The 60,948-nt window shown below is 50.4% G+C and overlaps 3 protein-coding genes across 3 annotated transcripts; 2 read left to right on the top strand and 1 right to left on the bottom strand.

Annotated features, from left to right (window-relative positions):
* Positions 1-853: 853 nt before the first annotated feature.
* Positions 854-13,172, top strand: DMKN (dermokine; the record flags this gene model as incomplete). The annotated part of the gene is made up of 15 exons (XM_084256887.1): positions 854-1,192; positions 1,396-1,596; positions 1,707-1,766; positions 1,959-2,009; positions 2,178-2,375; positions 3,712-3,762; positions 5,513-5,575; positions 6,845-6,889; positions 8,005-8,052; positions 8,241-8,288; positions 10,606-10,662; positions 10,974-11,021; positions 12,545-12,592; positions 12,712-12,753; positions 13,074-13,172. The coding sequence occupies 15 exons, from the start codon at positions 854-856 to the stop codon at positions 13,170-13,172; spliced, it is 1,398 nt and encodes a 465-aa protein (XP_084113013.1).
* An 8,803-nt stretch (positions 13,173-21,975) lies between these two features.
* Positions 21,976-37,573, top strand: KRTDAP (keratinocyte differentiation associated protein; the record flags this gene model as incomplete). The annotated part of the gene is made up of 6 exons (XM_084256886.1): positions 21,976-22,062; positions 23,326-23,364; positions 23,460-23,501; positions 23,677-23,721; positions 24,205-24,252; positions 37,469-37,573. The coding sequence occupies 6 exons, from the start codon at positions 21,976-21,978 to the stop codon at positions 37,571-37,573; spliced, it is 366 nt and encodes a 121-aa protein (XP_084113012.1).
* Positions 37,574-49,880: 12,307 nt separating this feature from the next.
* LOC311186000 (free fatty acid receptor 2-like) lies at positions 49,881-50,876 on the bottom strand (the record flags this gene model as incomplete). Its single annotated transcript, XM_084256885.1, has 1 exon — positions 49,881-50,876. One exon carries the CDS (start codon positions 50,874-50,876, stop codon positions 49,881-49,883), a length of 996 nt encoding a protein of 331 aa, XP_084113011.1.
* Between the last annotated feature and the right edge of the window lie 10,072 nt (positions 50,877-60,948).

Raw genomic sequence — 60,948 nt, 5'->3', positions numbered from 1 at the left:
CTCATTCCCTGGGGGAGGCTGACTGGCTCAGCTCCCCTGCTCCGCACCCAGCCTGAATTCTAACTGAGACGCCCTGATGACCATTCTCGGGGTGGTGGCCTCAAAGCCCGGGGTCCCACTGAGGGCTTCTCACGGTTCCCAGGCTCTCTCTGTGGGTTGCCAGGGGTGGAGGAAGTGAGGACCCTCAGCTTTAGGTAGCTCCGTGTGGAGGGTGGGGTGGGGAGGCAGAAAAGGGCCACTGACATTGAGAGAAAATTCGAGAAAGGGTGCCTATATCTCATCCCGGCCCCCTCCAGCCCCCCAGGCTGATTGCTGTCCTGTTTCTGGGGTGGCCTACCCTGTTCCTCGGAGGGGGTTCTACCTGCGACCCCTCTCTCTGAGGTGCCTCCGCCCCAGAGCTCCCAGGAGATACAGGTGAGCCTATCTCCTCAGATGCCCCCACCTCCACCCTGTGGCCCAGATTCCTGGGGTTAGGAAATCGGAACCCTTTTGCAGCAGTCTCATTCCATTTCCCCCTCCCTCCCTGATGCACGGACTCCCTCTCTGTTTCAACACAAACTCTCAAACTCACAATTACAGCTCATTACCCTATCGTGGCTGGCTTTGAGTCACTAGGGGGAGGGATCCTGCGCTGCCCAGCCCTGCCACCTTCTCTCAAGCTGCAGTATAAGGAGTAGGGGCAGGAGGAGGACTCTGGGAAGGCAGGGGAGTCTGGGAAAGGAGGGAGAAGCCTGCAGACCTAGAGGGAAGGGAGAAGTCAGAAGGAGAAGTGGGCACAGGAGGGCGAGAGGGACACAGAGAAGTAGGCTTGGAGGGGAGCAGATACTCAGGAGAGAGAGGGGAGCAGCCAGAGATGAAGCTACAGGGGTCCCTGGCCTGCCTCCTGCTGGCCCTGTGCCTGGGCAGCGGGAAGGCTGGCCCACTGCTGAATGGAGTGGGGAGAGCTGGAGCAGGTGTCGGGGAGGCTCTGGGACAAGGGGCTGGAGGGGCAGCCAATTCTGGAATCGGGGGCCCTGGTGGGCCCATGGGGCCTGGGGTGGGGGAGGCTGTCTACCGTGGGGTGGAGGGAGCAGCCCACGCTATTGGAAACGCCGGGAATGAGGCTGGCAGGCAGGCTGAGAACATCCTTCGACAAGGAATGGATGCTGTCCACGGCTCTTGGCAGGGGGTGCCTGGCACCAACGGTGGCTGGGTGAGTGACTGGGAAGCGGGTGTGGAGGTTGCGGCTGCTGGGCAGAGAATCCCGGGCAGCAGCTGAGAGGATGAATGGGCTCTTCCTTGTGGCCGCCTGGGGCTGTCTCCTGCTGTGTGATGCATCTTCCTCCACCACCCCGGGGTCTCTCTCCCTGCCCACCGCTGTCACCACACACACTAAGGGTGGGCATGTCCTTGCAGGGGACATCTGGGGGCCACGGCTATCAGGGTGGCCCCAACGGTGCTGGAGGCTACAACCAGGGCAATCCTGGAGGGCTAGGAACCCCCTGGGCCCAGGGGCACTTTGCAGGCTCCGACGGCAGCTATGGAGGCAACTCTCAGGGACAACCCTGGGGTCCAGGTGGCAACGGAGGACCGTACAACATGGGGACGAACGCCCAGGTACAGTGACCACCCAGCCCTGACAGCTGCCGCCTCCCTCCATTCAAGCCGGATTCTCCATGCCTCTGTCATCCTCCCTGATCCCACACGCTGTCTCACCCTCCCTGCAGGGAGCCGTGGCCCAGCCTGGTTATGGCTCAATAAGAGGCAACAACAACCCCAATTCAGAGGTAAGAGGATAAGCCAGTGGAAGAGAGGCAGTCGGGGTCGTGCTAGCGCTCAGGAGACCCAGAGGGAAGGCAGGAGGTGACTGGATGTGGGGAGGTGGGGAGGGTTTGGGGGGCGGATAAGACTCAGCCACCCCTGAGGAGCAGCAGAGCATGGCTCCTGGCATTGGCTCATCTCATCCCTTCCCTCGGCAGTGCACCAACCCCCCGCCGTCCGGCTCCGGTGGCAGCTCTGGCAACTCATGGGTAAGGGGATGGACAACCCAGGGCACTTTGCCCAGGGAGGGTATAGAGAATCTTCTAAAGCTGGGCAGGGAATATGCTGGAATAAGGCAGGGAGGGCTCAGGAAGGGAGGGGACCAGTCTTGGAGTTCTAATCCTTAATCCTTGCTCTGGTCTCTTCCTGCCCCTCAGGGAACCAGGGAAAATGGCGGCAGCAATGGCAATGGAGGTGGCAGCGACAGCGGCAACAATGGTGGCAGCAATGGTGGCAGCAATAGCGGCAGTAATGGTGGCAGCAATGGTGGCAGCAATGGTGGCAGCAATAGTGGCAGCAATGGTGGCAGCAATAGTGGCAGCAACAGCAACGGCGGCAGCTCTGGGTCCAGCTGGGTGAGTTCTGCTCCTTCTGTGAAGGCAGAGTCAGGACTGAGGCCCACGGGGTCCTCCAGGAGGGAGGTGGCAGCCTCAGGAGGGTGGTGGCATCAGCAGAGTTGCCATCCTGGGGTTCCCTCAGCTTCTGCCCCCACCTTCCCAGCCTCAGGCCAGTGGTCTCCTGACACTCACACTCCGATTTTTCCAGGAGAAAATTCTTCTGCTTCTCCTCACTCTATTCCCTTCTCTTCCCACGGCGATGGTGGGGGTGCCCTTTCTAACCTGTATTCGTGCAGCCAGGTCCACTTGGGGAGTCTGCTCAGCGCCGGGGCTGGCAGACGAAAGAAGGGAGGTGGCGCAGGAAAATAGGGTGCTTGTTTGGGAAGGTCTGGGGAGCACAGGGCAGGGCTGCACGTGAGCGGGCTTTAGGCTGTTTACAAGCTGGGGCGCAGATGGCGATGATGCACACGAACCCCCACAGTGGCAGGAGGGCCAGGAGGGAACCCGGCCTGGCAGCAGGATGAGGGGGCACACCTGGCTTCCTGGGGCGATGGGAAGGAGTCAGAGAGATGCGGGGCCCAGCCAGGTGACATCGATTGCTTTCATTTATTGCTCCTTGTGCTCCCCGCGCCCCACCATCCCGCCTAGGACCGACCCTTAGACAATTCTAGGAATTTTGATCAAGGCAGCTATGCAGACTCCCAGGTAAGGATTCTAGGGTTCCTTTCCCCTTCCTAGATTCCAGGAGAGGGCGAAGGGAGAGGCGAGGCAGGAGAGGGCAGAAGGAGCCCCCATCTGCCACAGGTGCCAAGGTCAAGATGCAGGCGGGACTCTGGAGGTCTTTCTACCCCGGCACACAGTGGCGGGTGGGGGGCAACAGCCCAGAATGCCTGAACCACCTCCCATTTCCAAATACCCTTGGCCACACCTGGCTTCTCTGTGCTTGGAATAACTTCCCTCAGTGACCCACTGGGGGAAGGTATGAAGGTTGGAGGGTGGAGGCTAAAAAAAATCTTAATTCTGTTGGAAAAGATTTGGACCCCAAATCTTGCTTTCCTCTCAGGGCCCCAACTCCGGCTCTTCCTCCGGTGGCAGAGGTGGAAATGGTGGTGGAAACATACCCGGGGTAAGTGCCTGCGGGGGACACACGTCTGTTCAGATTCCCCTCAAACTGGGGAAGAAAGATGACTTGAGGCCCCTCTGATTATGGGAGAGGGGCAGTTGGGGCTGAGAATGGGGTTGGACTGCTGCTGGGGTGGAGGGGATGTGGGCCACCCCTGGGTTGGCAATGCCAGGGTTTGGGGACTGGCAGTGGTATCAGGGTGGAGACTAAGAAACTTCTTTTCTCTCACAGTGTGAAAACTCAGGGAATGAGGTGCGCGTGTCCGCAGGATCTGGGGGCCAGGTGAGAGCCGCACCCACTCTCCACCCTATTCCTAACACTCACCCCATCCACAGGGCATTTGCAATTTTAGGGTGAAGAAACCCCATGACTTCTGCAGAGGGAAATACTGCTTCCTAAATAATAATTAATTGCAAATCCTATGCAGTAGACCTGGCTTTATATCACAGATGCGAATGTGAAAAATCACATGAAAACCAGTCCTTTAAGAAACATGGTTTCAAAGTTTCCACACTTGACATTAAACTAGTATGGTGACCTCTGGTGACCTCTTTTAAAAAAAAAAAGATTTATTTTTATTTATGCATACAAGAACTGGAGTGTAGACCAGAGTTGTGTGTGTGTGTGGGGTGGGGGGTGAGAGGATTCACCAGAGACAGAGTGGGGAGCAGAACAGGCAGATCTGCTGAAATACACTGTTGAGCAGCGGGCGAGACAGAAGAGGTCTGCTGCGCCATGTGGGTCAGCTCTCTTGCCGGGCATCGAACTCATGCCGCAGTGGCTGGCGATAGATAGCTTGATACCACTGAGACTTCTTTAACCCCTGAGCCACCAGGGAGGAGGCCCCAGACCTCTTTGTCAGAGTTTTGAAAGAGGGTTTTGAAAGTCTACATGTCCTCCTAGTTCTTCTGGAAATGTCAGCACCCACAGCGCTGACAGAGGAAATGTTACGCTAATGTGCACACGAATCACCTAGAGGTCTTGTGAAAATGCAGGTTCTGATTCAGCAGGCCTGGGTGGGGCTGAGATTCTGGTTTCTCATAAGCTCCCGGGTGAGGCTGGCTGACGCTCTGACCTGAGTGTGGACTGCATGGTGCAGGGCCAGGCCTGATGGGGAGCCAGGCAGGTGGGTGGGGGTGCTGCATTGAGAAGGCTCGCTGTGGAGCTCCTCACAGCTCAAGGTACTAGCCTTGTATGGGTATATTGCTTTTAAGAAAATTTCTCATTGTGACAAAGTAAAGATGTTTAAAAACACAAAAAAGAAAACTTTAGAACATTAAAACAAAAAAGAAAAAGAAAATTTCTCGCAGTTGGTAGTTCTCCAGTTTTCTATACACAGCGAGTCTTAAATACATGATCAGAGAAATCAGTCTTTTATTCTATGATTTCTGCTTTGGAAATATAAAGGTCTTTCTTTACCTCCAGCACTGCTATTACTTCTATAATTTCATATGTTCAATTTAACTCTTTAACCCACAGGATTTTTATTTATTTATTTTTTGCCGCTATATTGTCTAGCTCCACTCCTCGATTCCACTAGATTTACTCACATCTTGGATCAGAAGCATGTGACCCCTTACAGAGGGGAAACCAGATATAAACAGAGGAGAAAAAAGTGTTAACATCTAACTACATCCACACTTCCCCCCAATACTTACAGCCCTGTGTATTGACTTACTTCCACTACTACTTTAAAGTGTCTCTTGTCGATGTCTTAATATTTTGAGAGAGATGCTAGGGGTCGGCTTTTGTTTAAGTGATCTATTCTGGGACAGGTGCCATGCTGTTTTATTCATGGTAGCTTCATAGTCTATTCACATTTGCCAGTACAAGTACTCCCTGGCTGCTACTCTCCTGCAGTGTCTTTGCACCTATTATTAGAATTTATTCTTCCAAATAAACTTCAGGATAATTCCGACAAGTTGAAAAGAGAATTCCATTAGAATTGTTAGAGGAATAGCATCAAATGTTTATACACATTTTAGGGAGGAGCCTAAAGGAATGATCTGTGTTTTACTCTCTCATTCCTCAGGGATACAATCCTCAGGGCTTCAGAGGAGGACCAGGAGGCCCCAGTGGCTCTGGCGACATCAGGGTAAGGAGACCACAGACCTTAGAGTGGAGGCTGTGTCTGCACTGGGATGAGGTTGGCAGTAGCAATACTAACCCAGCAGCAATCTCACATCCCAGCCTGGTCTGTGTTTTAGCTCTGGAAATGAGGAGGCACTGATGGCCTGGGATTCATACCAAATAATGAAAGCAGGACTTGAGAGGATCCTATTTCTTTTTTATTTTTTTTTAAGGACCATTTGTATTTTTTCTTTTTTTTTTCATGTTTCCATTTGTTTATTTTATTTATGCACTGTAAGCTCAAAATAATTGTACTCCCTACTCTTATATTAGGCATGATAGTATCCTTTTAGAACATTAAAATTTTTTATATTAACTTTTTAATTTTTTTACATCATTGTTCATTTTTAAACAATATTTGCTTCCCCCCACCCCCTCAGGTGGAGTCCCCATAGAATTTCCTTCACCAATGTACCCGTGCACCATCACCGCAGTCCCCTGTGCTCCTCCCTCTCCCTCTGATCCCTCTCCCGCCTCCTCCCCTGCACTATGTCTCTGCACACTACTGGAACTAATGAGAAGAGGATCCTATTTCTTTTTTTTTTTCCCAAAGATTTATTTATTTTATGCATACAAGAGCTGGGGTACAGGCCAGAGGTGGCAGGGGTGAGAGGATTCACCAGAGACAGAGCAGGGAATAGAACAGGCAGACTGACTGAAATACACTGCTGAGGGGAGCAGCGGGCGAGACAGGAGAGGTCTGCCGGCCCGCGGGCATTGATTGAACTAGTGCTGCAGAGACTGCGGATTGCTTCATAGTGTGGTGCTTAACCCCTTGCGCCACCAGGGAGGCCCCAGAGGATCCTATTTCTAACTTAGGGAACTCCTGCTGTGCCTCCTCAGCTCCCACAAGCTTCAGCTAGCGCCCCCTTTCTGCCTAATGCAAAACATCAACCCAGGTTGGGCCCTGCAATTTGAATCAATTCAGTAGAACCAGCTGGCAGGTTCCTATCTCAAAACCAGGGTGGGGGTTCAGATATTTTGGCGGCCAACCCCTTCCTGTTGGGCTTTGGGCAGCTTGCAGAAATGAACATAAACAGAGAGGGTTATGTTATCAATAACCGTCATGAGTGGACAATAACCCGACCCAAAAGAGCTTGCCAGGGAAGATGTAGCCACCTGTGATGAGGGCCTCTCTGGGGCTCCTGGGAAGTCTCTCTCCACATGTGCTGCTTATCCTGAGTCCTGCCTGCCTTCCTCCCCACTGACTCTGCTCCATTTTTTGTCTCCCCAGGAAATAAGCAATCGCTTTGTTGGGGGCTCCCAAGGCAACTACCAGGTGAGCAGGGATGGCTTTAGAAGGGGCTATGGGTGTGTGTGGGGGCGGGGGCAGAACAAGCTGGGACTGGCAGAGAAGCAGAGATGTCACTTTCCTGTGGCTGCTGATTCTGTGTCATGCGATCCCCTGGTCTGGCTCTGGGTCAGGGATCCCCGAACCCCCTTTGATTCATTCATTTTCTTCCAACTGGGTGAAGGAACTGAACATGACTTTTCTGTGAGGGGGAAAAACAGACAAAAAAACCAGAAGAATGGCTGGGGGAGATTTTTTAAATAGCTGTACTTAATTAAGAAGGTAGAGCTGAGAAGGGGAAAGGCAGTGCACTTTGGCTTGGAAGATCGGGGGTCAAATGCCAGCTGCCTATCATGAGTGTCTTCAGGCAGTCAGCTGACCTGGCTGAGTCTGGGCTTCCCCTTGGAACGGGGACAGCGAATCCTAACTCGCTTACTGTCCTCAACGGCTGCTGAGTTTTCTGTATCACAACCCAAACAAGGGGGTTCAGACACCAGAATCCGATATAGAGACAGATCCTGAGGAAGCTGCTAGACAGCTGTGTTTCCATCTCCTCACCCATACAGTGGAGACTTTTCCATGCATGCATGCATGCAGCAGGCTAAGCACAGTGCTTGGCACACAGTGGGACTACACATTAGTAGCCATGTTTGGGGGGGCAGGGTATGGGGTGAAGCACGAATATGAATACGATTTAAGGGACTGGGGTAGGGTTATTCCGAGAGGCAAGTGCCAAGTCATTCCAGGAAGGCTTCCTGGAGGTGGGGCTCTTAGGTGCTGTGTAAAGAAGAGAAGGCGGCTTTACAGAGAGCACGCAGAGCCTGCACAAAGGCCGAGATGAGTGGGGCAGGAGCCAGTTGATGGTTGGCATGTGGGGCAGGATGCATGTGCCTTGAATTTCTGTCTTCCTCGTTGCCCAGGGACAGGGACAAGGGTATGGTGGAGGAAGTGAAGCTGCCAATAGATTCAATACCTTGGTGAGTAGAGCATCACTCCATCCGGGACAGGGGCCATGGTGGCCAGCAACCCCTGCCTGTCTTGCCGCCAAATCACTTGCCCTGACTCTTGCTCACCGAGTGAGTTCTCCGTCTCTGATTCCTTAGAATTCGCAGACAGCTCCTGGGCTCTTCAACTTGGACACTTTCTGGAATGTGAGTTCTGCCAGATCACTCTGCTCCCTCTTTTGGAAAACTAATCCCTTGCCCCTGACCTGCACAGGCTGACAGTGTCTTTCTATAACAGCCGTCAGCGGGGGCCTTGCTCTCGCTCGTCCTGAGACCCTGGGCCAACTTACTGAGGAGCCAACTTGGTCATTCTCCTTTTTTTGGTTTCTCTGCAGAATTTCAAATCCAAACTGGGCTTTATTAACTGGGATGCCATCAACAAGGTAAGGGCTGGAAGGCCAAGCCAGGCCGATATACGAAGCTAGTCCTCTGCTCGGTGAGCTGGGAAGAAGGGAATGGTGGCTGCTAAGAGAACTTTTTGGCCCGGGCTTGTTAAATTAAAGGACAAAAACAGGAGGAAGGACAGCAGGGGCCTGAGAAGAGAGGGAGAATTTTGAAGTGGCTGGGAATTCGGGATGAGACATGTTCATGCCTCAACACGCAGACCTGAGCAGGCCTGACCCTCAGTTTCCCCTTCCAGACCTGGAAGGTTTAGGGGGAGTAAGCAGGTCTAATCCTTTTTTAATTTTTTTAAAAGATTTATTTATTTATTTACACAAGCACTGGGTACAGTCAGAAGCGCGGGAGGGTGAGAGAATTCACCAGAGCCAGAGCGGGGAGCAGAGCAGGCAGATTGACGAAGTACACCAATGAGGGGAGCAGCGGGCGCAGCAGGAGAGATCTGTGCGCCTTGTGGGACCCTCGCCGGTGGCCAGGGATCGAACCGGTGCTGCAGAGGCTGCAGGCAGCTTTGCAACCCAGCGCTCAACCACTGCGCCACCGGGGAGGCCCAGCAGGTCTAATCCTTAGGGATATGGGACAGATGACACTCAGGTGGATTGGCACAGAGAGAGCAGGGGATGGAAGCCAGGCAGTAGTGGGCGCTGTGCAGACAAGCCCCTAGGAGATGGGGGGGGGGTAGTGAGCAGAACCCCTTTTTCCTTCCTTCGTGCCCACCCCTTCTTCTGAAGGGCGAACTCCTGGACAGACTGGCAGCTGCGCCTTCAGGGTGGAGGCTGGGCTGGAAGGAGCAGATGAGGCAGACCACCAGGCCGAGGGCGGCAGCCATAGTTGGCCGCTCACTGAGCGTGTGATACGGTTTAACAATATGAACTAGTTACCGAGATTTAAAAAGCCTCAAAAGGACTTGGAATTCTGACTTCTCTTGAAAAATCTGGCAACACGGGGTCCCTCCCCCCACCTTCCCAGACTGGCTGGATTGGCTGCCATGGAGCTTGGCCCTGGGGCAAAGAAGCATCTATGCCAGCCTGGCCCTGGCAGCTGCTGAGTCGAGCGGGAGAATGAGGGCCACGGCACATCTGTGGTCTTTATGGAGGACAAGAGCTTGCGATGGGCTGTGGGGCAGAGTCAGCCCAGATTTCAGGAGAGAGGAAGCCTGTCCTTTTGGGAACAAGGTGGGGTGTGAAAGAGGGGTGATGCAGCTGGAGTGGGAGTTCTATTTAGATGAACTGAATGGATGAGAGACAGGTTTTGTGTTATAGTGAACAGTCTGCAGCCAGTGAGTGGGGAGACCATGAGGAACTGCAGGTCTGTTGGGGGAACTGAGGCATACACAGGCACTTCCCATGGGGCCAGGACAGACCTCCAAAGGTGTCTGCACCCCTAGGGGGTTGTAAAGAGGGGGTTCCTGGTTAGGCAGGATTCCCCTTGGGGTGGCTTCCCCTTTGGAAGCAGACAAGAGGGACAGGACAGAGAAAGGCAAAGAAGAGAATGGACAGCCCCAGCGTCTTCTCAGCAGGGGGATAGGAGTGCCGAGGACTAGCTCATGGAGGGGGGGGCATGAAGACCTGACAAGTCCAAGGGCATTCAAACCCAAATTGGAATATCTGGATTTGACTGGATGGCAACCCTAGGCCAAAAGGTCCCTTGCAGATTTCTGGAGCATGGGGTCCATTCTGCCCTGGCCACAGTCCATTCCTCCTGAGTTCCCAGTCCTTGAGCGCCCTCTTGGAACATTGTCCAGGACCAGAGGAGCTCGCGCTTTCTGTGACCCCCAGACAAGGAACTGCCAGATGCATGGGGATCCCTCACCCCTTCCTAACAAGCCCCATCTCATTACTAATTTCAACACTGGCCCTTGAAATAAACCTTCCCTGCCCCACCCTCCTGGCCTCTGCTGCTTACTTATGACTCCAGGGGGTGTGCAAGGGGTGACTTTACCCCACAGCCTTGGGAGATGGGCTGGAGGTAGCAAAGCAGGGGTGAAGCTGGGCAGCTCAGGGGAGGGTCATGGTCCTGGGGTTTGGCTGCAGTTGTATTCTGCCAGTTCTGGGGAAACTGGGAGAGAGAGGAGCCCCTCGAATGCGTGAGCAGAGGGAGGCGATGGCTCCAGAGTTCAAGTCTCTTTTCCCTTCTATTTCCAAAGACAGTTTTCAGGTATCTGCAAGGCAGCCAGTTTCCCTTCAAACCTTAGTTGCAATACAATTCTGAAGGTTGAGAAATGGTGGGGGCAGGCCTGGGGGTTCAGCAGAGCAGGGGGTCATGTTCCTGGCTAACCTGTGCCCTACTTTCCATCCATAGGGCCATGCCCCACCGCCCAGCACGCGAGCCCTCCTGTACTTCAGCCGACTCTGGGAGGTAGGAGAAGTCTCACTTTCTGATTTTTGGAAGCCCTGGTGACTCTGGTCATCCTGTCCCTCCCCACACCTCCCTCGAAGTGGCCACCCTCAATGCCAGTCTACCAGTCACGGAGTCCCCCTTTTATTTTTGAGATGGTAATCACACCCACATCTTATCATCAATACCATCTCAAAGTCCTCTAATGCCAAACCACACCTGCCTCCATGGCCTGTTCTTTCACAAGACCTTGAAACATTCCCAAGAAGCTCCTGCACCCCCGACCCCTGCCTTGTCTCCCCTGGCACACTCATGGCTCCTTCTCTCTCCAGGATTTCAAACACAACACTCCTTTCTTGAACTGGAAAGAAATTACTCAGGTAAGGGGGGCGGGGCATGACCTCTTGTTTTGGGGTCAGGAGGCTCAGTGCCAGAGCCATGGGGTTCTGGGCCCTTGGAGTGGCTTGAGCGTTCTGTCTCCCAAGCGCAGGTGCCTCCCTCCCATCCTACTTGCTTCCCCTTATGCAATGCTGCGAGGCGCTGGAGTAGTGGGGTGGGAGGTCCTTCCAGGATAAAAGCCAGTGGTCAAGGGGTGGGCCTAAGAGAGCCAGCAGCTTCACAGGCACCGAACATGAAGCCAGCTACTGTCTCTGTTCTGCTGCTGCTCCTGCTGGGCATGGCCTGGATCAGGGGCAGCCACAGCTGGGTGGGTACTGCAGGGTGGGCAGGTGGAGGGCACCTTGAGGTGGGGAGAAGGGGCAGTGGAGGGAAAGCTGAAAGAAAACAGGAGGAAAGTATATGTGGGGATGCTTGGGCAGGTGGTTAAGCCATGGTCAAGGTCAGGCAGGGACAGAGGGTCTGAATAGCTGGTTCTGGGAAGCATGGGCAGGACCTCTGGGTCACACTTAACAGCAGGCCTTGAATCTACATGGCCGGTCACCTTTGGGAACAGGTCATCTTGGGCGCCAAAGCAGGGGCGGCTGCTCACTCATTTGATCCTGGGCGGGTGGGCCATGCAACGGCAGACCTGCCCTTCCAGCTGAGTGTTCTGCGCTGCATGCTTCTCAATTCCTCAGGACAATCTAGAAATCAGATTTTTAATTGTTCTCAATTACTTTAATTAAAAGTGCAGACCGTGGCCAAAATCGAGGAGCAGCTGGTGACCAGCCAGTTGGCCACCAATGTGCTAGAGTTAATGTGGGGTTAAAATTCAGTGTCAGGTGTGGAGAAGAGGTTAGTCAACCCTGGGGTTTCTAGCAGGGATGGTGGCACGAACTAAACTTAGGAACTAAGTCTTCCCTAGGACTTAGCATTGTCCCCTGGCCTTGATGGGGGTCAAGGCAGCCGTGTCTCAGTGGAGCGAAGTCAGCAGCTTCCTCTGCTTTCTCCTATTTCTCCCCTTTAACCCAGAGCTAACCTAACATACTCCTCTTAGCCTCTCTGGGGAACACTTTCCTTCCAGGGGCCCTGTAGAGAGCAGCATTTGTGATCAGGGTTGAAGGGCCTGTGAGGGGAGCAGATCCTAGCGTGGGCGAGCCGTGGGCGCTGTCTGGACTGCACTGCTGTGCCCTAGGGAAGCTCGTGTGGGCAGCACCTGCCTATCATTCCAGCTCACTCTCAGGCCAGCGCTGCCAGGTGCATGGGTGGGGGTGGCGTTGCCAAAGCCTGTCCTCTACCCTCGCCTCCCGTCACCAACACCAAGTGTGGAAACGTGTCCTGTATCTATCTGGGCCATCAGTTTCCTCACTGCCTTCTCTGGAGGCCATGCTGATCACGGACCGTGGACAGGGAGGGTGGGCAGATGGGCGGGCAGAGCCCAGGCTGCAGGGTGCTGGAGCCTCGCAAGCCTGGCCAGGCCTGACGGACCTTGGGGACACCCTAACGCGGCTCCCTCTCCCTCCAGGGTGCTGAGGCGGCATCGCTCCAGAAGCGGTCAAGCGGTTCTGATGATGTGAGTCTCCCTGCCCTCAGACTGCCCTTGAAGGCCTTTGGTGCCTCTCTGCCTTGTTCCTGGGTCTGGGCCAACCTGAAATGCTCTCTCCTTCACAATTCTGTTCCCTCTTTTCTCAGGATGACTCACCATTGGACAATGATGCACACGTGACTTCAACGGTAAGTGAATCGACACCGGGCCACCTGGTGTAGATGCCCCTTCTTTTCTTGGCCTTCCACCCTCCCCTCCCAGAGAACCCTGGAGGGCATTGAGGGGAGGAGGAGGCAGGGGCATTTGGGCTAGGACCATCGGGGTGAGGGGAGGGTTGACCTAGAAAGGCGATTCTAGAAAACACAAGACACAGGAAGGGAGAAGGCAGGGGCTTCCAGAGAGTCCCAGCCAGGGCAGGAGGAGGGATGTTTATTCTAGAGCAAAATATCTTCATCCCTTCTCCCCTGCCCCCCTCCTCCACCCCATGCACCCCTGCTGGCTTCCACAGAACTATAATCACAACCAGCAGGAGAACGCCAAGCCCCTTGGGGCACAGGATAGCAGCTCCAAGGTTGCAGCACCCAGCAGCTTGCAACTGGTTCTCTAGCAGGGCCTCCACAGGGGGGTGAGGGAGGGAGACTTCGCCCCCAGGCTCCTTGAGGAAGGTTAGCGGAAGCCCCAACCCATTGCTGAGGAAAGTCTGGCCTCTCCAGCCTTTTGTATGAAGACACTCGGGCTCCCTGAGGGTAGAAGGCTGCACCCAGCCACCAGGAAAGGTTACCCGGGGGCAGTGGCTATATCACATGCCTCAGAGAAAATGGGGAACAGTAGCCTCTCAAAGAGGATGAGCAGCTCCCAGGCAATCACAGGACACATGCCAGAACAGCCTTTCTCTGTCCAGTCACTCAGCTCCAGGGCTGGCCTGGTGGGGGCGGGGGTGGGGCAGGGGACACATTGGCACTGAGGGGAATCTAGCCCAGTCACGAACTCTTGGTTGGTGGGAAAATAAACACTTCACCCCTTCATGAAAATAACAGAAAAAATGTGAGAATTTTGTTTCGTTCAGTGGCAAAGAGCAACCTTATCAATTCAGTAAATGCATGTGCTGAATATTTATTAGACTGGTGAAGAAATACAGGTATTTCCCTCCATCCCTCAGAACAATAAAGGCCCTGCCCTCGGGGAGAGGACTTCTCCTGAGACACTGTCCGCTGACTGAAAGGAGGTGAAGATGCTGTTAAGACTAACTGTGGGTATCCACTTAGCCAATTTCCGACCACCCGGCGGGCAGAGGGAGGAGACCTTCCTAACCTCTTTCCGCTCCCCACGGTCAACAGCATCTTGGGTAAAATGTACTCAGATGTTAAGTCTGCTATGGAAAAACAATATTCCAAAGGCAGAATGTCCACAGTGCCACCACAGGTTCCCTGAGATCATGTCCTGGTCTGAGCCTGCCCCTGCCACAGGCCCTTCCCAAGCCCTGAGTTCAGGGCAGGGTACAGGGAGGTCCTGGCACCCCCACATCACCTCTAATCTCACCTTCTCTCTGCAGGTGGAAAACCAATCAGCTCCTCCCGCACATTCCTCAGTAAGTATTGGGGCCAAGAAAACCCAGCTCCTGAGCAAAGAGTTCTGAAGCCAGAAGGTGAGTAGGGGCAGTGCCATGTCCATCCAGCTTTCTCCTTATCCTGCAGGCTTCCCGGGCACAACCTGACCTCTTGCAGTGTGTGAAGTTTTGGTAGGTAAGTGTCAGATGGAGCCCTGCATGGCTGCATCCAGGAACTGAGGCCTAGTCATCCCTGGGGGAGAGGGCTGGGGTCCTGGTATTGCCATTGTGGTGCGCAGATGCTCTAAAGGTTTTAAGAGGAAGAAAACCCCAGTGTGGGTATAGAGAGAGAGGGGAAGGAATGGTCTACTCGGAAAGCACCTTCTGAGTGTTGAGTGAAGGCCTGTCAGAGAGGGGATCCCGCAGGGACACTAGACTAGAAGATGGCACTAGACTAAGAAATGAGGGTGTGGGGGCTGGGGAGAGGCAGACCTTTCAGATGTAAAGGCTCAGAGGAAGGAAGATGGGTGTCCCAGTGGGAAAGAGGTAGCCGACTCCTGTGGCAGAGCTGCTGGATTTGTTTTAAGGAGGAGATAAGTGAGGGGTGCCTGCTGAGAAACGAGGACACAGGGAGTGTGGGGTTCCTGGGCACCTGGTGCCAACTCAGGAGTGACTGCATTCTACCATCTGCCCTTCTCTTTTCTTCTAGAAAATGACGTCCACTGGGGACCGAGGCCCTGGGCAGCATCCCCTGTAGCGAGCCTAGCTGTGCCCTTCAGCCCCGGTGCCACCTGGTGTGGGTGCCGACACCTGCTTTTTCTAAGATGGGGCCTGGTCTGCCTCCCCCTTGCTCCTCCCTGCTCTGCGGCAGTGTCTTCACCACCATTGGGCTCTTTGGGCAAACCAGCCACTTTCTTCACATGCTCCATTTTGTGACCTGAAGCCATGGTGACGATTCTTCAGGAGCCTCCTACTTTTGCATTTCTCTGCGGAAATAAAACATAAATCTTGTTTCCCTGCGAATGTCTCAAATTTTGACCTTTATTTTTATTATTTTTAAAATAAATGTATTTGTTTTGTGTAGAAGAACTGGGGTGCAGGCCAGAGGTGCTGGGGGTGAGAGGATTCACCAGAGACAGAGTGGGGAGCAGAACAGGCAGATCCACTGAAATACACTGCTAAGGGGAGCACTGCTAAGGGGAGCAGACAGGAGAGGTCTGCTGCGCCATGCGGGTAGCTCCCTGGCTGGGGATCGAACATAGGCTGTAGTGGTGAGAGCACTGAGACTTAACCCCTAGGCTACCAGTGAGGCCCGAATTTTGTCCTTTAACACCACACTGATGGCCTGGATCTGGAGGTGAGGGTGGGGGGTGGTTGAAGGTATATAATAATCTCTTTCCCTCCTGGGAGTGACATAAACGATGGGGGGCTGAGAGGGTAAGACCTGGCTTGTCCTGACATGAAGTAGCTGGTGGATCATTCTTCGCCTCGTTCTTCTCCATGTGTAAAAAACAATCTTTGCCCGACTGAGATCTATACAATGGACTTGCAGCACTTGAGGTGGTCAGCAGTGAGTGGGTAGATGGCCTGAAAAAGCAACAGGCAGCTATTGAAATCAGGAGGTGGGAAGTCAAGAGGCCTTTCAAAGGAGCAGGCAGGGACTGGGAGGGAGGCACAGGTGGAGAAAGAGCCTTGGCCTGGTAAATGCACCCAATTGTGGATGAAGGTTGGGTTGCGGAGGGTTGGGTGACATGTTTAGGAAGTTGGGGGGTGGGGTAGGTTAAGCTCACACCCAGAATGTCATACATAGGTGCTCTATGACTCCAGGAGAAGGGACTCTCCTGCATAATATGCCAAGGGGCCAGGTTTGTCATTAGCCGGGAGCCCCTGGGACAGGGGAGCAGCGTTGGCAGTTAAGAGTCTGTGCCAGTGGGCCTCCCCTGGTGGTGCAGGTGGTTGAGCACCGCACAGTGAAGCTGTCCACAGTGCCGGTTTGATCCAGGCCGGCCCGCCAGCGAGGGTCCCACATGGCGAGGCAGACCTCTTCTGTCTCGCCCGCTGCTCCCCTCAGCAGTGTATTTCAGATCTGCCTGTTCTGTTCTCCACTCTGTCTCTGGTGAATCCTCTCACCCTCCCGCACATCTGGCCTGTACCCCGGTTCTTGTATAAATAAATAAATAAATCTTAAAAAATAAATAAATAAAAGAGTCTGTGCCAGAGTCCCAGCAAGCCCTACAGTTTGCTCAAATTAAGGAACCCCACATCCCCGACATCCCTGTACAGCACCAAGGAAGGAAAAGAGGATGTGAAATGTGCTCCCAGCCCAAGTGACTCGTCTGAGACTGCAGGATCCCCCGGGCCATGACCCCTGTCTGCCAGGGCGATTGTTCCACCCCTAGGCCTAGGCCATTGTTCACTCCCAGGGCCTCTGGGGCACAGGTCTGGCTTGGGCAGGATTCAAACAGTTGATAAAGAAATACAAGAAACCTGCGAGAGAAAGAGGATGACTCCTATGTTCTGCGGCCCCTTCTCCTGGGGAGGCAGCAGAAATAGCTGAAAATCACTTCTCCACCAGCCAGCCGATGAGGGATGGAGGGAGAAGCTGAAAGGGGTCGACGTGGTTCTGGATTCCTGGGGCACTTCCGGCCCAAAGGCTGAGCTCCCCCCTTTCAAGTTGGAAGTGCCACCCCAAGCAGGCCCAGGCCCTCTGTGTAAAGCGCTGGCTGATAAAAGGGCAGGTCAGGCCTTTCTCCACCTGGACTTCCGACACAGCTTCCTGAAAGCACAACTTTCCTTTTTACCCTAAAATACATTTTCCCATAACCACCAGGGAGGAGGACCAGCCATGAGATTTTTATCCATTCTAGAATAAAATCGCAGCTCCTGGCCTGCTCAGGGCGACCTGGCTCCCCTCCCCCATGCCCTCCTGGCTCTGCTGAGACAGGCCCCCAGGAACTGAGTTACCTTCTGGGACCCTGGACCTTCAGAAGGTTGGCGTTTGCTGCTTTGGGTTTAAATTCCAATGTCCCTCCCCGAGGCAGCCTAAGCCAGGATACCTGCCCAGTCACTGTTATATCGTCGTCCTGTTTTAATTTCTTTACAGTTTGTCATTCTCTGAAATGGTCTTGTGTCCTCATTTTTGTGAGATTATGCTTTCTCCTCCGCTGGAACATCAGCTCCGTGGGACAGGGAACTCATTCATCTTCCATTCCCACCACCAAGAACCAAAGTAGTTGTTCAATAAATATTTGTGAGGGCCTCTCTTGGTGGTTCAGCAGTTGAGAGCTGGGCTGTGAAGCTGCCCGCAGCCTCTGCAGCGCCGGTTCGATTCCCAGCCGCCGGTGAGGGTCCTACATGGTGCGCAGACCTCTCCTGCCGCCCGCTGCTCCCCTCAGCAGTGTGTTTCTTCGTCAGCCTGCCTGTTCTGTTCCCCACTCTGGCTCTGGTGAATTCTCTCACCCTCCCGCGCTTCTGACTGTACCCAGTGCTTGTATAAATAAATAAATAAATCTTTTAAAATAAATAAATATTTGTGAATGACAGAATGGAAGGAGGGTGTGGAATGGAGTGGATCCAATCCAGGAAGTCTTCCTGGGAGAAGTTTAAGCAAAGGGAACTCAGGGACAGAAGGTGGGTGGCAGAGGAAGGGACCAGACCTGCCAGGCAGCGTGGCTGCTCGCTTGGGTGTGACTGTGACACTGGCAGGGAAGGAAAGGATGCCCTACGTTCAGCCTCCCAGTACCCCGCCTCACCCCCTATCTTGCTAAGATTCTAGGCTTTTCTCCTAGGTGTTCTCCAAGGTCTGGGGGCCCTAGTGTGCATCCTCTGAAATCCTCCATCCTCTCCTGGACCCAGGAGGCTGGCTCCCAGTGCCAAGGTGTGACTGCAATGTAGCAATCAGGGCTGGGTCTTGCCTCCTACCCACACTCAAGTTCTGGCAGATTTGGACTGGGGAGGGGCAGGCCTGTGTGAAAACAGGGGTTTACTGGTATGCTCAGGAAGGAAGCTAGGGACTCTATTAACCTGGAGATGGGGTGATACTGGGTTCTGGGACTCTTGTATTCCAGTCACCCTGATGTGATTCAGCCAAAGTCAAGCTGAGACTGGCACATGCTCCTTCATCCATTACCTGAATTCCTGAGACACTCTTCTGATGAGGTCCTCCTCCCCCCTCCTCCCTCACCTGCCCTACCACTGGACATTGGACCCTCAGGGAACACAAATTCACTGAGCGGTACAGATTGGGGAACAGGAGGGAGCTTGGAGAGGGACATTAGAATCCAAGGTTAGCACTTATCCATCAATGGATAAGTGGATAAAGAAATTGTGGAATATATACTCAACAGAATATTACACAACTGTGAAAAAGAGGAAATAGTGGCATTTGGGACAAAGCGAATGGGGCCTGAGGTGATTATGTTAAGTGAAATAAGTCAAAAAGTGAAAGACAGATATAGGATGGCTTCACTCATCTGTGGAATATAAATAACCAAAAAGCATACACAGGTATGACAGAGTGGGAATAAATCTTGAACTCAGTGAAAGAATATAAAGGTTACCAGAGGGAACGGGGAGAGGGAGGGTGGCATGGGGAAGGGCACCAGAGGGAGTGTTGGCACAGGTACTTTGGCGGAGGGTAAGAGGTAAGTGGAACATGTGTACAGATGGGCAAGCAAAAATGTAAACCCCCACACATGAAAATAAAATTAAAAAAATAAAGTTAAAAAAACAGGCAAAAAAATAACTAAAAAAATAAAACCACAAAACCCAACAACGTTAGCATTTACACTTGGGTCATGGAAAGCCGAAATCACCCTTGAAAGTCCATCAAGAAGGCACCAAATGCCACTATTTCCTCTTTTTCACGGTTGTGTAATATTCTGTTGAGTATATATTCCACAATTTCTTTATCCATTGATGGATAAGTGCTAACCTTGGATTCTAATGTCCCTCTCCAAGTTCCCTCCTGTTCCCCAATCTGTTCCACTCAGACAGATCCCAGTACAGCTGTTCCCCCCCAAACTGCCCCCCACCACAGCATAAGAATGGAACTTCCTTGGTTGTGTGCATGAACTGGTTGGCTTGGGTTGGAGGCTTCATGCAAAAGTGCCTGTCTTTAAACACCAGAACTGGATGATGTAAGCTTATGCTTGGTATGGCAAGATGCTCATTCTATAAGAAGCTTCTGGAGACAAGCTTGGTTTTGTTCTGGGGCACAGTCTCATTAAGTGCCAGCAATGTCTTGGTTCTCTTTCTGTTTTGCCAGGAGTACACAGATTATTTTATGTTAAAGGTTTATTTATTTATGCACACAAGGGGTGGGGTGTAGGCCAGAGGTGTGAGGTATGGGGGGGAAATTGAGAGGATTCACCAGAGACAGAACAGGCAGATCTACTGAAATACACTGCTGAGGGGAGCAGGAGGTGAGTCAGGAGAGGTCTGCTGCACCATGTGGGTAGCTCCCTCACTGGGGATCGAACTCGGGCTGCAGTGGCTGCGGATTGCTTCCTAGGTTGTGTCTTAACCCCTTGTGCCACGAGGGAGGCCCCAGGAGTTCATAGTTTAATTCATTGAAATGAATGCACTTAAACTTGGAGCTACCACCTATGGCTGTGCAGCTTGCCCACCAGGCAGGGGCACCTGGCTGAGGCAGGTGATGGCAGCTACCTGCAGCCTGCCCCAGCCCTCAGAGCCTGGGTCTAGCACCAGGTGCGATGAGGGCAGGCCAAGACCCTTGAACGAACGACACCCCTCCATGAAATGGAGGAGCAATATCGGTGCAGGCTCTGGAAGCCCGCGCTTCAAACATTGGCCTTGACTGAGTGACCTGGGCCAGTGACCTGACCGCCTATGCCGTTGTCCCCTGCTATAGAATGTGAGTCATTATAGCACCTGCCTCCCAGCATCACTGTGATATGAATGAGATCATGCATTTAGAGCACTTAGCACAATGCCTGCCACATAGCAAGACATCAATATATTGACTAACATTACCAGCAGCATTAGCTTTAGGTGGAGAGGAAAACATGGACAAGTCAATAGGTAGCGAAAGAACTCTAGAACCTACGCGACGAGGGTGTTTGCATGTGTTGCTTGGGGTCACCCATGCCAACGTGTTCCTCCTTACCATGTGTAATTGGAGTTGATTATCAGTTGAATATCAGTTCTGCTTGTTGATTCTTCATTCCTTCCGCTGCTGGAGTTGACGACAGCTGAGGGAATGGTGGCTAATGAGCTCCTTCGGTCATTGTGAATTAATTAGTAACACTTCATTGTGCCGTAACATAAAGACTTGTATCCTCCAGAAAAAAACATTTGGGAGGTGCACCAGCCGCCTCATTTTCTCACTTGTCTCCTCAGGTAGCACCGACTGCACAGGCCACTGGCCAAGGGTCATCTGTGCTCAGTGGCTGTCCTCAGCACTCTCCTCTGGTAGCTTTGCAAAGGGCGAGATGCCATTACAGACACAAGGGGGGTTTCGTGGGGCTGAAGAGGGACAGAAGTTGGAGACTGAGGTGCAGATGTAGCAAGGGGAATGGACCAAAGTGCCAGCTTCTTGGGTTCATAAAGATGGTTCGGCTGGCCCCAGCCTGTGCCCTGTGCCTGTGTGAGGTTGGGCTACAGAGGCCCACTCTGAATCTCCTGGCCTCACCAGGCCATGTCCCAGCCCATCCCTGTTCCACCAAGAACCGGTCGGGCCACCTGAACCTCATTGTGGAGAGGGTTGCTTGATTAGGATGTTTTGTCACTTTGGGGCGATACATCTCCCAAGCTGAGGGGGTGGGATGAGCACAATGACATGGAATAGCACCCAAAGTTCAGGACCCAGAGCTCGTTTCCAGTTGACCATCTCGAAGACCTGTTTTTGCCCTTTTTTTGTGTGTGTGTTTCCCTATTTCTTGTCTTCTTGGATTCTTAAGACCCAAGAGTAAAGTTATGAAGACCCAAGAGTAAAAGATGGGCAGCAGGATAATGAGGGGTCCAGCTCCAAGGGAATAAGGGGTACACCTTGGTGGAAGGATGCTTGAATTCTAAGATAGCCAATTAAAGAAACATTGATTCCACCCGCATCTGGTGTGAGGCACGTCCCAGGGGGTGTGCCGGAGCTTAAGGTATCTTTCCTGACCTCAGGGAACTTACTCTTCTGAGAGGGAAATGAAATGAGCGACTCTAAACACAATGCCAGAGAGATCCTAATGAATTGACAGGCCAAATCTGCGATGGGAAAGATAGGGGTGTGTTGGGGGGAGGTGATGGGAGAAATCAGGGTACTCCATCTAAGATGGATATTGGCTTCTGAGAAGGAGTGAGAAGAGTGTTTTAGGGATAAAGCGGGAGAAGCACAGGCAGATGCTTGGGGTACTGGGTGAAGAGTCCAGCTGGGGCAGCGTGTGAGGTGAGGGCAAAGGGAATGAGAGCAGAGAGGCTGGTGGAGCCGGAGCATGGCGGTCTCCATCCAGGCTCAGGTGTCCAGGCAGAACAGAGCAGGGAAGAAAAGAGCTTGACTGTAGGGAAGCAAAGAAGAATGGAAGGGAGAGATGCAGAGACAAAAGGAGAGGTTACTCGGGTGCCATTGCCCATCCCTTGGAGGGACAGGTCCAACCTGTCCCCATCCCAGCTCCATTTGCATGTGGGGCCCATTGCCTGCTCAGCTCCTGAGTGCCCCGGGCAGAATGTGAATTGAGAAATCAGAGGTAAGTGGGGAACAGTCCACACCTCCCCCTCCCAGAGCCCCGGGGGTGGGCGACAGGATCTGAGGTTGAGTCAGTGGGGTGGGAACCCCATTTCTGCTCACATCCACCTCCCTGGGAATATAAAGGGCCAGCAGGGAGGCCCCGCCTCAGAGCACCCCATACTTGACACCATGAAGATCCCAGTTCTTCCTGCTGTGGTTCTTCTCTCTCTCCTGGCGCTCCACTCTGCCCAGGGGGCTGCCCTGGGGAGCTCTGAGGTGAGCGAGTCACCTGGGCCTCCTCTCAGACCCATCCCTCCCTAACTCAATTTCCTCACCTTCTGTCATGCTAAGTGGCTGTTCTTAGCTTTGGCTGTTATCTGGGGCTGAACGGGCAGCTGGGCTCTGAGGACTAGCAGAAAAGAGGCAAGGAAGCAGTGGGTTTCTGGGAAGGCCGGTGGGGGTGGAGATGCTTGTATTTCTGCAGCGGGTGATGTGGGTGAGGCTGGGGGACTGAATCTTGGGGGGTTGGGGGCTGAGGTTGGTCATCTGTGGTCAGCCTCACCTTTGCTGTCCTGGAGCTTCCCTGGTGCCCAGGCTCCCCCTCAGGAGGAATCCCGAGGCTCTTTACCCCCATCATCTCCCCAGGTTGGGGGGAGAATATCTATGCTGGATTTAAAGGCCTAAAATAGGGCGTGACAGATGCAGCTGCTTAGATGGAGGCCAGCGGTGCCAGTAGCAAGAGGGCACTGGTGCCTCGGGAGGAGAAGTCCAGCCCTGGAGGGGCTAATCTTGCTCCATCTGGTGGCTGCTGGGGGGTGGTGGGGGTGGTGGTGGTGGTGGGGTGGTAAGAAGGGGAGGTTCCCAGCCTGGCATGGGGTTTCAACTTTTAGGAGAAACTGGAAATCTGGATTTCCTTATGAATTCTTACTAATTAAAAATGTTTGATTCAAATGAAAAAACAAGCCAAATTACTACGAAAGATGCAACTATTTGGGCGGCTGCTGCTCATGACAGCTGATGCAGGAAGGGAGGAACAGGGACTAGGAAGGGGGGGCTGCAGTTGGGAGCCTCCAGATGGGATGCCCTGAGGTCATGCGTCAACACTCGGGTCACCAGATGGAGGGATGATAAACTCACAGCCCAGTTAGAGGAGGCAGCGGGGCGCCTCACAGCTTAGCTGCCACCTGCATGCTGCTCTCCCCACTCAGTTCTGTGGGTGAGGTGTGGGTGCCTTGGGGACACCCCAAGTCCACTGCGGGCCAGTTCCTGGTCCTGGGAGGATGTCTGGATGCTTCTGTGGCCGCAGGCCTGGGGTGTGACTTCTCTGTGCTCTACGTGCCCCCTCCATCCCTCCCTTCCCCTGCCCTTCCACCTCCCATCACTGGAACAGACTGGGGTAACCCAGGCCATAGGCAGAGCGCAGGCTGCGGTCTTGGGGACCAGCCTGTGGAGGGGGGCAGAGCTGGCTGACAGGGCTTGAGGACAGAGGCACTTGCTATCATGTCATCATTTGGCTCCTTTCTCTGCTTCACTTTCCAGGAAGCAACCACCCTCAGTAATTATGCCTCGGGACCTGAGGTAAGCAACCTCTTCCCCACAATCCAGCTGTGAGTCTGTCCCCCGCATTTTCATGTTCCTCAGAGACTTTGATAACACTTGCTTTCTTTGCCCAGGCCTTTAACTCTCAGTTCGTGAACCTGGACAAATTGAGATCTGTAAGTACAATTCTTTAGGATACGCCCATAAAGACCCACATTACGGTGGGGGTGGGGGTGGGGGTGGGGGTGGGGGTGGGGGTGGGAGGGGAAATGAACGCTTTGTGGAGTGCTCCCATAGCCGCCACAGTCCCTTCACCTTTTCCTGACCCTCCTCTGCTCTCTCTCCCCACAGGCTTTCAAGACTGAAGAATTCCTGAACTGGCATGCCCTCTTTGAGGTAAGCGCTTGGGCACCCCTCACTCTCCTTGACCCATTGGGGTTCTAGCCCATCAGGGTCTTTCCCAAGTTCTGGGAGGGAGTCATTTCCTTGCTGTGATGCTGCCCAGTGTGTTGTCAGCTGAAGAAAGTCCCCCCGGGAGGCTGCTGTGGCCTAGAGGGTGAAATCAGTGACAGAGTGGGGGTGGGAACTTGCACCTCACGCCTCTGTGTACTTTCTGTGCAACTGTGCATGAGTCTTCAGTTCTCAGAGACTTGGTTTTGTCATGTGTGATGGGGGGATGAGGCTGGTCCGTACCTCAAGAGGTGGCCGTGAAGACCAGATAGAACCACGGCTGTAAAATAGTCCAGGGCCCACGCAGCATAAGGGCTCAGGAGCTCTCAGGGATCGTGAAACAATAAACATCACTAGTCTGCAGGTCCGTGCAGGGATGGGCTCATCTGTCTTGTAATGCCTCTCTCCTGCTCTCCCTTTCTGTTTTAGTCAATCAAAAGGAAGCTTCCTTTCCTCAACTGGGATGTCATTCCTAAGGTGAGAGGGGATGGGCATTAGACGGGTAAGGAGGTTGGGGGCACATGGGGCCACTGAAAGGAGGAAAAACCCCACCAAAGCTAAGGGGACCCCACCCACTCCTCTTAGCAGGAATGGGGAGCACTTTCCAAGAGCACCCGTTCTGTCTTGGGCATCCTGGTGGAGCACTGCAGCTCCCCTAGGGCCCCAAATCTGACCCTCTTTTCTCTCCCTCCAGCCAAAAGGATGGAGGAGTGCAGCTCCTGATGCCTAGTGACATGACCTTCAGCACCCAGCGCTGCTGACACTCACTGGAGTAGCAGGCGAGCGTGGGACCTGACCACCAGCCCACACTCCTGCTTTCCGGGATCGTAACTCCAATAAAATGGTTTCCATTCAAACGCCTCCTGCATCTGCATCTCTGTCCTTACCCTGCTGGGCTCTAGAAAGAAGTTAAGATGGCATGGGCTCCGAGGCTGGGAGGCAGAAACCTTGAATTCTGAGAAAGGAATAAGAATGGAGGGAGGAAGACAAGACGGAAATGGCAAAAGAGTCCTTGTATCTTAGCTCCTCAGCACCGGCTGCCGGCCCCGAGGAGCACAAAGCTAGGAGTTGCTGGGTAAGATGCCCAAGGGATCAAAGCCACTCTGGACCCTCTGGCCACTCCTATACCTGCCTTCTGGGGGAAGCTACATCCTTCTGTGGTGGCAAATTGGTGCCAAAGAGCTATCTGGGCTCAGGACCCAGCTTACCAGTCCATCTAAAATCCTGTGTTTGGAATTAGGTAGGTTATAAATCAAGAAAATCAGGGCGAGGGGGCCTCCCTGGTGGTGCAGGGGTTAAGTTTCAGCACTGTGAAGCTGTCTGCAACTACTGCAGCATGAGTTCGATCCCCAGCCAGGGAGCTACCCACATGGCATAGCAGACCTCTCCTGTCTTGCTTGCTTCTCCCCTCAGCAGTGTATTTCAGTCAGTCTGCCTGTTCTGCTCCCCGCTCTGTCTCTAGTGAATCCTCTCACCCCCCAAACCTCTGACAAACACCCCTGTCTTGTATGCATAAATAAATAAATAAATATATATATATTTTTTTTAAATGAAAACCAGGGTGTGACCCTGGGCCTTTCTAAACCTCCATTTCTTTATCTGTGAAATGAGTGTGGACAGAAAATAGAATGATAATGATTACCTGGCAGTGTTGCGACAAAGGTCAAATGAGATGAGATCCATAGGCCTGTGCAGGGCTGGGCTGGCCGCAGGCTCTCAACAACCATGTGTTCCCTCCACCCCAGATTGCTGCGACGGTAACCCACACACTCCCCAGCCCACCTATCCAGCTACTGGTAAAGGTCTTGGAACACAGAATGAATGTTTTGGTTCTAGCAAACGGATGGAATCCCATGGGCTCTTGGTGTCTATCTGTGTACCGTAAGTGCAGAATTAGTTGGAATTATGTCTGGTTTTTCTCTCTCTCTCTCTTTTTAAAATAATGATTTATTTATTTATACAAGAACTGGGGTACAAGCCAGAGGTGCATGGGGGTGAGAGGATTCACCAGAGACAGAGTGGGGAGCAGAACAGGCAGACTGACTGAACATACTGCTGAGGGTAGCAGCGGGTGAGACAGGAGAGGTCTGCTGTGTCATGTGGGTAAGTCCCTGGCCTGCCGGGGATAGAACCCGAGCTGCAGAGGCTGCCGACAGCTTCACAGCGCTGTGCTCAACCCACTGTGCTGCTCGACCCACTGCGCCGCTCAACCCACTGCGCCACCAAGGAGACCCTGGTTTCGCTTGAAAAATAGAGAAGTCAGAAAACAGTGTGTGCATGGGTGGTAGCTACCCTTTTGACTCCACCTGGCCTCGAGGTTGGTAAGTTCTGCTTACATTGCCTTTGGCCTTTGCAAACAATTGAGTTTGCAATCATGTGGCCAGTGGCTTACTTGAGGACTATAAAGGAAATATACACTTGTGCAGGGGAAGGAAAACCTTCCTGCTACACTCCCCAGCTCTGTGACTGGCCTGAATTTAATTAGATTGACAGGAGAAAAGCATACCAATTTATTTAATTTTTTAAAAACATCTTCACGGGAGTCTTCTGTAGGAAAACGAAGACTCAAGGGGCCATTGGGCCCCATGGGCCCCAAAGCTTCTATATCTTTCTACACAAAGCGTGATGAATTGTGGGGATGTGACAAGACAAAGTGGCTTGGGGCAGATGCAATAAACTGTGGGACAGGGAGGAGGAAATATGTGGGGGAAGCAATGGAAGATAAGGGTTGTTTTAGGAGGTTTGTTTGTCTAGGCTGGAGTAGACTCCTGGTCTCTGGTGATAAGAGTGATCGTCTCTTCCTGGTACAGGGAGGGCATCTTGCACCAGGGAAGTTTTATGGCCTGCTTTTAGGTCGCGAGGAGGAGGTCAGTTGGCTTTTTCTGCATCTGCTGTTTCTCAAGAGCTTTCATCTCAAAATAGTCTATTTCCTACAGCAACCTATTTTGAGGTGGCACTTATGACCCCCTTCATTTGATTCCTGCCTTCAGAGAGCAAAGTCTAGATGAGGGGGGCTTATTCGTGCTGTGTGTCACCATGATGGACACACACAGAGGAGGGGCACAAACAAAGGAAGCGTTTTGCAAAGACTGCGGCTCATTTATTGGGTGATAGAAAATGCAGTAGAGGAAGAAGGAGAGGAGGTGCTTAAGATGCATTTGTAGAGCAGTTAGGTTTCAGGGGAGTACCAGCTTATCACCTAGAAGTCAACAGGGTCTCTGGGATGAAGCAATTGTTATAGAGCAGCCCCGATATTGAACGGGTTCCTGGCTGTGGGTCCTCACCTGCGTGCTTAAAAGGGACTTATGAATACTCCACTACAGGCACACACAAAAGGTTAATAAAAGGTTTATTTACAAGGGAAAAGGAAATAAGGAAAATGTACAACTCAGGGAGAAAATAGGGAAATAAAGTCTTTAATGCATCCTACCCGATCCGACGACCTAGAAACCCATAGTCACTCTCAGAGCTGGCCGGAATGCAAGCTGGAGGAGAGCCAAAATGGGGGACCCCCCCCCAAAGCCCACGTGTCTGCCTTTTATATCAACCTGGCTGCTTAACCCCACCCTCAGGTCCCAGCTACCTTCCCTTTGGTGGTGATGGGATTTGGAGTTCCCAGTGTCTTTGTCTTTGGCCTGGGGTGGGGGTGGAGTCCACAAAGCCTGTATGGAATTAGCTTTAGGACATCCTTTTCCCCCTAACACAATGACTACCCAAGTGTGGTTCTGGGGTCAGCAGTGTCATGTGGGAACTTGTAAGAAGCACAAATTATTGGGTCCTGCCCCCCGAGTTATGAAACAAGAGGTTGGGCATGGGGCCCAGTAATCTGTGTTCTAACAGACCCTCTGAAGCTTGAGGACCACTGAGAAAAAAGAAACTCAGACATGATGAAGGTACGGTTGAAGCTAGTAGTTATCTCTTGGGGGACAGCTGTCGTGTGGTGGGGGAGCCCACCAGTGGGGGGGCAGAAGACTTCTGCTGTTGATGCTTTATGTGTACCTTAAATACAGGAGAGGAAAGAAATATCTTCTAGTTGTTGGCTAGGCTTCTGCAACAAAATACAGGGTAACAAGAGAAAAGCATATAAATTTATTCCACCTAAGTTATATCGTATGAGAATCTTTATAAGGAAGGGAAGACTCGACGAGGTTATTAAGCCTATGTGTTTCTGTGCCAGGGCTGGAGAAAAGTGGAAAGTCGTGGGAAAATGGGATCAGACAAAAGAGGGATGAGCTTAGAGTAGGAAACTGGTTATTCAGGTTGGGGGTGGGGGCAGGAGTGTCCCTTTGTCTTAGAGATAAGGAAGAGTCTTTCCTCCTGTCTGGAAGGGCATGTCTCACCCCGAGGGCTTATGACCTGCTTCAGGAGAAGGTCAGACAGTCCTCCCTGCACTGTCTTAGATTCCGTCAGCCTGAGATAGCCAATAAGCCAAGACACCATATTTTGGGGGAGTGTGTCCTGAACCCTGTCAATATACCCAGGCATGCGGTATTTCATAACTGCGCATTACTAAATCAGAGATTGTCTGAGTAATTTGAGTGCTGAGGGAAGACAGCGTAAGGAAGTCATTTGACTCTCTTGAGACTGGAATGGGAAGAACAAAAGTGGCTACTTGGGGGTCCTCCCTGGTGACCCAAGGGGTTAAGCACTGCACTATGAAGCAATCCGCAGCCTCTGGAGCACGAGTTCAATCCCCGGCTGGCCAGGGAGCAACCCACATGACGAGGCAGACCTCTCCTGTCTCACCCACTGCTTCCCTTAGCAGTGTGTTTCAGCCAGTCTGCCTGTTCTGTTCCCTGATCTATCTCTGGTGAATTCTGTCACCCCCTGCATCTCTGTCCTGTACCCCAGCTCTTGCATGCATGCATAAATAAATCTTTTTTAAAAAAAGTGGCTACTTGCTCTGTCAAATGAACGCCAAACATGCCCTGTGGGTCAGGTAATTTAGAGGATTCAAAGAAAGGAAACGAGGGAGTGTGGCCCAGGGGTTAAGTCTCAGCACTCTGACCACTACGGCTTGAATTTGATCTCCGGCCAGGAAGCTAACCCACATGGCGCAGCTCACCCGCTGCTCCCCTCAGCAGTGTATTTTAGTAGATCCACCTGTTCTGTTCCCCACTCTGTCTCTGGTGAATTCTCTCACACACTCCCTCCTTCACCTCTGGCCTACACCCCAGTTCTTCTATGCATAAATAAATAAATCTTAAAAAAAAAAGCAAAGAATGGAATACAAGACAACTATTCTCTCTGGAAAGTGACCTGTACAGGCCGAGGAAGCAGCCAAGTAGTCACAGGTTCTGTGTGCTCCATAAAACATAGAAGCATCTCGAATGGACATGATTTCACCCAGTGAATGGGATGGAGCGCTTTCCACTGAGCTATGGAATGACCTCTAAGATACAATAAAATGGAAAAAGAAAGTGGCACAGCAACATCAGCGAATATTGTGCTGACATCTTAAAAAAAGAGAAATGGGACAAGTATATGCAGGAAATATCTCTAGTAAAAAAACCCAAGAAGTCATAGTGAGCCTCTCTGCAGAACTATGTGCTTTTTTTTTTTTTTTTTTAGATTTATTTATTCAAGCACTGGGTACAGTCAGAAGCACGGGAGGGTGAGAGAATTCACTAGCGCCAGAGCGGGGAGCAGAGCAGGCAGACTGACGAAATACACTGCTGAGGGGAGCAGCGGTCGGCAGGAGAGGTCTGTGCGCCATGTTGGGCCCTCGACCGGAGGCCGGGGATCGAACAAGAGCTGCAGAGGCTGCGGGCAGCTTGGCAGCCCAGCGCTCAAGAGCTGCGCCACCAGGGGATGCCCAGAACTATATGCTTTGACTTTATACCCTTTTGGATTTCGTGGGAAAAAAATTTTTTTTTTACCATGTACACTATTATATATTCAAAAGAATAATTTAAAAAAAACACTAAAACTCTAACAAGACAAACACACACAAAAAATTCTTTGCATTTTAAGGCAGCAGGCGTTAACTTATGAATACTTTGCATTTTGAGGTAGGAGGGTCAACCCATGAATTGTGTCTACTCCGGGTCAGTTCATTTTTACTGAGTGACATAGAGTTCCCATACATTTACCACACCATTTAGCTACTCATTTACAACCCTTTTGCTCTTGGTCTTGGGACCAACAGCATCAGTATCACCCAAGTGTGTGAGAAAAACAGAATCTCAGTCTCTACCCCAGAGCCAAGGAATCAGCATATGCATTTTTAAAAAAGATTTTATTTTTATTTATACAAGAACTAGGGTACAGGCCAGAGGTGTAGGAGGGTGAGAGTGGATACACCAGAGACAGAGTGGGGAGCAGAACAGGCAGACAGACCAAAGACACTGCTGAGGGGAGCAGTGGGCGAGGCAGGAGAGGTCTGCTGTGCCATGTGGGTATCTTCGTGGCCGGCCGGGAATCAAACCCACGCTGCAGAGGCTGTGGACAGCTTCACAGAGCTGCGCTTAACCAGCTGCGCCACCAGGGAGGCCTAGCATATGCATTTTTAACAAGACTCCACACCCCTAACCCAGAAGTTTGAGAAACACTGCTGGTGGCATTATGTTCTATGCTGCGTAGAAGGCCTTCAGGTATCTTATGATCCAGCAGGAGCTAAGGAATGTAGACAGGCTGAACGTGGACACCATTAGAAAAGATGGGTTTAAATCTGTAAAGAGACAGAGAAATTATTTTTGAGCCAGGTTACGGAGCTGGCACTGAAGAATTCATAATGGGGACTAAAAACAGATTGGTTCTCTTTGGAGGCTGCAAAGTAACATTTGTTATTTTGAAAACTGGTAAAGGGACTGGGTCAAGCATTTATTGTGTCTTTCCTATAAGGATTATACCTCAGGGTAAACAAATGGATTTTCTTGATAAGAGGGCTTTTGCAGCTAAGAAATACAGAATAATATTAGTAACATAATATCATTTTGCAACAGATAAAGGATCAGGTTAGCATCAATGACTGCTAAAACCTCAGAGGAACACTGATGGAGAACTTTAGGTGTGGGGGTGGGCAGGCTGAGCATCTGTGAACTGTGGATCCACCTAGCGCTGGAAGAAAGATAAGGAAGGACACCTATCGCACCCCAATGTTTATAGCAGCACTATTTATGATAGCTAAGCTTTGGAAACAACCCCAATGCCCAAAAATAGATGACTGGATCAAGATGTGGTACATAGACACAATGGAATATTACTCAGCAATCAAAAAAAAATAAACTCATGCAATTTGCAGCAACATGGATGGAGCTGGAAGGGATCATGCTCACTAAAATAAGCCAGAAAGAAAAAGAAAAATACCGATGGTCTCACTCATAGCGGGAATTTAGAAAACCTAAATAAGGGACCAGCAAAGCGACTAACAATAGTAAAGAAAAAATCAAAATCAACAAGCAAGTATAAACCAGATACACACTATGGGGTGGGGGGGCAGGGTGGGGAGAGGAAGGATTAGGGTCAAAATAAGGGGGGATGTGTGCAAGTGTATGGGGAATATAACCAAAACGAAAATGCATACATTGTGCAAAAATGAAAAATGATTTAAGAATTATATAAAATAAAATATTAAAAAAAAGAGACGCCTATCCAGTATCCTCATCAGAATCAACCCAAATGTGATTAATTCCTTAGAATTTAGGTCTAACTACCAGTTTGCAGGAAAAAAAGGTACAGAAGAACATAGGAAAATATTGCAGGGAGAAATGAGCAACTCTCCCACCCCCGGCATTTCCATAGGAAATTCTAGAACACTAACAACCCACTTTTAATAAAAACAGTGCAGGGAGAAGACAAGTGGGATGGAGCTTAAAAATGAAAACAAATTTAAGGAGCATATCACTAAAATGCAACATAAATATCTGGCCTATATCCTGATTTGAATAAATCCATTCAAAAAAGATCTATGAGACGATGAAGGAAATTTGAACATTAGCAGTTTAAGAAATTATCCTGAAGTTTTTTTTAAGATAAAAGTAGTAAGATGTAAAAAAATGAAGATGTAAATAAAAATGGCTCGTCGTTATGTTTAAAAAAAGAGTCTTTACCTTAGCAGTTCATCACGGTGAATTTACAGATGAAATAATAAACTGGCATTTGCTTCAAAAGAATCTAGTGGGGTGAGGATGTTGGGAAATAAGATTAGTAAATACTAAAGCCAAGTGAGGTTTGTTATCTAGCTTTTTCCCTTTTGTCTACTTTGAAAATCTCCATAAGAAAAAAAATGTTGAATATCTTTTTTTTCAAGTGTGCTTTCATGCCTTCAGAGCAAGGGAGAGGACAGAGGGGTGTCCAGCCCCCCCTCTCTCCCAGTGAGCAGAGCAAAAGCCCAGAGCTGGGAGTGCAGGGACAGGGACACTGGAATTCACCTCTGCTATCACGTAGGTGGTGGCGGCCGGAAATGCTGGTTGGGCCAGTTGATGGAAGCAAAGCTGAGAAATTTCCACCCCATCCTGTGGTCAGTGAAGAGATTCTGGAAGGTGATAACAACCACAGCCAAAATTGCAACAACGTTTACTCTTATTTGGTTCTTATCACAAGCCAGGTTTTATGCCAAGCGTTTGCATCTATCATTAGCAGATCCAGGTAACAAAGCTGTTAGCTTGGCATGACTGTGCCCAACTCACAAGTGAAGAAACTGGATCTCACAGAGATGAAGTAATATGTTGGCGCTCACGCGACCAGCAGCTGGCAGAGCCAAGATTAATTAAACCTGGAACACCTACTCCATTTATCTCCACTTTGACAGGAGTCGTTCTCACTTCATTTGCTTTATACACTGGGGTTTCCCATAAGATTTTTTTCTGGGCGAAACACATCCACTCCTGAAAAAAAAAAAGTTTGGGAACCACTGCTGATGTCATTTAAGGCAGTGCGGGGCCAGGGATGGGTCGGAGACACGTTTTAAAATCTTTTCCAATTCTGTTCCTGTCACCATGCTGGCTGTGACATTCACATATCTGCTCTTCATGGGGCCTGGGTTTCCTCATTGGGAGAGTGGGCATAATGCCAGTACTTCCCAAGAGTGACAAAACCCTCAATAAAGGTTAGCCTAATTTTATTCCTATTAACAAATGGCAGCGGTGATGGTGATGTTATATAACCAGGTAGATTGTGGGCCGGCGGATTCTCTCTGTGAGAAGGAATACTCACACTTACACTCATTTGCTCTCTCAAAAGTGAAATGACTTTCCCAAAGTCACTGACAAGAGGAAGCCAGGTTCTCTTAAGTCCCAAGACTTAAGAGACTCCAAAGTCTTAAGAGTCCAACACCCTAGAGCTTAACCTACCTTCATTTCCTGTCTCCTTAAACCTCATAGTGCTTTCAGTGTGTAAGATACTGTGTGAACTGCTTAACAGTCACAATCTTAGTTAATTCTCACAACTTTGTGACCTAGGTACTGTTATCAAGTCCTTTTATGGAAAGGAAAATAAAAATCCAAGAGGCAAAGCACTAGCTTTCTGTCACTGAAGTTTCTCATCAGACTCCTGAATGATAAAACCAGAACCGAAGTACAAAGTTGTGGATAAGGGCCCCTCAGCCACTGCCATCCAAGGGGCACACTAGAAATGCTTGCGTATTATACCAAGAAGCAGCTATGAGGTCTTTCACAGTCACAGTGTTTTGCAATAACTCAAAGTTGCTTTGAGTTATTGAGTTAGGAAACCACCTAACTGTCCATCAATAAGAGAATGGAGAAATGAAATACGAAGTAGTAAGTGTCCCCAGTGAAAAGGGGAGCTACGTGGATTGATCAGGTTGAATTTGAAAACCATGAAGTTAAGCCACAACACCAAGTTGCAAAGTGATACCTACGGAGTGAAACCATTTATGCAAAGCTTTAAGATGGGCAGAACAGGGCCTCCCTTGTGGCACAGGCGGTTGAGCGCAGCGCTGTGAAGCTGCCTGCAGCCTCTGCAGTGTGGGTTCGATCCCGGCCTGCTGCGGAGATACCCAGATGGCGCGGCAGACCTCTCCTGTCTCGCCCGCTGCTCCCCTCAGCAGTGTATTTCAGTCAGTCTGCCTGTTCTGCTCCCTGCTCTGTCTCTGGTGAATCCTCTCATCCTCCCGCACATCTGGCCTGTGTCCCAGTTCTTGTGTGTATGAATAAATAAATCTTAAAAAAAAAATAGACGGGCAGAACAGTACTGTGTGTTTGTAGGTATCACCATTTGCAGTAAATGTGTAAAAATATGCATAGGGAGGATCGCTACCAACTCGAGGATGGTGTCACCTTTGGGGAATGAAGCGAGCAGGATCAAGCAAGCTATGGGGCCTCAGTTCTTTCTGGAATGTGAAACTGAAGCAAAAAGATCAAATGTTGACATTTTGACATTTGGGGAAATGTGTACACCAGGATTTGTTAGTTTGGTTTCTCACTTTTTTTAAATATATGTTTGGAGTTTTTCCTAATAAAATATTTTATATCCACAATGATAAAGACACTTTCAGGTCAACCTCCCTTTCAAAGCCACTCAGCTGGGAGAACTCTGTGGCTGACATGGTGCTCTTCAGGTACCGTCCCTCCTGGAGGCCTGGTTTACCCCCACAACAATGACACTGTCAAGGCAGCTCAAGAAGTTTGGCAGATGAAGAGTCCTCACATTCCACCCTTGCCGACCAGCCTCCTATTAAGACTTCCCACTGCATTTGCTGACACCCAACCCATGCACCCACGACAACATTCCTTGGGGCTCCTCCCCCAAACCAATGACAACCCAAACCACTGACAACGAAACCAATGACACCAAGCCAATGACAATGATACCAACGATAGTGAAGTCAATGATAACAAAACCAATGACAGCCAAACCAGACAACCCAACCACTGATATCTTAATTCCTTCTGTATCCCTGGTATACAGTTCCTGGCACAGAGTAGGTATGCAAACACTTGTGGATTGAATGAAGGACCAGTCCCCCGGTCCATGAAGAAGCCCACATCTGGTCACCCACAATCAAGCCTCCTTAAGAGACTGCTAACTTCCTTTCACACATCCCTCTGAGAGCCTCCTCTTCAAGGCACTACAGGATCACTCTGACAGTCTCAGCCAGAAACCCTGTCCCACATGACAAACCTCACTCCATACCCCTCACCCTCATCAATCATTTTCAATGTAGCCTCAGGGTTCAGCTCTCTCAGCATTGGTGACCTCTGAAAGATCCTTCAGGGCCTCCAGTAATCGGATTCCCCCTTACAGCTTATCCTCAGAACAGTCCTGCACAGCGATTCCTAACAGAACATGTGGGTCCCTCCCCTATGGGATCAGATGCCAGAAACATGAGCCTTTGACCCCTGAAGTTCTCCCCAAATGAGAGTATTCAGATAGCACCAGAGGCAAGCTGAGTGTATTGAGAGATTAAAGTCTCAATCACTGTATAATGTAAAAATTGTGCCCCGGGGGCCTCCCTGGTGGCCTAAGGGTTATGTCTCAGTGCAGTCTCAGTGTTATCACTAGTGATTTCCATCCCTGGCCAGGGAACTAACTCACATATGGTGCAGCAGACCTCTCCCTTCTTGCCCGCTGCTCCCCTCAGCAGTGTGTTTCAATCAATCCACCTGTTCTCATCCCCACTCTGTCTCTGGTGAATCCTCTCACCCCCTGCACCTCTGGCCTATACCTCAGCTCATCTATGCAAAAATTAAAAAAAAAATTTAAAATTGTGTCCCACGGCCAGACTCTCTCGTTACTTCTCTTTTTTTTTTTTTCCATGTCAGAAGGGTGATGTGCTGACATTGTAACAAGGTTTAAGGGAGGCACGTCTCACACAACCGCTTGAACACCCAATCATCATGCTTATGAATTGGAAAAGGATCTCGATATTTCTTATACATCAAATAATTTGCATAATATTGCCCTGGATATAATTTTTGTCTAATGTAAACCTTTAAAACAAGGCATAATTTGGGGAACAAGGTAAACCTTTAAAACAAGGCATAATTTGGGGAACAAGGTTTTTAATTTAAAAGTCATCATAAAAATTGCACCACTTTCACAGCTTTGGTAAGGCACAATTAACAAATACAAATTGTATGTATTTATGGTGTACAACATGATTATTTAATATAAGTAGACACTGTGCAATGAACCACAAACAAGCTTATCAACATATCCATCACTTCACATAGTTATCTGTTGTGGTGGTGGTAAAATCTAGTCTCTTAGCAAATTTCAAGTGTATATAACAGTAATTTGAACTCTATCACTGTGCTGTACATTGGATCCCTAGCATTTTTTAAAAAGATTTATTTATTTATTTATACACACAAGAGCTGGGGTGCAGGCCGGGGATTTGGGGGCTGGGGTGCGTGTGAGAGGATTCACCAGAGACAGAGTGGGGAACAGAACAGGCATATTGACCAAGTACACTGCTGAGGGTAGCAGCGGACAGACAGGGGAGGTCTGCCTCGCCATGTGGGTTGCTCCGTGGTCGGCTGGGAATCGAACTCATGCTGCTGAGGCTGCAGATTGCTTCATAGTGCAGTGCTTTAACCCCTTGTGCCGACCAGGGAAGCCCCTGGATCCTTGGCATTTATTTAGCTTGCATCACTCAAACTTTATACTCTTCAACCAGCATCTCTCCATTTCCCTTGCTCCCTAGCTCCTGGCACTCACCATTCTGCTCTCTGCTTCTATGAGCGCCACTTTTATAGGTTCCACGTATAAAAGACATCATGCAGTATTGACTGTTTTAGACCATGTCTATTTTTTATAAAGATTTATTTACTCATGCATACAAGAACTGGGGTGCAGACCAGAGATGCTGGGGGTGAGAGCATTCACCAGAGACAGAGTAGGTTGCAGAACGTGCAGATCTACTGAAATATACTGCTGAGGAGAGCAGGCGGCAAGACAGGAGAGGTCTGCTGCGCCATGTGGGTTGCTCCTAGCCGGCGGGGGATGGAACTCGTGCTGCAGAGGCTGGCCATAGCTTGACAGCGCTGTCTCTAACCCCTGCACCTCCAGGGAGGCCCTTAGACCATTTCAAAGAGGACATATCAGATATCAGAAAACAGTTCAAGAGCTGAAATTTATAACAAATTTTTGTTTGGCCATTGATTCATTTCTCAATCAGCTCAAAGACACCTCCCAAGGTCTGTCCTGACCTCAGAGAAGTCCTTCTCGCAAAGACCCTGCCAAAGAAGAAACTCTATTCCCTTTAAGGTCCGAAATTAACAGTTCTTTTTTTTTTTTTTTTAAGATTTATTTATTTATACATGCACTGGGTACAGTCAGAAGCGCGGGAGGGTGAGAGAATTCCCCAGAGCCAGAGCGGGGAGCAGAGCAGGCAGAAGGACCGAAGTACACTGCTGAGGGGAGCAGCGGGCGGCAGGAGAGGTCTGCGCGCCATGTGGGACCCTCCTCCGGTGGCCGGGGAGCAGCCGGGGATCGAACCGGCGCTGCAGAGGCTGCGGGCAGCTTCGCAACCCAGCGCTCAACTGCCGCGCCACCGGGGAGGCCCCGAAATGAACAGTTCTCACTCTCCTCTGTGGAGAAGTCAATTTCCAGATCCCACCTGGCTACAAACCCCAAAGCTAATTCCTTTTCCCTCCTTCTCTAGTTCCCCCGTCTGGGTCAGAAAGCCCCGGAGCATTGAGCTACAAAATCTGGTGCCCCCGGGTCCTTGTCAGAAGGACATCCCAAGCCCTGAGAGTTGCACCGGAAGAGCTTCCCTTCTTTCCTCAAGCACTTCCGGCTGGAGCAGACTTGCGCATGCTCCCTGCCTCTGGAGAGCCTTTCCCCCACCAACTTCCGGTTTCGGCAGCTGCTGGAGCTGGAGCACGTGCCCTGAGCCGCTTCACAGCTGTTTTGGTTGAACAACTACCCAGGACATCAGTGAGGAGACCGCGGCAGTGGCCCAGATGTGAGAGGGGAGGCGTTTTCAGACCTTGCTGCAGGGCCGCCACCCGCGTTATCTGGACGCAGACCTTGAAGGGCACGTGCACGCTGAAGAGAGTTACAGAAAAAGGCGGGAAAGCTGACGTGCTGTTTGAGGGACCTTGAGGCTCCTTCCTGAAGTGGGAGCCTGTGAGACCCCAAAAGTCCAGGCAGTGCTGAGGGCCTCAGGATCCAGAAGGAGGGGTAAGGAGAGCATAAAACAAGTGTGGCATCTGTCTCTTTAAATCAATTACATATTGACACAATACTTTGACTATCTTGGCTTAAGTAAAATATTAATACTAATTTTATTGTTTTACTTTAATGCGGCCATTAGAAAATGAAAAATAGCTTACATTAGCTTTCTGTTGGACAGTGCTGGAGCTCTGGCACATAGTAAATGCCCATTAAGTCCACTAACCACACTTTTACAGAGTCCATCCTGTGAAAAGCTTTCTGCTCATCATTGATTTGGCTGTGAATAAAATGAAACTGAACTGCGTGCTCAGCTCTAAGTGGAAAGACACACAGTAGTGAGCACAGTCTAAAGGCACTCACGGTCACGATAAATAAGTGCCGTCCAAGAAATAAAATAGGACAGTGGAACAACAGATAATTGCAGTGTCTTTTTAATTAAGGTGCCAGGGAGGGCCTCTCTGAGCTGGTAGCGTTTGAGCCAAGACCTGAATGACTAACAGAAGGAGTTGGCCCTAGAAGGTATGTGGGTAAGGGATCCAGGCAGAAGGAACAGACTCTGCAAAAGCCTTGAAGCAAGAATGAGGTTTCTGTACGTGAGGAACTAAAAGGCGCGCTTGTGCTGGGGAAATAGGTGGTGAGAAATGAGCCTGCAGAGGTGGAGGTGTGGTGGCCAGCAAGTCACAAGGGCCCCCTGGGCTGTGGTCATTGATATTCAGGCCCAAGAAGAAACTTCTGCAGCAGCTGTCTCCACCCAGTTCTTGTGAAGAATTAAGCCCCAACATTCTAAGGCAGCCATTGCATGTAATGAACTAGGTCATTGATTGCATTAGGGGGGGGGGTATTAACTGTATCATCCCTGGGAAAATGGAGGAAACTGTCACTTACACCATTCTCTGGAGGACTTAATTCTCTCCCAAGTGTCTGAGAAAGGCTGCATAAGAGGATACTTAGCAGGAGATTTGAAAAGATATGTTTATTTATGCATACAAGAGCTAGGCTGCAGGCCAGAGATGCAGGGGGTAAGAGGATTCACCAGAGACAGAGTGGGGAGCAGAACGGGCAGATCCACTGAAATACACTGCTGAGGGGAGCAGCAGGTGAGTCAGGAGAGGTCTGTTGCGCCATGTGGGTCAGCTCCCTGGCCGGGAATAGAACTCGTGCTGCAGAGGCTGAGAGGCTGTGGATAGCTTCATTGTGCTGTGTCATAACCCTTTGCGCCACCAGGGAGAACCTGAAAAAATCACGTTGACTGCAGGTTAGAGAGTGGATGGGACAGGAACCACAGGCAGAACAGAAGCCATGAGGAGATCATGAGGAATCCTTCACAGTGGCCCGACTGAGAGACAGCAGCACCTTCCAGTGGGACTAGAGTAGCTGGATGGTGAGAAGTAAGTGTGTATATTGGTAGCTAGAACCAACTGGAACCAATAGATTAGACTGGAGGAGGAGAAGGAAAGAGGAAGACATCAGAAAATGGGCAACTAGGGGGTGGTGGTGATTTGGATTCTAGTCCCAGTTCTGCTGGATGGTCCTGGGCAAATAAATGACTTCCTCTCTGCTGAGGCTCAGTTTCCTTATCTGTAAAATGGGCATTGTGGCAGGCATTTGAGGAGATCATGCCTAAAAGCATAGGCCTGGCTCTTGGTAAGCAATTAACTGCTATTATTTATCAGCACTATCGTTACTGCATAACTAGCATCCTCAAGTAGGCCAGATACTGGGCTCTCAGACCAATCAGACCCGGCGGGTTCTTGCACTGTTCTGTTCCTTGGAGAGCTGAATCCTCATCTCTGAGCTTCAGGCTCCTCTTCTGCAAAGGGAGCTAATACCCTCCCTCTACACGTGGTTGTAGAATTCAGTGAATCTTACATGTGACAAGCTTGGCGCTCAGGGTAGTACACAGTAATTGCTCAAGAAACTGATACTATATGCTAGAGCAATTCTAGCTTTCTTCGCCCCTTTCCCCAACCCCTACGATCCGTATGTGTGTGTGTGTTGAGCAAAATTATTACTTAAGTCTTTATTTTATTATGAAATATACCTGGAAAAATGTAAGCAGTACAGAATTACATAAAGGAGAAGATGAAAGCCGGCTTACCTCCCCTCCGAGCCTCCCAGGTAACTACTGCTGACTGTTGTACAACCATCAGAATTTCTCCTACAAGTGCTGTGTGCACACGTGGCCTGCTCTTCCAAGGGAAACAGTGTAAGATAATGGCTGGGAGTTCAGACTCCAGACAGTTAGAGACCCAGGTTCTAGGCTTACCCCTGCCACTTATTTGCTGTGTGATGTTGGGCAAGTTGTTTAGCAATTACATTAAGTCTCAATTTACCCTTTTTTTTGTATAAAGAAACGTCACGTAGTGTTGACCTGAGCGTGCTTTGGTCAAGAGTCACTTAGTGGGGTGTGCAGAGGTATGAGACCATGTCCACCGGTGTGAAGGTCTCAGCACACTTAGCTGTGATGATTGATATTCCTACTTTACAAATCATAGATAATATTGTTTCCCTGATGACCTTCTGCAGCCACTTTCATAGCTTAGTAAGACGTGGGGAGCTTTTCCCCACACAAATACTCATCGTGATTTGATGCAGCTAAGCAAGTGGACCCCCTTCCAAATCCTCATCCCTAAGTTCTGCTTCTGAGCGCTTCCTGGCAGCCTGGGAGTTGGGTCACAGCCTGCCTGGAGCTTGCGCCTCCCAGGCTCTGAGGGTGTGTCATAACCTGGCTACCCGGGAGGTGGCAGGCATATTCCAAGGGAGGACAGGAGGTAGCGCAGAGAAAGTGGGGCTTTTTGCAGCCTCTTATCTCTGTGCCCTGTGCCCTAGGGACTTGGTGTGGCTTTTGCGGGCTCTTCTCCTTTTCCTCGGTGGGACCCTGTACACTTTTTGACTTTTCACTAGAGGGCCTCGGATCCAGTTCAGGCTCTCCAGAGACCACGCCCATTGTAGATCCTAAGAGCTCGACTTGGTTTTCTTTTCTTTTTTAAAGATTTATTTATTTATTTATGCCTACAAGAACTGGGGTACAGGCCAGAGGTGCAGGGGGTGGGAGAATTCACCAGAGACAGAGCGGGGAACAGAACAGGCAGATTGACTGAAATACACTGCTGAGGGGAGCAGCGGGTGAGACAGGAGAGGTCTGCTGCGCCATGTGGGTAGCTCCTTAGCTGGGAATCGAACTCATGCAGCAGAAGTTGCGGATAGCTTCACAGAGCTGTGCTTAACCCCTTGTGCCACCAGGGAGGCCCGTGGATGGTTATTTTCATCCCCCTCTCTTCCACTGCACACAAATTGCTCTTCCATTCTGGGACACGTCACTCCTCCTCCTCCCAGGACCTAAGCTCCTGCTCAGTGCCGCCTTCTCTAAGCTCTCCTAATATGGAGAATCTCGTGTTTTTCTTTTCTGCTCTAACCATGTTACAGAACTCAGACACTCTCTTTGCTCCAAAGCCCTTGGATTACGTACCCATATGAAAACCTGTTACTTTTTTATGACAGGGCTGGTTCTGGATCGTTGAGGTCAATTTCCAATCCTTGAAAGTCCCATTGGCGGAGGAAGTGATGGGCGGTGCCTCAGGGAGGGATGAAAGGTCAGAACAGCTCTTGACAAGGATCATGTTGATATTAAGGTCCATGATAATCCTTTTCTTATCTGGCTCATGGCCTGTTGTCATGATCACATGAGATAAAATCCCAAAACCATTTTTGTAACGTGTAAAAATACTTTATAAACTGTCAGGTATCATTAGTTAGCACAGGCACCCACCTCCCACTGGCACTGTGGCAGGAAGGGCAGTGGGTAGAAAGTTGGGAGCCCTGGGTCTACTCATGGTGTGTAGCAAGTGTCCTCCACCAGCAAATTGATTCAGTCATTTGTCGAACACCTACCTGTGTCAGGAATGGTTCTAGATGCTAGGGACACATAGGTTAACAAAACAGACATGTTATCCTGAAACTTACATTACCGAGTGAAACAGACAACACACAAGTAAAAAAGCAAACAAGATAATAATGAAAGAGAAATACTTGAGGCTAATCATGGTGGACCATCTATCTACACGCATCTCCTTTGGCTTCCTCCTGAAATCACACTACAGTTGATAGTCTAGAGGTCTTTGAGAAAGGCATAAACCCATAATGACAGAGCTAAAGAGGATGCAATGCCATTAAGATTTTGGAAACTGGAAAGCAGATGACTGGGTGGTCACTGGTAACTGGACTTGGCAGACCTATGAAAGCTGAATCCTAACTAGTAGTGGAGAAAGCTAAGGCTTAGCTGGGTTTCTACTGCAGAGTCCACGTAAGACTCACAAACTGGTGATAATAGGTACCCCAGGAAAGGACTACAAAGGGAGGATAAGCTGACATAGGGAAACTTGGTTGAAAGTTTAAAAGACTTCCCAGAGTTCTTTCCCAATTTCCTGAAGCAGTATAATATCTCTCACCCAGGACAAGAATGGAGTTTTATTCTCTGGAGGGAGAGGGTGCTTAGAATGTGAGGCACTGGGCACAGTTGGAAGAGGGAGTGATTTAATATAGAGAGGAGACTCAAGGATGCCGCCCCTCTCCCCCCAACCCTCTTCTCCATTTAGCTTCTAAATTTCAGCTTCACCTTCTAGGCAGGAGATCAGAAGAATCTTTTCTGGGAAATTTGTTCAGCTCAAGAAGAAGGACCCTAATATTGAGATTTGAGATTCCCCAATTAAATGGGCCACTGAATCACCCTGCAATGAAGCCTGACCCATGTGCCCATGGCTCCCATTCATTACTATGGAAGGCAGTTACCATGATGGCCCTGGTGGTCCCCTCCCCCTTCCTGGCATTCACATTCTTGTATAATTCACTATTCCCCTTGAGGAGGGCTGAGCATTGTCCTCTTTTGCCTGCTGCAGTGGAAGCCAGTTGCCTTCTGGAGAGACCTACATGGTAAGGGACTGAAGGAAGCTGCCAACCCACAGCCAGTAAGGAGCTGAATCTTGTCAGCAACAACATTTTTATTGTAGATATTATCAAACATGGCCACAAGCCAAAGGAATAATACAATAGACCATAATTTATCCATCCCCTAGACTCAACAGTTGTTGAGATTGTGCCATATTGTATTTTCTACTCCTTGTTTTTTCTTCTCAACTTTTCAAGCAAACCTTAGACATCATATCATAATACCTTTATATACTTTTCATATACCTAAAAAAAAAATGTAGTCCTCTTCCTTCTCTTCAAGAGGAGCAGACAAGTAAGGACTACCAGATAGTAACAACAACTTCTAACATTATTCTTTATCTTTTATTCTTTGAGACTCATACCCAAAAAGGAAGCTTGGAGCAGGGGATGTAAATTTCTCACAGATCAGAGTGTGTATTATAACCGTGAAACAAGATCAAGATGCTATGACAGGAATAAAAGACCATGCATGGAAGTTAAAAGTGATAGCAAAAAGAAAAATTAAATAGAAAGACTTGAGGGTAACTCACAGAAAGTAGAGCAAAAAGATCAAGATTTGGAAAATGGGAGGGAAAGGAAAATTAGTCTGCTGGTCATGGTCCAATATCCCCCAAGTAATAGGAGCTCCAATAAGAGAAGTGAGAGAAAATGAATGCAAGGAAATGGTCACAAAATGTTTTATGGTATTTTCCCCAGACTAAGAATATTTTGCATATTGAAAGAGGTCACTGAGTGCCTCATACAATGGATGACATTTTATAATACTTGTGAAAAAAGATAAGGACCCTACAGGCTCCCAGTGAAAAAAAGATAGGTTACATGAAAGGGGTTAGGAATTAGAATGTCTTGGGAATTTTATTTTTTTATTTTTTAATTTTTTAAAAAACATTTATTTATTTATTTTTACAAGCATTGGGTACAGTCAGAAGTGCGGGAGGGTGAGAGAATTCATCAGAGCCAGAGCGGGGAGCAGAGCAGGCAGAAGGACTGAAGTACACTGCTGAGGGGAGCAGTGGGCGGCAGGAGAGGTCTGCGCGCCATGTGGGACCCTCCTCTGGTGGCCGGGGAGCAGCCGGGGATTGAACCGGCGCAGCAGAGGCTGCGGGCAGCTTCGCAACCCAACGCTCAACTGCTGCGCCCCCGGGGAGGCCCTGTCTTGGGAATTTTAAACAAGACTAGAAGCTAGATGGAAATGTGGAAGCATCTTAAATTCTGAAGGAAATTTCTTTCCATTTTAGAATTGTACATGTCACCCAGTATCAACTGAGCATTTTCATGCTTAGGCATGAAGATATTTTCCGAAATGCAGAGTCTCAAAACATTTGCTTTCTAAAGAAATTGCTGGAGAACATAGACTGGGGGAGAGAAACAAGAGCAGAGAACCAAAAACCCTTTTTAATGTAAAAGCATCCAGGGTCTAGCTATACATATGGTACAAACTGCCACCAGTCTAGACTGGAGCAGAGCAGAGAGGTCTTCAAGAAGGTGAAATATGTATCCTACCAGTATCTCCCAGGGTCTTGAAAAAAAGATAAAATGACAGTGACAAGTATGTAGAAAACTGATCAAATGAAAAGACGATTATTAATTCTAGGGGCTAAGGGACAGATGTGCAGGGTATAAAAAGTAGTTTACTACTGAGTCCCACAATTTTTGTACTAAAATTACATACACATTGAGTACTGCGCTCACACAATTATGAAGTTGATTAGGCAGTTACAGAGTGGGGAATATATGTGTGTTTGGGTATTGTAGGAGGAAAGAGTGAAATCTTTATCTGCCTTGGGGGAAGTTAACAGATAAAGCCTGATATTGAGAAATGAAGAAGAATAATAAAATAAGCAAGTTTGTTGTAGATACAAAAGGATAAATATTGTGTTGAAAAACAGATGAGAGCAGTTACCTGCAGAAAAGGGCAAATGGTTGAGGCTGAGGTTGCTGTTTTTCATAGCAACTGTTTAATTCATTAAACAATGTATGTATCTGACTTGTATAAAAATAGAAAGGACATGAAAGTTGATGCTAACAGTGATAAATGCAAGAGAGCCAGTAACTCAGGATGGCGTAACTGAGTGTATCAGAAGGCCTTTTTGGAGTGAGTTGAGGAGAATGTCCTGTGAGCAAGTGAAATTTCAAGCCGCAGGCAACCTGAAAGGTGAGGACCTAGCCATGTGAAATCTGGGGGAAGAAGGTTCCAGAAAAAGGAGCAGCGGGACAAAGGCTCTGAGGCAAGAAGAGTTTAGCAAGTTCTTGATACTACAAAGAGAGAATGAAATGAAGAAAAGTAGGGTGTAGAGGGAGAGAACATTTAGCTTGGGTAGATGAATGGGGTATGTCAGATTATGCCGGGCCTAAGTCATCATAGTGGGCTTGAGATTTTATTCTGAGGGCCACAGAAGCATTGGAGGCCTCTAAGAAGAAAAAATGGAATTCTGTTTTTAAAATATTGCTGTCTATAAATACGTATAAACATGTATAGTGTGCTAGATACTGTTCCAAATGCTTTCTTTATATGTGTATTAGACTAACTTAGTCATCATAAGAGCATGATGATGTAGCTGCATTAGCCCTGTTTTTTTTGAGTGACAAAGCTAACACACAGAAGTTGAGTTGCATGTTGCTAAACTTGGGTTCAGGCTCACTTCTATACCTGCTGCTCCCTGGAGGCCCCTCTGGCTGGCTCAGCAAGGGAGCAGGACTAGATACAGTGATTCTCAACTCCCCAAGCTTCCCAGGCAGCCTGGAGCTATAACAAAATGAAACATTCAAATGCACTAGCATTTTTAGAAGCTCTCCAGGTTAAGTCTGGAGTGTAGACAGGGTTGAAAACTGTGGCCTAGGATTCTAAGATTGCCCAGAATTCACATATTCATTTCTGCTCTGGGCCACCAGGGGGCAACACAGGGTGGCTCCTGGGCTCCAGGCATCCCATCCTGTTCCCAGTCCAGCATCCTGCCTCTGTGCAGCCTTCCCGGAACCTATCTTCCTTGGCTGGTCTTGCTCCACTTCTGCTTCCTTCCTTGCCTCAGAACCCAGGCAGTCAGTCAGCTTTCTACCAAACAACTGCCCACGGCCCGAATCACATTTCCTGCACTTGCCCTCCTTTCTTTTCCCCATAGGGTGACAGGCTGAGCGTGAGCAATACCGCGGTACAGGTCTTGTTTTGAGAGGGGGCCGGGCCTCTGAAGACCATCATGGGGCTTGTCTCTGAGCCCGAGCTTCTCTTGTTGTTAAGCAGGGACAAGACATGGCGCTGTGCTTCTTATCACAGCCTCTGAGATGCCCTATGGCCTGACCTGACTGGCTCGTCCTGTGTCACCAAACCTAGTCCTCCTGGATTTCTGTTCTTTGTGCACAGTCAGCAAGCCTTGCATCCTTTGCACAGAACAGGCTCTCCTCTTTCTCTCCTTCCCCCTCACCCCACCCGCCTCTAACTCCCCACATTCTGGGCCTGCATGAGTCCCTGTAGCTGTTCTTGGTCACAGCTCCAGTGTCCTGCTTCTACCCCTGAGTGTCTTCCAGCCCTTCGCCCCGCCTCAAGCTCTGTTTATTGCATCTGTTTATTAGCAAATTGTTGATACCACAAAGGGAGAATGAAGCAAAAGGGAGCTAGAGGCTGGGGTGGGGCTGGGGCGGGGATGGAGGGAGAGAGCCATGAATTTGGGCAGACAGATGAGTGTCAGATCACGGAGGGCCTCACAGGCCCGGCTGGGCTTGAGATTTTATTCTGAGGGCCACAAAGTTGATGCCCCTGCTCTGTCTTCCTGACTTCCGAACCCTCGCCCTGCCTCAGAGGCTCTGTTTATTGGTCCCTGACTCGCCCACTGGGATGTGAGCTGATAAGAATGGGGGTCCTGTCCTCATGCACTGCACCCACACCAGGGCCTGACATCTAGCATGTGGGTGAATGAAGCCCCGTGGAAAGGCAGGTGACATCACGTCTACTAGAGAACATTGGACACTCGGACTGCGTCACAGGTATAGCAAGTGAGGTGTAGCACCTCACACAGGTGAGGGCTTTTTATGTAAAATATCTAGATTTTGGAGCAGTGGGGTTAGGAACACTGTTTTCTTGTGGCTGATGGATCCGGCCTGACATGGCGGGGGACAGGTCTGGGGAGAGGCAACCTGTGGTGATGGTGGGGCGTGGATGGACCCTCCTGGGGTAAGTGCAGCATTGGTGCCCCCCACCACTTGAGCTTGCTCGTCCTGCCTTCCCAGACATGCAAGCCTCTGCCAAGTGGGTCACTGGACTCCTGCTTCCGAGGACTTGATGATCTTTGGCCTAATTTCCTGGTTGAATGTGCAGTTTGTAGATAATAAATGTCTTCATTTCCTGTGACTAGAGAAAAAAATATTGAAAAGGAAAAAAAAAATGGGGCAAAGTATTTAGCCCGGGGTGGGGGCGCAGGGTGGTGGGGGGTGGTTAGAGAAAGCTGGGAAAAAAAAAAAAATAAGAAGAGGCCAGAAACCTGGAGCTAAATGCAACAAAGTTTAGGGGAGTAGAACTGGGATCTGCACTGCGTGTCTTCCTTCTGAGTCTCCAGGCCCACCTGTCCCGCCTTGAACGCCACAGACCAAGCTCTGGCTCTGGGTCAGATGGGAATTTCAGAGAATGGGGTAGAGCAGCATCTTTTCCGGAATGGGGAAGCAGAATAGCCAGTGCCGGGTTCCCCTTTGCTGCTGGTCTGACGGAGCCAGCTCCCTGTACCCCTGTTTCCTGGTGGCCGCACCAGGCCGCTGTCTGTGTCATTCATTAACCAGACACTAATGGTTCTGTTTACCCATCTGCCATCCTGCAGGGGCTTCAGGGGAGTCCTGCAATCTAACCGGCCATATATTGCTATTGTCTGTTGTCTCAGAAGTCCAGTGCCGGTGCCTGGTGCCCTACGTGGCCAGGGAGAGGGAATTTTCTCAAGTTGGGTGTGAGCTGTCTACAGCTCGAGCATGTACAGTGCGGTGTGTGCAGGGATGCACCCAGGCTGCCTTGCAGGAGCTGATTATTAGTGTCTCTTGCCAGAGCCATTTGGTATCTTTGCTTTGATAGAAACTGGCCTTGGTGGGAAATTTTGGCAAGTGCAACTGACCAGGGTCTTCCCTACTCTCCTCTCCCGCCTGCGCCCCCACCCCCACCCCCAGGGCTGGCTGAGCACTTCTGGCAAGGTGCTGGGGCATCTGTTTATGAAGTAGGTGCGTGCTGACCTGTAAGGCTGCTCCTGACCTTGGACAATTCTGATGAAAGAGGAAACACGCCTCACTTTCGGGGACCTTCCATCCTGATGAAAATCCTGTGTGTTTGTTATAGTGCTTTGTGGTTTCTTAACTCTATCGTGGAAGTACTCTGTCTGATCCTGAAAACTTTCTCCCTCCAGTGGAAGGCGCAGATGCCAGATTGTCATCTTAAAATGGAAACCAGATCCTTCCACTCTTGCTTAAAGCCCTAGAAAGTCTTTGGCAGCTCTTAGAATAAATCCAGACGCCTATTTATGGCCTAAAAGACTTGGCATGGGCTGGTCCCTGCTGACCAACCTTTGTCCATGCTCCCCGGATCACAGTGTTTCAGCCCAGCCATTCTCCACGCGTGACCGTGACCCACAGCGCAGTGTTACCTGGGACCTGTTAGCAATTCAGACTCTTGGGTCCCCTCCAGACCTACTGGTTCTGAAACTGTGAATGAGGAGAGTACTATACACTTCAGCAACCTCTCCCTGGGGTTTCAGTCCATGTGGAAGTTTGCAGACAGCTCTTTCAGCCACCCACAGGCCTGCTCTCCGGCCTTGAGATGCTGAGGTTTTCTCCCTCCCCTGGGCCTTTGCACCTGTTCCTAGAGCCCTCTTTTCATGGGATTCCATTTGGCAACAGCTTTTTACCATTCAGGGCTCAGCTGAACATCACTGCCTCCTAATCCCCTCCCCCTCCATCGTGTTTTCTCCCATGTTCTTATGGTCACGTCTTTGCAAAAACCACTCGCCACATTCTGAATGTACCTGGCTTATTTATTTACTTGCTTATCAACCACTTCCCATCATGCCCCCCACCTCCATGAGGATGAAGCCCCAAGCAAGCAGGTACCTTGTCTCTTCCACACTCTGCACCCGTCATCAGTACATATTTGTTGAAGAAACGAACCACTAGTTTCCCAGTGCAGAAAGGGGCCACTCACCCAATGACTGGATGAAGCTAAAGCTTCACCCTGAGAATCCACGTCCTGCGATTTTCTTGGACTTTCCTGAGTCTGGTTCTCCATCCCGCTTTGGCCCACCCTGTGCTTGCAGAAATGTTACAGACACTGTGGACACTCGCTTCAGAGTTACAGAATCTTTATTTTCAATCTGCCAGACCAGACTGTCTTCCTGTGCTGAGTCAGCATTGATCTCTGACTGATAGTGCCAGGCTGTTCTTGGCCTACATGGGGTACAGTGTGGGGGGGGGGAGTGGAGACAAGACCCAGACCTCAGGCAGCATCCCGTTAAGCAGGGAGAGACCCCCTTTCACACACACGCACACACACACACACACAGATGCCTGGCGCATACTTACAAAGCAGTAGGGTAAATCCACACATGCAAATCTATATCACAAGAGGTCTAAGCCCCCTGTCCTCCCTCTTAGTCCCTGTGGCTCAAATATTCCTGTGTCTCTTTGGCCTCACTTAGTATTTCTCCTTTCCGGATGGCTTCTTTCCAGCATCGACAGCTAGACCAGTGTCTAGGTGTCCTTTCAAAGCTTGTGTCAAGGTCTCCTTTGGACTCGGCTTCGGCTCGATCGCCCCTGGCCACCGGCCAGTCCCAGCGACTGCATGCATACTAGCTACATCTCTTCAGCAACCCAGATCTGGTAGTGCTTCCACACTTGATCATTTCTTCTTATGTCATGGAGCCGTGCTCCCTCGGGAAGGAAAGTTCAGTCAGGAAGGGACACCAGGCAGGTGAGAGGAGCTGTTTCCAGCCCCAGCAGTGGATGGGGACTGAGGATTCCGAATCCCAGAAGGGACACCGCAGGAGAGGACACCTTGTCCTCTCCCCGCTGCTCCAGTCCGTGGAGCCCAGAGTGCTTCGGGAAGTCCAGGTGCACCCCTAGTCCGTGGCGTAATCAGAGCTCGGGACTGTGTCTCCTTGACTCACGCCCCTGTCCACGTTGGTCTCCTCCCCTGTGTCTTTGCCTCTGCGTCCCAGCAGGGAGGCGCTCCGGTGCCGCAGCGCCTGCAGCCCTTTCCCGACCGCTCTGCGCACCGCGGAGGAGGAGAAATAGAAAAGTATGGGGTCCAGACTGGCGTTGAGGGAACTGAGCACCACGGCGACGGTCCGCCATTTGGGGCTTTTCTGGGTAAAATATCCCACCAGGTGGGACACGTTGTAGGGCCCGAAGCACACCAGGAAGTTCAGGAGCGTCACCACGGCCAGCCCCACAGCTCGGCGCCGCCGCTGGGTCCCCACATGGGGCTGCGTGAGCATGATCCACACGAAGCGCCAGTAGCAGAAGATGGTGACGGTCATGGGGATGAAGAAGAGGACAAGGCACAGCTCCAGCCGCATGGGGAGCACCACTCTCAGCTGCCCTGTGTTGAAGTCGTCATAGCAGGAAATGGGGCCACTGGTGTTGGTGCGTTCAGTTGTGTTCAAGTACTGGACGATGATCACGATGCTGCAGTGACTGAAGGACATGACCCACGCGATCAGGGCCGCGATCACGCCGTATATGGGCCGGCGGGACAGCTTGTACTGCACGGGGAAGGCCACCCCCAGGTAGCGCTCGATGCTGATGCCCGCCAGGAGCCACGTGCTGCAGTAGATGCTGCTGTAGAAGCCAAAACCCGTGAGGGCGCAGACTATGTTGGGCAGGTACCAGAGGAAGTTAGCCGCAGCCTCGATCATCTTGAAGGGCAGCAGCAGCAGCAGCAGGAGGTCGGCCAGCGTCAGGCTGAGCAGCAGGATGTGGATGGGGGCAGGCTGGGGCTGGCGCACCCGGCCCACGAAGGCCCGCAGGGCCACAAGGTTGGCGGGGAAACCGGTGAGGAAGATTAAGATGTAGGCCGTGAGAATCAAGGCGTTCCTCGTTTCTGGCAACTCCATTCTGAAAGAGGATGGACAAGGCAGGGTCAAGGAGGGGTCCCACTCACAGCCCGCAGACCCTCCTTTGATTCAGGACGGGAACATCCTCCCTGGCTGCTCCCCTGCCCAGGCGTTCTGCTGTCTCCTTGGCTTGCTCACGCCACCTGCCAGAACTGCCCAGAGCAATTATTGACTTTGCCTTGGGCGGGATATTAAGCAGTGGTTATTAACATTTGCCATCTTGTGTCTCTGGGGGAGACCAGCCCTTGACTTCCCAAGGGAATTCCCCCTCCCCTTTCCCGAGCCCTGCTCCTCTCCTCCCAGATACAGGAAGCTGCTCATATCAGTGTCCAGCTGTCCTTCAGGCCCTTCCTCGGGCAGAGGCCTGCGGAGAGAACTGAGACCCAGGCCCCGTGGCGGCTCTCCCCCGGACCCCGCCCCCTGCCACGAAGGGGGCGCCCAGCCCCCCACCTGTCTTCCTACCTTGTTTTCCTCTCCTCTTGCAAAACACAGATTCTCCTCCGCCTCTTCCTTCCCCGTGCAGTGTGGACTCCGGGACTACATGGAAAAGGAGAAGCTAATTAATGAAGCATCGGGAGAGGGGTGCAGGGAGGAAGGGTGAGCCGGCATGATTGTTAGGGGCTTGGTCCCCAAAAGACGTGAGAGAATATTTCAAAAAACCCCTAGGCGGTAACTGACTCCGAGCCCTGTGTTGGAACTCGAGTCAGAAGCCCTCTTCTCCCCGGGGTAACTCACTTGCTTACAGCTCCCCGCCGCGGTCAGCCGAGCCCCCCCCCATCCTCTCTAGATCCCTCCTGGTCCAGATTTCCTTCCTTCTCCACCCTCCGCTGGCTTCTGTCTCTGGGTTTGGTCCTTACGTTGCAGTTTCTGGTAGACATCCTCCAGCCCCCCAATACCTTCCCCTCAGGGTCTGCTTCTAAGGTGCAAGCACTGAGCTAGCTGCCTTGCCTTGTCTTCCTTCCAGAGAGCGCTGACTTCTCGGGATGAGTCGAAGGAAAAAGTCTGTGAGCTGGGAAAGAGGAACAGAACTTCAGCAGCTGCTGCCGCCCAGTTGACACAGGAAAAAGCGGTCCAGAACCTGGCTGAGAGAAAGCCTTTATACCAGCGGGCATCACGTGACGAGAGCGAGGGGAAGGTTAGTGATTGGATTGCGTCTTCTCAGCCCCTGTGAAGCACCCGTCTCTCCACCCCGAGGGACCTCACTCCGGTTTCCAAACCCAGATTTCGCTCTCTGCTTCCGAATTCTTTTCACTCTCAGACATCACCTCCCACATGATCTCCTCTCTTCTAGGTGATTTCTTCTGTAATTTTACTCGTTCTCAGAAAAGAGGTCTCCTATTTCTTCTTCTTCTGCAGCTTTTTACTTCCTATGTGGTCTCTTGCCCTCTGCCCCTGATAAGTTTCTTTCGCCCTCTCAGTGGAAACAAATTGGTTCCTTCTCTGTCTTGTTCTGGTGCGAACAGTGTGAGATTGAGAGTCGCAGGGAGGTGGGCTCGAACCCAGTGCCTTCGTTGGCATCCTGGAGATCATGAGGTGGGCTTTAGTTTCCTTTCCAGTGCAGCAAGCCTAGGAACATTGCACCCCAGGGTCTCTGTGAGGCGCCAATGAGGTGCAGCTACACGGCCCTGGCCCCCATCCCCTGAGCTTAGCACTCAGTGGCACCTCAGCAGACACGTGCTCCTCCCAGGCCCGGGGAAGGCTTAGTAATGAGGGAGCTGCTTGGTTAAAGGTCCAGGGCACAGACACGCCTTCTGACTGAGAAGGTTTTGGCGATTCCCGAGGCCCAAGGCACCTTCAGGGGTCTTTATAGGGTCTTTATAGGGGGGCTCATGCTCCATTCCTTCCCCCCAGGTCGTCCCTTTCCCTGGATGGGCCCAACCTCTGAGCCACCTGGGTTGTTTCTCACTATTCCCCCCTCTCTGACTGGAAGCGCCTCAAACTCCTTCTGAAACCCACCCCTGAGGGAACAGGTAGAACCTGCTTTCTTGTTGACCCAGGCATGGGTCTCTTGTCCTGGGTGGCCTGATCCCTACTGACAGAATCTCCTTTCTTTCCCTTGAACTTATTTCCTACTGCTTGGTCATTCATTCATTCATTGATCCATCCATCCAGCTTTTGGTTTTGTGACCTGGAGCCACAGGGTCCAGACAATAACATTTAGTTTTTCCCCCTCTTCTGCTCTCTTCTCCTCTTTTTTTTTTTTAATTTTATTTATGCATGCAAGAACTGGGGTATAGGCCAGAGGTGTGGAAGTGAGCGGATTCACCAGAGACAGAGTGGGGAACAGAACAGGCAGACTGACTGAAATATACTGCTGAGGGGAGCAGCGGGCGAGTCAGGAGAGGTCTGCTGCGATGTGGGTTGTGTGGGTTGCATGGGTAGCTCCCTGGCCTGCCGGGGATCGAACTCATGCTGTGGTGGCTGCCAATTGCTTGATAGCGCTGTCTTTAACCTCTGCGCCACCAGGGAGGCATCTTCTCCTTTTTCCCTTCCTTTCCCCAGCATACCCTCGCACTTTCCAGATAAACAGGGGAACCAAGGAAAACCCATTCTCTGTGGCTTGCGACTGAATTGATTTGCTTCACTCTGCTTTTATGATTTTTCTGTCAGTATTCCTGAAAAGCTGGATTTGGTGGCAAGGGGGAAGCTTATCGGAAAGTAGATGTTTATCCCCACTGGTCCTTCCGCCTCCCCATGTCTTTCTCACATCCCTGGAGCATGTGATCTGTGTGGAGGGACCCTTTGGGACCCTCTCTTCCTTGGCCCATGTTCATGGTGGCATTGGAGGCCACGTAAGAAAGGAAACTCAAACCCCTTAATCATGACACACCAAACATGTCACCGGAAAAGGAAATGCAACCTCTTAGGCTGAATTCAAGGGCTGAAATTTTACACAAGTGGTTTCTTTCACAATCCCTAACAAGTTCACTTTTCTGTCATCATCATAATGACCCAGTAGTTCTAATAGGAAGTTGGACCCTTCATCTGAAATTATGTGTATCACTTTCTCCACTTCCTCAGTTTTCCAGCTCTGCTCCACCTCCACTCTCCTAGAAGTGGGATTGCTGGGTCATATGGTAGCTCTATTTTTAGGAGTTTGAGGAACCTCCACACAGCTTTCCATAGTGGCTGGACCAGTTTGCACTCCCACCAGAAGTGTAGGCGAGTTCCTTTTTCTCCACATTCTCGCCAACATTTGTTGTTGCCAGTTTTTTTAAAATATGCGTCATTCTTACTGGTGCAAGGTGGTATCTCATTGTGGTTTTGATTTGCATTTCCCTAATTATGAGGGATGTTGAACACTTTTTCATATGCCTGTGGGCCATTTGCATTTCCTCTTTGGAGAAGTGTCTTTTTAGCTCTTCTGCCCACTTTTTGACTGGATTGTTTACTTTGTTTTTGTTGAGTCCTGTGAGCTCTTTAAGAACCCAAGTTTTGACTGTTAATAAAGTATTTTACCTAGTTTTTCTGTTATGGCCTGTGCTTTTATGCCCTAAGACATTTTTATCTACCTCTTCAACACCAGACTTTCCTTTCTCTGACTGAACTCCTGAGCAGAAAAGATCTGATTGAATAGGAGTGTGCCTGTGCAACCTCTTTTCTGTCATCTTTACGTCTCTCCTTTCACCCTCTCTACACAGCCTGGATTGCTGTAGTTCAACAATAAGTCTTGAAATCAGACAGGGTGAGTTCTTCACCTTTTTCTTCTTTCTACAACTGCTTTGGCTATTGTAGGTTGTTTGCATTTCCATGTAAGTCAATGTGTACAGAAAGCCTGCCGGGATTTGGGCTGCGATTGCGTCGGACACTGGAATGATACTGAGTTGTCCCATCTGTGAACATGACACAGCTTGGGTTCACTTGGGTATTAACTTGGGTATTAACATTTCTCTCAGCAGAGCTTTTTGGTGTTCTGTTTGGAGATTTCGCCCATTTTTAAAGAAGTTGATTCCTAAGTATTTTTGGTGCTGTTGCAGATTTATTACTTTCATCAATTTTGTTTTCTCATTTGTTGCTCTCATAGCACCTTTTACTATTCCTTCATAACATTATTATAATACGTTTCTGGGTATGAGTATTTGCTGAATGTCCATCTCCCTTGCAAGACTACCCAGGAAAGTAGGGAACATTTTTATCCCCAGGGCCCGCTGTAGACCCTGACATGGGTTATGATCATTGTTTCCCAGCTGATGTGTGGAGGGGTGAAGGGAAGAATTGGAATAGAGAGAAGTCAGCCTTCAAAGCTTAGTGATACTTGTCCTCAGATGCCTCATTTGATCTCCTCCCGGGACCATCATAAGAAATCCCAACCCGGAATCACTTGAGAGCACGCTTTCAGATGAAGGCACTCCCAGTACATTTGCTGGAATCTACGGGAATCTCTCTCCATGGGCAGTTTTGGTAATTCAGGCTAATGCCTCTTTAGTGTACAGATCCTGCTTAGCCAAAGTAAGGAGGGTGCATAAATAACACATTCAAAAGTGAAGGGAAATGCAGGATTCACCAGTAGCGGCCCTGGCAGTAAAGAACTGTTGTTTTGTTCATTCATTCATTTATCCAGCAAATATGTATCTACCTCCTAGGATGTGCTAAGATTGGGGCCACGCACTGAAGATATTAGGGGGCACATTAGGCATGGCCTTGCACTCACAGATTGTGGTGACATGTGAGGGAGGGAAACGTAATGACAAGTCAGTAGGAATACAGGATTAATGACGCAGCCAGAGACATTATGAAGGCAGTGGAGCTGGGAGAGTGGGGGCAGGGCAGAGATTTCTTTCGGCGGAGTGGTCAGAGGACCATCTCTGAGGTTACCCTGAGCTGACCCTTGAGGAAGGGGCTGAGTTCTGAGAAGGGGCTGAGTGAAGTTCCGGCAAAGGGGTGGTTTGGGGGAGGAACTGGCAAGTGTGAGGCAGAAAGCACCTTTGTGTGGAGGGAACCGAAAGGCCAGTGTGGTGATGGCAGCCAGGGCGATTACAGCGGGACGCCTCCGTGCAGGGCCTCGGTGATCACAGCAAGGAATTGGGGTTCCATCTGCAAGAGGTGGGAAGTCACCTGAGGCCATAGAGGGGAATGAGGTGATAGGATTGAGGGTTTGAGGAAATTTATGCTGGCTGCTGTGTGTGCAATGGGCTCCAGGATGAAGCTGGAAGCAGACAGATTGCTAGAAGGACACTGCGGTCATCCAGGCAAGGCTGATGGTGACATGGATTCTGGACAACATGCAGTGGAGGCAGAGCTGATCGGTTGGGATCAGAACGCACAACTTCAAGTAACTAACAATAAATGAAGAACTGCGGGATGCCAGAGAGAAAGGGAAGTCTCCCCGGTAATTAGAGAGATGATCTAAAACCAGTGCATTCAACTGGACTTCGAGATTTCCTCGCTCTCCTAAGTGCAGCTCACCCTGCTCTCCCCGTGTGTTTCCCTCTCTGGGTCCCTGCAGTGGCCCTATGGGCTGTGAAGGCGATGGGTTATGTTCTCTGCCTCTTGCATCTGCTCCTTTGGTTGCCACTTGTCCAGCCTCTCCCCCGTCTCTGCAATAGTGGAGCCCTCCAGTTCTGCACCCTTTTCATACCCATCCCCAGTGCTGGTGCTCGGCTGAAGGAAAGCAACAGGGAGGAGAATCTTAGGACCAGCCTCTTGGGAGAACACTCCAGAGCCTGTCTCTGGCACGATGTAGTGGGCATTGCGGGTTTTAGCCACACCCCAACCTCCCTCTGCAGAGACCTTCCTTCATTCCCTGTCCACTGCTTACTATTAATCAGACTGTAGTCCTGGCCAATAATCTCAGCTCTTGTGGCTGAATAATGGTCCCCCCAAAATACAACCACATCCTAATCTCTGGAACCTGTGGATGTTAAATTATGTGGTTAAAAAAATAAAGAGTTTGCATATGTGATCAAGAATTTTTCAATAGGAAGATTATCCTGCATTATCTGGGTGGCCCTAAATGTAATCACAGATGTTCTAATAAAAGGGAGGCAGAGGGCCTCCCTGGTGGCACAAAGGGTAAAGCACAGCACTGGGAAGCTATCCACAGCCTCTGCAGCACGAGTTCAATCCCTGGCCAGGGAGGTACCCACATGGCACAGCAGACCTCTCCTGCCTCACCTGCTGCTCCCCTTAGCAGTGGATTTCAGTCAATCCGCCTGTTTTGCTCCCCACTCTGTCTCTGGTGAATCCTCTCACCACTGCCTCCCTGCCTGCACCTCTGGCCTGTACCCCTGTTCTTGTGTGCATAAATAAATAAATCCTTAAAAAAAAAAAAAAAAGGAGGCAGAGGGAGATTTCACACAGATGGGAGAAAGTGATGTGATCATGGGGGCAGAAATTGGAGTGATGTGGCCACAAGCCAAGGCGTGCCAGCAGCCACCAGGAACTGAAAGAGTCGAGGTGTGGGTTTTCCTTGGCCTGGGGATACTGGCTTTGGACTTCTGGCCTCCAGATGTGAGAGAGCAAATTTCTGTTGTGTTAAGCCACCAACTTTATGACGATTCATAGGATGCCTGCATTCTGTGATAGTGTGCATCAGACACGGTGCTAAAAACTTTACAAAAATGAGCTCATTTAATCCTTAAAACATTATGTGAGGTTGGCAAACTCATGCTCCTTTTACAGATAAGAAAGCAAGGTGCAGAGAGGCTAAGTAATTTGCTTGAAGTCACACAGCTACTAAAGGGAAGATCTGAACTGGTAACCTGAGACGCAGGCGGTCTGGCTCTGACTCCGTTCTGTGCTCCCCATGGCCCTGGGGGGTCCTGTTTAGACCACTTCCCTAGCAGCCCCCAGAAGTCCTGTGGACCCTACACAGGAGGCTATGAGGGCACAAGAGGGTCCCGAGGCCATGTCATCTTCTTCCCACAGGGAGTGTCTGCAGGGCTGTAGGCTTCCTGTCTGTCGCCTTCTCTGTCCCTGAAACATGAAGACATGACCTTCAACCCAGTTTCTGAGGATCCAGGCAACTCTCAGCCTTTCACATGTTCTTATTCCTGCTGTAACCCCAGGCCCCAGATGTTGTGATCATCCCTCTCTCCCCCACTCCCTATCTCTAAACATCTCAGATACACAGAGAATAGAGGGAAGGCACTATTTACTCTCACTCTCCGCTGAGTTCACTGTCATTTAGCATTTATGAGCGTGTGTGTTTACCAGGCCCTGGATTGGGTGGTGAAACAGACATGAGAACTTGGGAGGAGACCTGTCCTTTATTCTGGAATATTGAAGAAGTTGTCTACCTTTTTGCTTATTCCACAACTCCTTCCCCCTCAGCGCCTGTGCAGAGCAGACCTCCAGGCCAAGAACAGGACTCAAAGACTCCATCCCTTGTCCCCTCAGCCCCCCATCCCCACCCTAGCTTCCAGTCCAGACCACCTGGTAGCTTCCCTGGGCACCGAAGGCACCTGGTTATGACCTTGGATTGCCTTTCAGTGTTGACCCTGAGCAACGGAGGAGGGGCTGGCAAGTCTCCGGCCGGGGAGCTGGGAAGGATTCCCTTAGCAGGGCTGGATGTGCCTGTAGACCCTTCCCCGCTTCTGTCACATGTGACTCCTCTTCCCCTAATCATCGTGGCCCCCCCCCCCTGGAGTCACCAAGGGTTTCTCTTTGGTTTGCTGAATTATGGGGAACTCAGATCAGCCCGCTGGTTCTCCGGAGATATTTGGAGAGTAGCAGAAACTCCTGAGTGGGGAAATGGTCATACTTGTGGGTTGAAAATGCTTGGGAATTTTCTAGGACAGGGGAAAACCCTGGTCTTTTTAATGCTAATTATGGAAAGCACCGGTTTTTTTTGTTGATGGAAAACAGGAATTAGTTAAAAATAAATTGAGTAACCGTGATGCGGGTGATGTAACACTCTACTCTTTGCTGTCAGAAGAGCCTGTATGAACCAAGATCCACCCCTCCCCCCGTGTAGACTCGTCCACACGGCTTCCTATGGGCAGACTCAGACCCCATCGTGAGCAGTGAAGGCTGTTATTAAGAGGAGGTGCTGTTCTCTTGCTGGCCATTTGCTGTTAGCAAATGAAGATGCAAATGCATTTCCATTTAGGAAGTGTCTTTGGGGTTCCCCCCCTTTTTTTTGGTCTTGGGCCCTGGCTGTGCCATGCTACGAAGCCACAGTGAATTAGCTCCTGAAGTTCCCTGTGTCTCAAGAATCTTTGCCATGTGCAAAGCTGAAAAGCCTGCATCTCAGCTGAGGATTACCAGATGTGCCTGGAAACCCAGATCACAGAGGGTCACAGAGGGTCACAGTGGGTCAAGCACACAGAGTTTTATTTATCTTGTCACATGAAGGAACCGGAGTCCAAGCTGGTGCAGCTGCTCAGGAGCTGTCTTTGATGACCCGGATGCACCCCCCCACCCCTGGCCCTCCCAGGATTTGACTTTTTGCTTCACTATCTTGAGAAGCAATTATGCTCTGGGCAGAAAGATAGGGGAGGACAGCGAGCAAAGGCCACGTGAGAGCTGGCTCTATCTTAACATTTTTTAAAAACAGACGTGACTTTGTAGAGCAGCAGATGACCTAACCTCTCCTCATGCTTTCTCATCTGTAAAATGGGTGGAATGTGCTATTGAGTGAAGAAACCTGTAAAAGTGCTAAACTGCACTTTTACCACTTCCCAATTCTGCAGTCTTTGCATTGCATTCCCAGAGGCTCCCGTGAGCCTGAGGAAGAGCATGCCTCAGTTAACCCCAAATGATCTGGTCTTCTCGGGGAAAATCTCCACAGATGGGGAAGGATGCACCACACAGAGCATTGCAACATCACATTAGTGTCTGGTTCTGTGACCCCTGGGGTCCCTCTTGGGGCTGGATGGATATAATTCACACCATGTTCCCTTCGCAATGGCCAGTTTCTGTCTTAGGGACACAAAATTAGGCATGAGCCTTCTGTAAGCACCCCGGCCACCTCTCAGGGAAAAATTTAGATGATTTTCCTTGACACACATGTTACTTGTTTGCCAGTGAAAGAACTCCACCATAGCACTGCGGGATGGGCCCACCGGCTCCCTAGTGCAGCAGCCGCCCCACATGGTGTCCAGCAAAGCACACTGTGGAACCCCGCAGACACAGTTCAGCCAAGAGCCATGGGCCTCAGAGGATGCTGCTGTGGATGCAGAGGCCAGACTCAGGGGAAGCCGCTGGCCCTGCACACAGGTGTCTTCAGTGGGTGGGGGCCGGGCATCAGCTGCCCTGAAAGGGTGGAAGTGGCAGGCGTGGCAGCGTTAGGCTAAGGACCTGAATGAGCCTGCCACGCGGTCTAGATGAAGAGATTAGTGGAGTCTGGTGAGACTCTCCTAGAGTTGGAAAAAAATGGGGCCAAAGTACTTTCTGATTTTCTGGCCATTCCTTGTGCTTAACCAGTAGGGCTTCTAGCATTTGCTTTTCTGAAACCCATTGGTGTGCACTTTCCCACCCGCTAGAACAGGGTACAGGAAGGTCCAAAATGGGACCCATGTGTCAGGGAAGGGCTGGTCCTGATTTGCCCCACTTCCTCTCCTAGATGCCACAGACTTTCCTCTTCTCTCTTCCAGGACAAGAAGTCTTCCTGACGAGGATTTTGTAGTCTTAGAAGTGCCCTCCACCGTGTGAAGACGAGATGACAGATGTGACTTTGTGAGTTAGTTGTGCCACGTTCTGCCTTACGCTCCCAGAGGTCCCTGCACTGTCCTGGGAAGGGCCAGTTTGGTGTGAGGGAGGAGAGACATTTGGCTGCTCGTTTCTCAGTCAGCAGTTGCCTTGTGCTGCTCAGGATAGCAGCCTCTGCAGGAGGCAGCTCCTGTCCTGAGGTCCCAGCTGAGCTTGGCTGAGGTGGCTACTCACTACCTCTCCCCTTGGGGGTCTGTTTGATCTCAGGGATGAGAGGAGAGTGAGCAGGGCAGGCCCCCAAAGCACCAGGAGAGGGACTTCTGTGTCAGGACCTGCTCCCGTTCCGGGCCATGCTGGGCTGCACTGAGCAGTCTCCTGCCTGTCCCCGCAGCTAGTGTCATAGTGTTCATGGTGACTCGGACATCCGAAGGGCTGACCACGGGACTCTTGTCCTTGTTTACTTAAACGTAACCTCTGGTCC

The sequence above is a fragment of the Talpa europaea genome (assembly GCF_964194135.1).
Source record: "Talpa europaea genome assembly, chromosome: 16".
Classification (NCBI taxonomy): Eukaryota; Metazoa; Chordata; class Mammalia; order Eulipotyphla; family Talpidae; genus Talpa; species Talpa europaea.
Note: the sequence above shows the minus strand (reverse complement) of the source record. Positions and strands in the feature narration are given on the sequence as shown.